The sequence below is a fragment of the Diceros bicornis genome, chromosome 13 (genome assembly GCF_020826845.1).
Source record: "Diceros bicornis minor isolate mBicDic1 chromosome 13, mDicBic1.mat.cur, whole genome shotgun sequence".
Classification (NCBI taxonomy): domain Eukaryota; kingdom Metazoa; phylum Chordata; class Mammalia; order Perissodactyla; family Rhinocerotidae; genus Diceros; species Diceros bicornis.
This window is the reverse complement of record NC_080752.1, coordinates 40,450,693-40,521,237: the sequence shown is the minus strand read 5'-3', so window position 1 is coordinate 40,521,237 and position 70,545 is coordinate 40,450,693. Positions and strand designations below refer to the sequence as shown.

General features: G+C 49.9%; 2 protein-coding genes across 3 annotated transcripts; both read left to right on the top strand.

The window, feature by feature from the left end:
• The first annotated feature begins 24,913 nt into the window (after positions 1-24,913).
• IFNLR1 (interferon lambda receptor 1) lies at positions 24,914-45,727 on the top strand. Of its 2 annotated transcripts, XM_058553234.1 has the most exons (7): positions 24,914-24,980; positions 28,417-28,540; positions 34,656-34,840; positions 39,148-39,290; positions 40,396-40,555; positions 40,862-40,995; positions 42,152-45,727. In XM_058553234.1, exons 1-7 carry the CDS (start codon positions 24,923-24,925, stop codon positions 42,905-42,907), a joined length of 1,560 nt encoding a protein of 519 aa, XP_058409217.1. In that variant the 5' UTR covers positions 24,914-24,922; the 3' UTR covers positions 42,908-45,727. The 2 variants fall into 2 exon arrangements, with proteins under 2 accessions (XP_058409217.1, XP_058409215.1); XM_058553232.1 differs by lacking the exon at positions 24,914-24,980 and having other exon boundaries at positions 28,302-28,540.
• Positions 45,728-52,935: 7,208 nt separating this feature from the next.
• Positions 52,936-70,219, top strand: IL22RA1 (interleukin 22 receptor subunit alpha 1). The gene is made up of 7 exons (XM_058552053.1): positions 52,936-52,978; positions 56,381-56,513; positions 57,455-57,633; positions 59,311-59,486; positions 63,913-64,051; positions 67,984-68,105; positions 69,141-70,219. The coding sequence occupies exons 1-7, from the start codon at positions 52,936-52,938 to the stop codon at positions 70,065-70,067; spliced, it is 1,719 nt and encodes a 572-aa protein (XP_058408036.1). The 3' UTR covers positions 70,068-70,219.
• Positions 70,220-70,545: the final 326 nt, after the last annotated feature.

Below are 70,545 nucleotides of genomic sequence, written 5' to 3'. Positions count from 1 at the left end.
GGAATGGTGAGGTCACTTATTCCAGATCACACCTCCAGGAAGGGGTGGCGCTGGGCCCCAGCTCTCAACCCCTGCTCCTCCCTCTCCCTCCTCCCTCCTCCCCCCATCCTGGGCTCTGACTCCCCCAAGAAAACTTTGCGGAACTGCTCTCTAAGAACCCTGCACCAGGCTCTGGGCTTGCCTGGCTCCACGAGCCGTGAAACGGGTATTTCGTTAAGCTCTTTACAAACTAACGTGGTTCCACCCCTGAGAGATACCTAAGCGCCAGCCTCCCATGACAGAAGGGGAAGCCCAGCAGTTCTGGGGCCCTGGTGACGCTGGCCTGGTGCCAGCTGTCCCCAGCCCAGAGTAAAGCCAGGCCTGGCTGTGAAGACCAAGGGCTAGCAAACAGAAGGCAGGGTGAGGGGTCAGCCATCAATCAGGACAGAGGGGAGCTTTGAACACCTGTGCTGGAGGAGCGCTCTGCCTCTGGGGAAACGCCTGTGTTCTTGCCTTGTTTAGCAGGAAAAGTGTGGACTTTGGGGCCACAGAACCTACTCTGCCCCCTATTAGTAGAGTAACCTTGGGAAAACTATATAACCTCTCTGTTCCTTAGTCCCCTTATTTATAAAATGAGGATGATAAGCCCCACCTATGAGGATTAAATGAAATTATATCCTACTATGTTCAACATACAATTCTCCAGGAATATGAAAAGTGCAGTGTGGGTAAGTCCCCATCTTCCCTCCTGCACCCCTGGCAGACATCACTAATAGATCACAGAACCTTCCCCACCAAGCCCAGTCAGTTTCAGACTCCTGCTCATGGCAGTGTCCTAGGCAGCCACCTCCAATAGAGTTGACATGTGTCCCCATAACCTATTACAAAGTTGGTGATTTAAACAAGCATTTTATGACAGCTCATGATTTTGTGGCTTAGGAATTCAGGCAGGGGTCAGCGGGGCAATGCTTCAGCTCCACGTGCGTTACTGAGGTTGCTTGATTCAGCTGACCGCCGGGCTCATCTGAAGGTTCATCAGCTTCGCCCACATTCCTGGCGGCTTGGTGAGGACCGCGGTGCAGCTGGGCTCAGCGGGGCTGCTCTCCCTTTCCCACAGTCTTAGGGCCTCTGCGCGTGACTTCACCAGCCAAGGTAGCAAGACTTTTCCACATGGCAGCTCAAGGCTCCGTATGACAGCAAGCGGAAGCTGCGGTCTCTCCAGGCCTGAGCCAGGACCTGGCACAGCATCACTTCTGCTATGTTCTGTTGGTCACAGCAGTCACAGGCCCACCCGGTTTAAGAGAAGGGGACACAGACCCCGCCTCTCCATGGGACGAACGTCAAAGAATTTGTAGCCTTCTTGAATCTGCTGCAGAATGGCAGATGAAATTTGTCTGCCAAACCCTGAAACAACTGGCAAACATGGGCCCTTCCCTGGGCACCCACTGGCCCCATCTGTATTTATTCAGAACTTTCCTTGTGCCGTGCTCTGTAAGGGATACAAACTAGGCGGGCCCTGGCCCCCACCCTCCAGAAGCTCATGGTGGGTCTTGGGAAATGAGTCGTGTTCTGTAAAGAATGAAGTAACATGGCCAAGTGACTCAGCCAAGGAAGAGGGAGACAGTGACTTCAGAGGCTCAGAGGAGGGAAACATGGCTTCCAATTTGAGGAAAGGGTGGGGGCAGGCGGCATCTGAGCTGCATTTTAAAGATGGACAACGCTTTACAGCTGTATTCACTTACTGACCAAGCATTTATTGGATGCCTTCTGTGTGCCAGGTATTGTCTTTGGCCCTGAGGATGCAGGAGTGGACGGGACAGGGCCCCTCTCCCACGCTAACCATTCAGGTTGGGGAAGACTATTAACAGGCAAGGTCGTAAACAAACAATGAGCATAGTTTCCGATCATGATAAAGGCTGTGAAGAGAATAAAGTGGGCTAAAGGGAGCGAGAGCCACTGGGGTGGGGAAGGATGCTGCAGGTGGGGAGTCAGGCGAGGGCCCCCAAGGAGCGGGGATGTGACTGGGGTGAAGGCACCAGCCAGGTGAGTGCCGAGGCCCCAGGTGCCAGGGAGGGCCTCCGCCAGTGTTGAGGCCGTGAGGTGGCGATGGTCACAATTCTGTCTGAAGAACGAGAAAAGGCCAGGGGTATGGTGCCTGCTGGGCAAGGGGAGGGGTAGGCAGGGCCCAGGCAGCGAGGCCGCAGAGACCCTGGTACCAAGTTTGCGTTTGACTCGAGTTTGACTCAAGTTCATTGTAAGAAGACTCCTCTGGCTGCGGTGTGGATGACAGATTAGAGGGGCAGAGTGGAATCGAGAGGCCGGTGAGGACATCGCCACGATGTTCACAGGGGAGATTTGGAGTCAGAGCAGTGGAAGTAGGGAGAAAGGCTGGGTTTGGGTTGTTTTGGAGGTGCCAAGAGCATTTGCTGGTGGACAGGTGTGGGGTGTCAAAATCAAAGAAGACTCCAGAGTTTGGGGCCTGACTGAACTGGGTGGAGGGAGAGGGGTGCCGTTTCCTGAAATGAAGAAACTGGGGAGGAGGACTTGGGCACAAGGCACAAGGCATTGTTGTCATTTGAATTCTAGCTTCAATTGTTCAAGCACCTATGACGGTGCCTTACAACAATTATCATTCTAAAACGTCGTCTGGGAGACAGGCTTTCTTGTGCCCACTTTGCAGCCGAGCAAACCGAGGCTCGGTAGTTCTGCCCAGCCCCACAGTTAGCAGGAGCAGAGCCAGGGTGAACCCAAGGTCGGGCCAACGCCAAACCCCTCACCGTGTATTGTACACCGGTGGTTCTCAACCCGGGGCAGTGTTAAACCTCCCCCGCCCCACCCTGGGGGACACTTGGCCATGTCTGGAGACATTTTTGGCTGTCACAACTGGAGAGCTGCAACTGGCTCCTAGTGGGTAGAAGTCAAGGATGCTGCTAAACATCCGACAGTGTGCAGAACAGTCTCCACAACACAGACTTATCCGGCCGCAAGTGTCAGGAGAGCCGAGGCCGAGAAACCCTGACAGACCATCTGAGAGAGGCAAAGAACAGTGTGGCTGGGCCCCGGCGAGAGGAATGTAATTTTGGTGACAGGACTTGAATGAGCAAAGGCACTGGGGCCGGAGAGCCCAAGCCGTGGGGGAGAAGTTAGAAGTCCAGGTTGGACAACGGGTCGTGCAGGACGTGTGCGGGGAGAGGTGGGTTGGGACCAGATCCCGACAGGGCTGGTGGGCCAGGTAGAGGAGCCTGGACCCCCCTCAGCAGGCAACAGGAGGCCCCAGGGAAACGCCTGATGGGAGAGCATGCTTTCCATGTCAGTCTCAGGAAAACAGCTGATAAACTCCCTCACACTAAGGGATAAATGACAGACGACCAACCTGGTGACCCTTTCCTGTGCTGTCTGTATTTTAATGATGGCACAGTGTTAAGGCAAAGAAATGAGGCCATAATGGTGGAATTTCAGGCATCTTCAGGATGAATCTGGGCAGAGAAGTCTGCCAATCGCTGTCAGCCAGGCCCGAGGAGGTCAGAGGCCTGGGCTGGATTTAGGAAGCCCAGGTCTGGAAGGGCTCTGCTCCCATCAGTCAACATCCATAGAGCACTCAGGACTCCGCCGGGCGCTGGGACGTGCTCCCCTGTGTCACCACCACAAGCCCCACACACCTGAGAGGGTGGTTCTGCTACAGAGACAGGCGCTCAGTGTGAGGGATAAGTCACCCCGCTGGTACGGGAACACAGGCAGCGCCCCTCTGGGCCTGTTCTTTATCTTGACCAAGCCCAGGGAAATCGTGGTAATTGCTATCACTTAGTGAGCACTTACTATTTGCCAGGCACCATTCTAAGCTTTGCATGTTAGCTCATTCACTCTTCACCACAAACCCGTCAGGTGTACTGTGATCATCCCCATTTTACAGGTTAGGAGACTGAGGCACAAAGTGAAAGTAACTCGCCTGAGGTCACCCAGCTGCCAGGCTAGGACTCTAATGCAGGTGGTCCCCTCCAGAGCCCACACTCCTTCCCATCGCTGCGCTGGAAGCCTGGGCTCTGTGGGAGGAGGAGGAGGCCCAGGACAGCTGTGCAGCTCCGGGCCGTTTCCGAGGTTTCCCACTCCTGGGATGGGAGATTAACGCTCTGGGAATTGCAGACACCAGGGATGGGGTGGGCGGGGGGAGGGACCAAGGAAGAAAATACAGGACACATTCTTGGCTTGAGGCCCACTGAGAAAGTTAAAGAAAAGACCACGAAAATCCTCCTTTGGGGGCCTGATGCCGTTCTTCAAGGTGTTGCCTTTCTCCTCGGCTGTATTTGCTTTGCCAAACTGGAACGCTTTTCTGAATTGCAGCAGCCTAGGAGGCCCGGGGCTGTTTGCCAAGGGAAAGGGGCCAGGGCAGGCGGGGAAAGTGGAGGGCAGAGCTCCGCATCGCCCCGGAGGCCCATCTCAGCTGCCTGTTCCTGGGAGGATCTGCTGCAGAGCTTCGAGAGACAGAAAGGGCCAAACAGAGAGAGAAACGGTGGAAAGAGCACTGGGCTGGGAGTCAGGAGGCAGGCGACCTCCCTGGTCCCATGTCTACACTGATGACTCTCAAATGGGTACCTCCCCAGGCCCCCGCCCCAGGGATTCCACCGTATATCTACCTGCCCACTCCACTGGGCCACTTGCTAACATCTCAGACTTAACATGTCCCCAAACCAAACTCCCATCACCACCCCCCACCCCTGCTCATCCCCCAGGCTTTCCAACACAGTAAAAGGTGCTCAGGTCAAAAACCCAGGAGGCATCCTGGATCCCTCTTCTTCCCTCCTGCCCCACAGCCTTATCCATCAGCACTTCCTGTGGGTCTGCTGTCAAAGTATATCCTGCATCTGACCACCTCTCGCCACTCCCACCAGCCTGGTCTGCATCACTAATCACTTCTAAGCTGCCACCCTGCCCACCCCTGCCCACCCCTGCCCTTCCACAGTCCATCTGCACTTGGCAGCCAGAGTGGTGTTTTGAGAATGTAAATCAGATTGCATGACTCCCCTGCTCAGAACTTTCCACGGGCTTCCCATCATGCTAGGAGTAAAGGCCACTCTTCTCATCATGGCTTCAAGATCCTGTCTGATCTGGTCTCTGCCCACCTCTCCTTCCACATCAGCCCCCACTGTCACCCTTGCTCACTGTGCACCAGGCACTTAGGCCTGCTATCTGTGCCTTCTGCATTAATCGTCTCCTCTCCCTGGAATGCTCTCCCCCATGAACTTCCCATGGCTCCCTCCTTCCCATCAGCCATGTCTCAGCTTAAATGTCATCTCCTCAGAGAGGACCTCTCTGACACCATGGTCAATCACTCACTGTCCCTTTTTCCTTTTTAAAATTTTTTCTTTATGAAATATATCATATTCTGAAATGATCGGGTATGTATATTGTCGTTCCATGCAGAATGTCAGCAACGTGAGGTCAAGGACTGAGTCTGTTTCGTTTCTGCTGTGTCCTCAGCGCTGAGCACAGCAGATATTCGTGGATATTTGCTCACTAGGTGACTGCAGATGCTTCATGGGGGTCACCGGAAGCAAGGTGGGGGTGCGCTCTGTGCCTCGGTTCTCTCCTGTGTAAAGTGAGGCTCCTGAGCCTCACCTGCAAGGCTCCTCCCACCTCTGATATCGTCTGTGACTCTCTATTGTTCGTAAAAGGCCAGATGGAAGATTTAGCACTAGAGGCAAAGGAAAAAATGATAAAGACGGAGTTTTCTGCTGGTGGTGAGGAAGGATTGGGGGCCCCAGGAGAGTTCAGGCATGAGACGTGTTGGTGGGAGAGACGGGCTTGAGTCCCATGCTCTGGCCGTTTACCTCTTGGGTGGTCTTAGACACAGTGATTTGCTTCTTGAAGCCTCAGTTTCCTCCTCTGTAAAATGGCTACAATACTCCAAGCCCGGCTTACTTTGCAAGGTTGCAGGGAGGGTCAAACGAGAACACATCATACGGGTCAGGATTTTATGAACAAGTACGTGGTAAAAGAAAAAAACACATTCAACAAATCTTTACTGATTGTCTGGGAGCCAGACATTGTGCCGGGGCCTGGAGACTCCACGGGAAGCAGCCCTTGCCTTCGAGGAGGATAATCACATAGATAAAAGTGCACTCACCAATAGTGTGGAGGGTGCTGAAGGGGGAGTGGTGTCCTCTGAGAGTAAAAATTAGAAGCAACTCAAATGAATACTAATGGGGGCATGTTAAATAACTTGGACAGAACCGTGTGGTGGAATACTACACAGCTGGTAAAAAGAATGAGTTCGTGTATACTGCTAGAGGAAAACACATACAATGCATTGCTAGGTGAAAGAAAAAAACAGGTTACAGAAGAGCATAAATGTCATTAAATCATCTATTTTTCAAGTTTATATCCTTGTTGTGTAGAAAAGCTGTAAGATTGCATCCCATTAAACCAGTGGCAATCTCTGAAGTAAAGAATAAAGGGAAATTTTCACTTTCTCTGTATTGTTTGAATTATTTTTTACAATGGGAATGTATTTTTCAGAAAAACAGATGTTTCTTTTAAAATATTAGATGCTACAAATGAGATGGCTTCATCCATCACCACCCTATCTACCTCCACCCCAGTGTCATTACTTCCTCTACCACCACCACCACTACCATCACCACCACCACCACCATCACCACCACCACCACCACCACCACCACCACCACCACCATCACAACCCTCACCACCACCACCACCACCATCACCACTCTCACCACCCTCACCACCACCACCACCACCATCACCACCATCACCACCACCACCATCACAACCCTCACCACCACCACCACCACCACCACCACCACCATCACCACCACCACCATTACCATCACCACCACCACCATTACCATCACCACCACCACCACCACAACCACCACCACCATTACCACCACCACAACCACCACCACCACCACCATTACCATCACCACCATCACTACTACCGCCACCATTACCATCTTGACCACCATCACCATCACTACCACCTCCACCATTATCACCTCCACCACCATCTTGACCATCATCGCCACCACCACCATTACTACCTTCACCATCACTACCACCACCACTCTTATCACCTCCATCACCAGCACCACCTCCTTCACCCTAGAAACAGGCAGTTCAGCAGAGTACTATCTGGTTGAGAGAGAGAATGTTGGCTGAGGAGCAGAGGAGGAATAGGGCAGGGCCAAGCAATGAGGCTGGGGCTAAAAAGCAGGCTGAGGGACCCCAGCAATGATGTCCTTCAGCACCCTCATCTGACAGATGGGAACGCTGAGGCCAGAGAGGGAAAGTGACTTGCTCAGGGAGCCGTGGAGGCCTAGCTGGGGCTCAGCCACACACACTGCCCCTTGTTCACTCCCCAAGCACCTAGCCCATCCATGCCTCTGCCTCTGAGGCTGGATCACGCCTCAGGCTGACTGAGATGGGTGGGTGCTGTTTCTCTTCTCAGCTATACAAAAGTAACTCTGTGGCTCCCCAAGACTCCCATCCCAAGGCTGTACACCCCAGAGAGCTGAACACACCTCCGTCTTGCTGCAGTTAATGGTGAATGCATCTCTCTGCAAGGTGGGCAAAGAAACTGGCCTCCAGGCTGCAAGGCCCCCCACCTCCTGGACCGTTCAGAGGCAAGACTTTATGCCAAGGATTCAGCCACTCTGTTCTCTGGTCAGTAATTAACCAGGCCTCATCCGGGCAGTGATAAGCATGCTGGGTCATTAGCTGGGAGCACGCTGTGCGTACCACTCCTCTGGGGATCACCCCCAACGGTTTGCTCCGGGAAACAAGTCTGGACAGCCCGGCCCCCATCTCCGGGTGGCTGGCCTTGAGGCAGGTGTTGCTCTGGACGGGGGCCTCAGGCCTCCCCTGGACAGACTGGCAATGAGCAGCCAGCTCAGTCACCAGTGGCCAAGACCATTTCCACCGAGAAGGTACCGGCCAGGCCACCCAGGGGGCAGAGGCAGTTCCTGGCTGGCGAGGCCCTCTGCAGAAGTCATCCATGAGAAGTGTTGCCTGCTTTTGTCACCTGAAATAAGCTGTTCCCAATTTTCTGTTCTGTGCATGTTCTTTCCAGAGACTTTCTCAGAACAGGCATAGCCATTTTTTAAATTGTTTTTTGTTAATGAAATAATAAAACAAATGATATTTGTTATAAACAATGCAAATAATTTTATTATTCATTTAAATTTATTATTAATTTGAGTATAATTCACTCTTTCAGATGGCCTGTGAGTCTTGTAAAGAGCTCTCTTAATTCACCATAATAACTCAGCTCTGGCAGAGATTAAACCAACAGCTCTGTATGCGTGTCTGGCCAGCGAGAGACAGATCCACGTTCTTACTGGGCAGCATGCAAAGGATTGGAACATTGCTGAGTTCTAATTGGATAAGCAGTCAGGGATCTAGATATTGACAAGTTCCGATTGGGTAACAGCTAGGGATTAGGAAGTTGTTGAGTTTTGATTGGTTGATAAGTAGAGGTCAGGATATTGATGAGCATTAATTAGATGAACTGTACAGGAACAGTCCATTGCTGAATTCTGATTGGCTGAATGTACTTCTGTCCAGACATCCCCGTATGAGTTCGTGTGGCACCTGCACGGGGTGGCATGTTGCGGAAACCAATCACAGCAATTGAAAGCTGCTTGCTTTTATATTTCTCTTGATATATTCCAGTCTCATTGTTCTAACTAATGTCTGACAATGTCTAGAGAGATGGATTTTGCAGATGAAAAACATCAAACCCGTATTGTCTTCCTCAAAGAAAGGCTGAAAACAGCCCACAATTCAGTTGATAATAACCACCACTGCCCTTGTTGATTAGGGCTTCCATCTGTGGGGCACTTACCACAGGCCAGAGGCTGTGCCTGACAGGCATTATCTCATTCCATCCTCACAACAACCCTGGGAGGTGAACAGCATAGTCATCCCCATTTTACAGGTGAGGAAACTGAGATTCAGAGAGGGCGAGAGGCTGACCCAAAGACGTGTGGTTGGTAAGATTCTGAGTGGAGATTTACACTCAGATCTGCGTGGTCTCAAAGTCCGTGTTCTGATCTTACCCTGGGCTGTTTCTGTTTGCAAATGAAACCAAATGAGATCCTGGGCAGTGACCAGCGTTCTGCTTCCTCCCAGTGGGCAGGAAGGGTGTTTCTTGTGGCCCAGTCAGGGCCTACACTCAGCATGAGTGCATCCACAAAGTTGCCAAAATAGGAAAACACTTCCAATCTGGTTGGTAAACAGCTGCTGTCCCAAGTCCCCCAGGGGCCTCTTGTCGCCCTCCTCGATATCCCAGAGACTCTAGCTCCTACCCTCGAGTGTTCCAGGCCTCCCCACTATCCAGTGAGTAAAGGGCTAAGGCCCAGCCCACCAGGAGATCTCAATACACCCCATCTCCAATACATTAGTCAGTGTCCGTGCCATGTGGGTTGGTAAATATTTTGAATATCACTCCCAGTAAGGCAGGATCCATGGCTTGGGAGGTGGTCATGAAATAACCCACCAAACGACTTAGATATTCTTCCTTCCTTCCAGAATAATACTCACCTCACCAATTGTTTTGAGAATTTGCTGTGATCTAGCACATAAAGGCTTACACAGAGCCTGGGATAAAGTAAGCCCTCAGCCCATGGAACTATGCTGTGTTGTTGTTGTAAGTCATTGCTAAGCTGGATCTGCCCTTTCTAGAATATTCTGTATCTTAGCATTTCCCAAAGGGTGCTTGGTAGCACTCTAGGCCCATGAGATGCTCCATGATAAAAAATTCTGAGGTCAAGTAAATTTGGGAAACTGTAGATGCTTGGCGAGTCATAATGTGCACCAACTATTAAAGGATCTGAGAAGGCCTACAGCAACAGAATTAGATTAGCATCATTTAATCCCTAAATCCCATGGTCCCAAATTTTTTTGACCACAAGACTCCCTTGTTCTGGTGGGAGAGTCTGGTGGATGGGTAAACATCGATGGGCATCCTCCAGAATTCACTTTGGAAACATCTATTGTTCCTGGCCCCAAACAAGATAGGATGATCAAGTAATGCTAGATGTGTGTGTGTGTGTTTGTGCGTGTGTTTCACCCACCAGCTGGGTCTGAGGGCCATTTCCAAATACAGACCCAACATTTGAGCATGGTTTGGAAAAAGGGCCGAGCCTCCTGCGATGTGTAAGCTCACTTCTGCAATGAGTGAGTTCACGACTGTGAGTTTACACCATGCTTGGCCTTAGTCTTACCTCCTTCCCTCAGAGAAGATCCAAAGTGATGCCTGGCAGGGTGGGGTGGGTCAACCCGGGAAGGCTTCCTGGAGGAAGGGAGTGTTGAGCCAGCTCTTTAGAAGGGGTGGGGCCCAGATGGGTAGGGAAGAGGGTGGAGGTGAAAAAGCCACACCCCTGGAACACTTGGCACCTTCTGAACCATGCAGTGCCATCTCAAAGCCAGCTGTTGGCTCTCTGCCCTGCCTTCCAGCCCTCCTTCCTGCCCCTCCTCCCCTCCCAGGTTTAAAATCATCTCCTGAGTCAGCTCTGGGCTTCCTGTTGGGGGTCAGACCCCTTCCTGCTCAGGGAAGGGACACTAGCTTTAGTACTCCAGGGTCCCCTCATCCCTTCCTCTGGGGCAGTTTCAATGCACAGCCTGAAAGGAAGGAACAGAGAGTACAAGGCTCTGTGTCAGTTCCTCTCCACCAGGGGAAGCCTGACCTCAGCCCTGCGGTTAAACCTGAGGCTCAACCTCACCCCCAACCTCTTCCTCCAGGGAAAGGTGCAGGAATCAGGTGCCTGGAGCTGAGGGAGGGAGCCCCAGGAAGGGGACCCCGACTCAAGCTGGAGATAGGACAGAGTTGAGGCCCCGGAGGAGTGGGCCTGGGAGAGAGAGGAGCCAAGCAGCGGTGCAGGGTGGGAGAGGCCCTGTGAGCACAGGCGCCGGCCAGGCTCCTCCGCCCCAGCCCTGGGGAGCGGTCTGGACCCCTCCCTCCCTCTCAGCCGACAGGGCAGGGCCCGCGAGCGTGCAGGGACCTGGAACCGAAACTCAGCAAAGAGGACTCACCCCAGGGACCCTCGCCTAGGCAGCACCCCAGCAAGGCCCGAGCTATCCTCCAGCCTGCCCTGCCCCAGGGCCAGGCTTCCCAGAAAGGGGGCTAATGAGGAAATCACAGAGCAGTGGCAGAGAGCGCTTTGGGGTCAGCAGACAGACACGTTTCCTGGGCACCTGTAACGTTTCAGGCCCTGAGCTTGGTCCTGGGAACATAGTGGGGACTCAAACCAGACCTGGCTTCTGATGGGCTGTGCGGCCTAGGCCAAGTCACTTAACCTCTCTGAGCCTCAGTTGCCTCATCTGTAACAAGGGGCTCCTAACTCCCCACTGCCTGGGTTGCTGCAAAGATGAACTGACCTAAATCTTGTGCTGTAAGCTACGTGACACCCTGCAAAGCGAAGGTGCTCAATGAAGGCGCCGTGGTGACTGGAACTCCCTTCCAGAAGGCCAGCTGTGCCAGGGTCTGCCCTCCACCTGTCTCTAGATCATAATCCCAGTGCCCTCTGAGTGACCCCAGCAGGAGCTGCCCTACCCATTCTGGTCCTCAGTTCCCTCCCCTCTGAAATGGGGTCACAGCACCTGTGCTGGCTACTTCCTAGAATCAAATGATAAAAGACTTCAAACCCATTAAAAAGAGCTTCCCTGGGGCAGAGAAGGAATGACATGAGCAATGATTTTCAAACTAAATGTCACGACCCACTATGAGCCTTGAAAGCCATGTGGTAGCTGCCAGAATTTTTAAAAAATGAACTAGAAAAAACAATGTTAGACGGCATCTCAGTAGTACAGGTATGTTTTTAGCTCATGAAATCTTTATTCCGGTTAAATATCGCTATCCGTGTGTTTACTGAGTCAGGATGTAAAATGTATTTCTGACTGTGGGTAAGAAAACATTGGAAAGCTACTGGGAACAGTTAAGAACACAGGCTCCGGGACTGGATGAGTTTTGAATCTTGATTAGAATCTTGACTCTGCCCCTCACTGATGGAGTGATATTGGGCAAGTTACTTTAGCTCTCCGTGCCTCAGTTTCCTCACCTGTAAAGAGGGACCGAAATAACCCCTACCTCATTAGCGTTGTTGGGAGGATTAAATGAAGTGCTAGAACAGCCTGGCACACGGCTCAGCCAGTGTTAGTCATTGTTGTCAGCCTCAGAATGAGGATGGAGTGAGGCCTCTGAGGCGGTGGGCTCTGTAAGTGGGGAAGAGTCTGCAGCCCCCTTCTCAGTGGAGAAGGTCGTTCTGGCCCAGCATCCCGATTCCACGGAGGCCCTGGAGCAGGGAGAAGGGGAGCTAGAGCCTGGCCTCCTGCCTCCCAGGCCAGGGCTCTGCCTGTCTCTCATTGCCTCTTAGGGTCCAGAGAGCACTTGATCTTGGCTTTCTCATCTGTAAAATGGGGACAGTAAATAGTGGACCTCATGAGGTTGACCAGATGGGATTCTGCCTGCAAAGAGCTTAACACAGTACCTAGGACAGAGTTAAGTCTGAATACGTGTCAGCTACTTTTACTTGCAATATACTGTTCAAAAAAAAGGCAGGTTCTAGAACATAAATACAGAATGAGCTCATCACCACAGGTATGCCTTTGCTTTTTGTTGGTTATATCTAAAATTCCTCATTCTTAATTCTCATCCAGCTAATGTGTATTGCTTTTTTGTGAAGAAAAAAAAGAGATGATTTTTATCGACCTAAATAATAAGTACCACCCACCTCAGCTGACTCATGTGACATTCCCGGGCCAGCACGTGGGCTGACCCCAAGCCACCTTCCACCAAAAACCACCAGGTGTGTCACTGTGGTTTGGGGCACCAGAGCCCCAAGAAACAGCCTGTGTTTCTTTGTTCACAGTGACGGCTGATGACCTACCGGTGGTGTTCTGTGTAACAAATACATGCCAAAGATTGCAGATTTCATGTACAGGCGGGAGGGAGGGTGGTGAAGCACGCTGTAGTTTATCATGTGATAGTCTTGGCATCTCCTGTGTGCAAAACCCGGCTTGGGAGTGGAGAGGATAAAGATTGGGCACAGATATTCTCTAGGCCTTGGATGCCAAACCAAGGGGGGGCAGGAAGGGCGGGGTCCGTGGAAGGGGTTCTGGCAATGGGACAGGAGGGGCGGGGAAAGAAAGGAGGCGGTTCAGAGGCTGCTTCCCAGCTGACTGGCCCTCTTCCAGGGCCCATGAGGTCATCTTAATCTAAGCAGCAGTGTGTGTGTGGAAGGGGTCCTGGGGAGGTAGGGAAGAAAGGGGTTGGAGGCTGAGAAGGAGTCCCTGTTGGACATAGGGTGTGGGGAAAGATGGAAAAGCCCCATGCTTCAGTGAGGCTGTGGTTTTGAGGTTAGCACAGGCATCCAGAAATTACCCCCCGACCAGCACCCTGGTTACCATCCTTCCATCAGAGCGCGTTCGCTCAGCACTGTGGTCACCCACATGAGCGCTGTCTTGCCCTCCAGGGTTGCGCCCCTTGAGGCCAAGCACAGGGTCTCCCTCCATCTTGGTCAAGCCCAGCGCTGGGCCTGGGGCCTGGCATATCGCAGGTGCTCTCAAAGGCTGAATGAACGCCTGGGTCTGAAGATGAACAAGGCCTGGGCCGCAAGTGACTCACTCAGGCCGGAGGCTGGGCGACCCGGTTCTGGTTTCCCCTTTAGCTGCCCGTGACCCAAGCCTGGGCACATCACAGAACACGTGCCTTCCTTTAGTTCTGTCTGCACAGGGGGGTTAGTAGAACCCACCTCCATCTCTTTCCTTTCTTTTGGGAAAACGGCTTCCACAGAGCTGAGGGGGAAGAGAGGGTATAGGATACACATTCCACATGGATACAACATGCAAAGAGAAGGCCACCCGCACGTGCTTGGTCACTGTGGGGAAATCGGCAGCAGCTGGGAGGCTGGACGCTAAGGAGAGGTGGGCTGGGAGCCTGGAATGCTGGGCTCGGTGGCTTGGCTTGAGTCTACAAGTAGGAGGAGGCCAGGAACTGTATCTGAGAAGATAGGACCAGACCCAGCAAGGAAAACTGAGACATCGTTGTTTGGGAGGAGCCAAGAGCTTGGTTTATTGTACCAGGAAAAAAGGGTCTACTGGCTGCCAGGACAGTTATTGAAGGACACTACTCCAGGGAAACTTGCTCCCCATTTCCTGAATCTCTGTGGACAATAGAGACGTAAATGTCAATAGTGCCTCCTGCTGGACAGCCCCAGCATTACAATATCTCTGCCCTAGAGGTCAGAAACAGCAAGTTCTAGAATGCTCCAGCTGGAATAACACAGTTCAACAACTGTTGCCACTGCTTTTATTGATTAAGAGCTTACTGTGTCTCGGGTACTGTGCTAAGTATTTTTCTTGGATTATCTCATTTAATCTTCATAACAACCCTGTGAGACACGAACTACTATTACTACTATTTTTCAGATGGGGAAACAGGCAGGGAAGATAAATTATTTTTTCTGAGGTCTCAAGTTAGTTTGTAGCAAGACTGGCTTTCCAGCCCAAGTCTCTCTGACTCAAAAGCCCATGGTTTTAACTACATTCTCAGGCCTCCCATCAAGTCCAAGGATGACAGAGAGTTTCATCTTCGTATCATCTCCACTCGGTTGGTAGCGGCTGCCTGGAGCTCTGGGTTGAGAAGGTTCTGAGTGTGCCGTGATGAATTAATGATGTCTGCCAGGGGCACTGAAGGGATGCGGCAGCGTGTATGTCAGGTATGTTTTCATCTCTGATCTAGTCCAACCTACTGTCTAGTGTGACCTTTACGGTACCCCGAGAAAGGGATCAAGGCTCAACCCCCTGACCTCTGTCTTCACTCATTCACTCAGTGACCTCAAAAGCATCTCAAACTTATCATGTCCAAATGCGAACCCTTGATTTGCACCTCCAGAGCCATCCTCCCGACATCTGCCCCCTGTAAGCACAGGCATCACTGGTCTCTTATTTGCTCAAGCCAAATCCTTGGTATCATCCTTGACCCTCTCTTCCTCTCACACCCCACATCCAATCTTTCAATAAATCTCCTTGGTTCTACCCTCACAATACACCCAGAATCCAACTACTGCTTATTACCTCCACAGCTGCCACCACCATCATCTCCCCTAGACTGATGTAGCAGCCACCTAATCAGTCTTACTCCATGCACCCCCTCTCCTCTACACTCTGATCACCACACTGCAGGCGGAGTCCATAGGCCTTTCTGGTTTTCAAAGTACTTTTGCATAAGTTATACACACACACACACACACACACACACACACACACGCACACACACGGTAAAGAAGGGCAAAGAACTGTCACTCCTATTCGACTGATAAGAAAAATTGAGGCTCAGAACGGTGATGTAATTGGCCTAAAGACACACAACAGGGAAGCTGCAGTCCAGGGCTCTTGCCATGATGCTGTCCACCACCTTGGTCCTCCCAGACACGCCCCTCCAAACCCCAAAGCTTCCCGTGGGCACATCTGAGGGTTCCCGCCACCACAGGCTGCAGGAGGTCAAGTAAGGAGGATGTCAAGGAACCCAGGAGAGATGGTTTTCTCTCTCTGTTGGAGAGCCACCAGGAAATGTCTTGATCCAGTGCGACTTCACACAGTCAGTCACTTTCCTCTGGTGTGTGGTGCCCCCTGGTGCTCACTCTTATAAAATGCAGCTGATGATCTAGGAAAGCTTTTGGTAGAGAGGGGTGGGCTTTAAGGGTCGAGGGGGTGCCTGGGAGCCCCTCAGACCAGCCTCTCAGAGGAGCTCCCTGCCAGCAAGGGTCTTCCCTCCCTTAGAGACCAGACTGTGTGTCCAGGTGGGTGAGGTCCATGCTGCCCTTTTCAAAGCTTACTCATCCACACCTTCTCACGGGAACCCAAATTGGTACAACTTTTCTGAAAACAGTTACACAGACACAAAAAAAGTCAAGAGCCAGCCCTGATGGCCTAGTGGTTAAAGTTTGGCACTCTCATTGCTTCAGAGGCCTGGGTTCGGTTCCGGTCGTGGAACCACACCACTCATCTGTCAGTTGCCATGCTGTGGCAGCGGCTCATATAGAAGGACCAGAAGGACTTACAGCTAGAATATACAACTATGTACTGGGGCTTTGGGGAGAAAAAAAGAAGAAGAAGATTGGCAACAGATGTTAGCTCAGGGCAAATCCTCATTATATAATGCTAAGTGAAAAATTACACAAAAATGTACATAAAAATACTGTCTATGCACACATCTATTGAAGATATACACACAAAGGGCAGCAATGAGTCTCTTTGGGGAGTGGGATTGTTTTTTCATTTTCCTTATAACTTTCTATATTTTCCAAGTTTTCTACACTGAGCATGTTTTACTTTTCTAAAGTAAAGTTTTACAAAGGAAAAAAATAACAGTAAAGCCCTTTCCATTTGATGACCTGCCCTGTTGCCTGCTGCAAGCTGGTCATAATGTCCCCTCTGGAACGCTATTCAGTGAGCAGTGGGCAAGCTGAAGATTTGTTCACTGGTGGGAACACGTGTGCATTCTAGTGGGGAGTTCTGGACACTGTGCCTTACCCAAGCATTTCAGAGTCCTGGCAGTGGGCAGAGGGGGGAGAAGGGACTCCTTGGGGACCGAGAAACCTTAGATCTCAGAGACAAGGACACAGGGAACCCAAAAGAAAGCTTGTGACCAAGATTCTCAGGCAGAGAGAGAGATAGGGGATGCAGACAGATCGTGTATATGAGCATGCTCCGAACCAGAGAGGCAACTGGATATGCCCAAGGTCACACAGCAGTTGGTGAGAGTGGGTCTAATGTTAAGACCACCTGGCCCCAATTCCTGAGTTCTTTCCCCACACTAGCAACCTGGAACTTCCAGAAAACTCCCAAGGAAATGCACAATAGCACAACAGTGAGAAAACGCTATTGGCAAAAATTTTAAGTTTGATAACATCAAAGGTTGACGAGGATGTTGGGAAAAGGATATTCTCACGTATATACTGGTAGGAATTAGACTAGTTCAACCACTGTGGAGAGCAATTGGCAATATCTGTTAAACTTTAAAATGCACACACCCCATGACCCAGCAGATCCACATCTCCGTATTATCTGCTCCAGAGAAACACCAGCCCGAGTGTACACTGTGTACAAAGGTGATCACTGCAGCATTTTGTCATCACGAAAAATGTAAAACATTCTAAATATCCACCAGTGCAGAATGCTTACATGAAATGTGGCACCTCTGAGCAGTGGAATACCTTGAGCAGTGAAAAAAACGTGGTGCTGAATGTGCTGATGTGGAAAGTTCTCCACGAAGTTCTGTTGAGTTAAAAGTGCCAGAGCAGGTTGCAGAGTGAATGAGCATGACACAATCTATACAAAAACCACACACAGAGACGCACAATGTCATATATTTTCTAGGAGTCCACAGAAAAAGATTTGGAAAAATTACCCCCAAATTGATCATCGCAGTTACTTTGGGTGGGGAGGGAAAGAATGAGGGAATGGTGAATCTGTGCTATTTTAACGCGTTAAAAGGAAAATGTATTTATCTATTGCTTGTGTAATTAAAAATTCATTATTAAAAAGAAAGAGGGAAGAGAAAGAGAGGGACACAGGCGACTCCCAGGAGGATGCAGCACACAGTAGACCTGCAAGGACAGGCAAACACGAACGGAGGTCTCCGTGAGATGGAAGAATCTGGGTGGGTGCGGAGGCTCAAGTGCGGAGGGGAGCGCGCGCCCCCGCACACCCCGCCCCTTCCCGGGCCCGCAGGTCGGTGCACGGCCGCCGCCGCTTTCCCAGAAGGAGCGGGCGGCCCTGGGCTGGGTCTCCGCTCAGTGCGGTGTTGGTCCCTGCACGCCCAGCGGCCAGCATGCCTGGAACAGCTGTCAAGCGCCTGGGGGCCTTCTCAGGCCTGGAAGTAGCAGATGAAGGCAGGTTTGGAAAGAGCCCGGCTGCTCTTACAGGAAAGGGAGAGGGGTTCTCGGATGAGAGCGGCCCGCTCCTCCTCTCCCACTCCCTCTGGGCCCCCCGCCCCACCCTCACCCCCACCCCCGCCCCCATCTGGTGGCGGGGCAGTGCCACACCTGGAGCCCTCCTCAGGACCCAGAGGGAGCAGAAGGGGAGGCTGAGGCCAGAAGGGAAGAAGGAGTGGGCTTGTCCAAGGTTAAGGACTGAGCCAAGACCAGTAATCATGGGCTCCTTCCAGCGTGTCCCTGGGTTCAAATCCCAGCTCCACCTCTCTCTGTGCCTTCAGGAATCACCCCTTTTTACTTGAGATATAATTCACCTACCATAAAATTCACCTTTTTAAAGTGTACAATGTTTAATATATCCACAAAGTCATCCAACCATCACCACTATGTAATTTCAGAACATTTTCATTACCTGAGAAAAAAAACCCATACCTGTTAGCAGTCACTGCCCATTCTCCTCCCTTCCCCCAGGCCCTGGCAGCCACTAATATACTTAATGTCTCTATAGATTTGCCTATTCTGAACATTTCATATCAATGGAATCATACCATATGCGGCCTTTTGTGTCTGGCTTGTTACACTTAGCTTAACGTTTTCAAAGTTCATCCATGTTGTAACATGTATCAGTGGTTCATTCCTTTTATTGCTGAACAGTATTGCATTGTCTGGATGCACCACATTTGTTTATCCATCCATCAGTTGATGGAAAGTTGGGCTACTTCCACGTTTTGGCTATTATGAATAATGCTATTATGTACATTCATGTACAGTTTTTGAGTGGACATGTTTTCAATTCTCTTGAGTATATACCTAGGATTAGAATTGCTGAGTCCTGTGATAACTCCGTTTAACTTTTTGAGGAACTGCCAAACTGTTTTCCACAGCAGCTGTACCATATCACATTCTCATTAGCTCCGTTTCTTAACCTCTCCACATCTCAGTTTCCCATTGGCCAAGCATCAGTATTGATGCTCACCTTATAGACTGGCTGGAAGAAGTATATGAGATAAAGTAGCGAAAGCAATTAGCACATAGTTGGTGCTCAATAAGTGGAATTATTATAATTAGAAAACCTATGAGACTCTGAGCCTCTTCCTTTTGGTTCCTTTCAAATCTGACTGGGCAACTACTCCTCATAATCCCCACTTGTTTACCGACTTCTTGAATTTCCCTTGAATAAACTGTGGAGCAAAATTCCTGCTGCCTGCTCACACACACACACACACACACACACACCATTTAATAAAGGCCTGAGCCCAAGCTAAATGGAAAGGTAAAATTCCCCCCACACACAACGTGGTATGTTAGAGCTGGGATCAACTGCTACAGTGGTTCTCAAAGTGTGGAACCCAGACCAGCAACACATGGGAACTTATTAAAATGCAAATCCTCAACCCCCACCCCTGAATCAGGGACTCTGGGGATGAGTCCCAGCGATCTGTGGTTTAACAAACCCTCCAGGTGATTCTAATGCACACTAAAGTTCCCAAATTACAGAGGAGAAAACTGAGCCCAGAGAAAGGATGCAACTTGCTGAAGGCCATAGAGTGATAAAGAGGGGAGGCTTTGGAATTATGCGGTCCTGGATGCAAATTCCAGCTTCCCCATTTCCAGTTGTGTGAGCTTGGACATGTTCCTTAACCCCCCTTTACTCCAGTATCTGTCTCAGTCAGTTCAGGCTGCTATAACAGAATATCACAGACTGCGTGGCGTAAACAACATTTATTTCTTGGGTTTTGGAGGCTGAGAAGTCCAAGATCAAGGTGTCAGCAGATTCTGTTCCTGCTGAGAGCACTCTTCCTGGCTTGCAAGTGGCAGACGTCTTCTCCTTGTATCCCCACGTGGCCAAGAGAAAAATGATCTCTCTGGTGTCTCTTCTTATGAGGGCACTAATCCCATTCGTGAGGGCTCCACCCTCATGACCCTAGCACCTCTCAAAGGCCCTGCCTCAAAATACCATCACTTTGGGAGTTAGGATTTCAACATATGAATTTTGGGGGCACGGTATCTGCATGTGTAAGAATGGGAACAGTGTACACTGCTCTCAGGGTGGCCACTCCTCTGTGTTTAAGGCAGAATGAGGGTGGGGTCCAGGCCTCCTGATTTCCAGGCTGGAGCTCTTACCCCCCGGAAAATGGTCGTCACTCCTACAGCATCTGATAAGAAGGATCCGGAGACCTTAGCATTTGAAAGGTTGACACCGAGAGGAGAGCTTTGTTTTATTCTGTGAGGCCCCAAAAGGAGAGCCAGATGATTGCAGGAAGCTACAAGGAGGTAGGTCAACGGGGTCCGGCCCCGTGGCATAGCAGTTAAGTGCGCGCGCTCCACTAATGGCAGCCCGGGGTCAGATCCCCAGCGCACACTGATGCCCCGCTTGTCAGGCCATGCTGTGGCAGCGTCCCATATAAAGTGGAGGAGGATGGGCACGGATGTTAGCTCAGCGCCAGTCTTCCTCAGCAAAAAGAGGATTGGCATGAATGTTAGCTCAGGCCTGATCTTCCTCACAAAAAAAAAAAAAAAAAGAGGTATGTCAATTTAAGGGAGATGTTCCTAACTGGAATTGTTCAGAAACAGAATTGGCAGCCACAAAGGGTAGTGAGAGCCCATCACTGGAAGATTCCAAGCAGTATCTGGATGCCCATCTTTCCAGGATATCAGAGAAAGGAGACTTTCAGGTAGGATGTTGGTGTAGATGATCTCTGAGGTCTCCTCATATGTAACCCTCTGTAGTGGGTATATATTGTTTGTCTCTGCAGCATCTATTCTTTGGGGAGCCACCCTTCCTCCACTCCGCCTGGTTGGAGGGGCTGTCAATCGGGGTGCTCCATTCACTCCTCCCACCTCAGGGGAGGTCATGCTATCCACTCTGGCCAGTTAGAGTATTCTGTCGTCCCTGACCACAACGATTGGTTCAGGACTGGCATGTGACCCAAGCCAGGCCAATCAGAATCTTTTTCTGCTCGAGCTGTCCCATAGCCACACCTACCCTTGAATTTCCCAATGCGGTGAGCCTGTAGAATTCGTTTTTTGCTTCAGCTAGTTTGGAGTTTGTGTCCTTGCCCAGATGAAGTCTTGAATGATACTACCATATAAAAATGGGCCTGCTTGGGGCTAGTCCTGTGGCATAGTGGTTGGGTTCCCCGCCTCCACTTCCGCGGCCAGCGGCCTGGGGTTTGTAGGCTTGGGTTGCGGGCGTGGACCTATGCTTATCAAGCCATCCTGTGGCAGGCATCCCACATATAAAATAGAGGAAGATGGACACGCATGTTAGCCCAGGGCCAATCTTCCTCAGCAAAAAGAGGAGGATTGGCAACAGATGCTGGCACAGTGCTAACCTTCCTCACCAAAAAAAAAAAAAAATGGGCCTTCTCATTCTTGTATTGGGGCCTGCCTCTCCCCAGCAGTGCATTAAAATAACAACAGCAAGAAAAACAACGGTCAAAACAACAATAGTTTCAACCATTTAAAATCCTTACTTTAGTCTTGAAAAAGATGCCTAAAGAGATTCTAGTCCTAACAAAAGTCAGGACTTTTGTTAAAAGTTTTAAAATCCATTTTCTCCACCTCTCTCTTCATACATCTCGTATTCACAGCAGCTGGCACCTAAACTTGCTCCTTTCTTCTCCAAGCCCCATTTCCAGCCCAGGCAGGAGAGAGAAGGCTGTGAATTCTCATACAGTAACGTGGTTTTATACACGTTACCTCGGGGTCAATGGGAGAGGCGTGATTGTAAAATTTCATCCGTGGAGGGAGGCATGACTGTGAAGTCATACTTTCAGAAGAGATACTGAGGTCTTTTAAGTATGAGTCACATGCCAAGTTCAGCTCAGTAAACATTTAATGTGTGGCTACTGGGTGCCAGCTAGGAGTGGGGCTGAGTTGTTTGGGGCGTCTGGAATTGTGTTTGACTGAGCCCCAGACATTGAAGGTCTGTTACTCAATCTTCCCTGATTACCCACTAGGTGCCAGGCTCTGAGGGTGTATCCAGGAAGAGAGACATTAAAGGCACTAGAATGATTTCTATGAATTGGTGATGAAGTGTTACCACGGAGACATCTATGCTGATTGGGAACAAATCAAAATCGGGAGTTAACAATGGCTCCCCGAGAAAGTGACACACGAGCTGAGGCTGGAAGCAAGACTAGGAGCTGGCTAGAAGACTGGAGGGAAGATGAGCCTGGCAAGGGAATCCCGGGACAGTGCTTGAAAAGGCCAGGAGGAGAGAGGGAAGGGAACGAGCAGGACTCTATGTGGCTGGAGCATGGAGAACTGGAGGGAGCTTCAAAAGGTAGGTGGAGGCCATGTTATAAAAGCCTTTGCTGAGTAAGAGATCTTGAGCCTCATGCTGCGGACCAGAGATTTTCAACATGAGCCCCACAGCCCGCTTAGGGCTGGGGATGTGGTTTGTTCTAAACATGGGACAGCTCAGTCGTGGTTCTTTCACCCCATAGTGTGCTGGAGCCAGCTGACAGGCTCGGGAAGAGCCGATTGTGTGTATTCCTTCCCAACTCTGTGTTCAGTGACCTCACGTTGAAATTGACCATGGTGGAGGTGTTTACACCACAGATATGGGCAAATGCTACCAAGCAGGTCTTCCCCTGCCGCCCAAGACCCAGCTGTTAAATATTTACCAGCATCACTGCTTCCACCTAATAATCCAGTCCAAAGAGAAGGCTGGCACTCCAGTGCCCATCTTGCTGCTTATGAGAGTTTAGTGCTGTGATCTTTGCAAATCAGAAAGTGAGAGACAGGGGAATTTTATTTTTGTCTGCTGTTAACCATCTGGAAGCTGAAAAGCAGAAGTTTTAAACCCACAGGTTTTAGGACAGCCAGACTGGGGTCTGAATCCCAGCTCTGTCACTAATGAGCTGTGTGACCTTAGGCAAGCAGTATAACCTCTCAGAGTGTCACCTGTCAAAAGGAGGTATTAATACCTACCTCACAGCATTGTTGTGAGGATTAAATACTGTAATATATGTAAACTGTAGTGCCTGCTGAATCACAAGGACTCAATATTGTTTTTGAATGCTGTTTTAGATACAGAGATGTCCATAGAGATATACCCATTTAATTCCAGAATGGCTTTATTATTGCTAATTGAGATACCTGAGCAAAACTGAAGCAGCACGCTGAGGACCTAGGTAGAGGCTAGGCGGTGGTAACTGGCTGAAATTTTCTCACCTGCATCCAAGATGACATTTTTTTTTAAGGTTTTGAGGGATGCAACTTGCCTGAGTTTGTGGTCACAAATGTCCTTTTATATTGATGCTCCAAGGCATCCAGACACACAATTTCCTAACTTGAAATTATGAGATAGAGGGAAAGGGAGCAGAGGAGAACAAGCATGTGGCAAATTTTGTCAAAAAGAGCAGGTGCTAGATTCAGACTAACATCACACAAGCAGAGTGGGTGGAGCAGGTGGCAAAGGAAGACGCCTCTGTCCCCACTGCCAAACTGTTCCCAGTTCAGTGGGATGCTGGATCTGAAAGAGTTGAAGTTTGTCAGATGAAGTCACAATTTCAGAAGAGATTCCAAGATACTTAAGTGTGCCTCGCACTTGAGGCCTCTTCCGTCTTCCTTGCCTTTGAGGCCCGACCATGGCCTCTATGAGCCCCTGTTCAGAAGTACTGACTGAGGTGACGGCATGACGCAAATCTCAGAACCATCCTGAAACTTCTGAAGGTTTGCACCCACGGCCAAACTCAGGGCAACTTTTGGATCCACCCAGCTCTGTGAAAATGCATTCTCTGTCCCACGAACTGCTGGCATCCAAGCTGAGAGCCGGCATCTGTGACAGGGACAAGCTCCAGGATTCTCTCTGCTACGCGTCTGGTCCTAGTTCATGGGCTTGGTCACAACTGACCAACAGTCACCGGCTGTCACCGAGACCCAGAGAGTGAACAAAGCAGTTACCCAGAGGTGGTATGGCCATGGAATCAGACAGCCCTGGGACTGGGTCCAGAAGCTAGCACCTGCACCAATTCTGTGGTTTCTCAGAATGACAGTTTCCCCATCTGTAAAGAGGAAGCAATACCTCCTTCAAGAGTTGTGGGAGGACAGAAAAGAACATATTTAATAAAGCAGAGCTACGATTATTTTTAGAATAAAAGTGACTTTTCTTGTTGGAAAAGCAATACATACAAATTATTGAAAAATGTAGAAACTAAACGTGAACAGAAAGGAAAAACTTAAAAAAAAAATCCTCACCACCCAGAGATAACAACCACTAACATATTGATGTTATATCCTTGCAAATCCATCTATGCCTGTAGACACACATTTTTTTAATGGGCCCATATTTTGGTACTTGCTTTTCTGCCTTTGAGCATATGGTAAACATTCCGAGTCACTACATATGCCTCGGCAACGTCCTTTTTAATGACTGTAGACTATTCCGCGTTGAGGCTGGTTCCTTTATTTGGAAGCGATTACTGTTCGGGTGACTGGTAACACCCCACAGGCTTTGGTGTAGGAGGGACCAGCTTTCCCCAGAACAAGCCATTGAGCTCTGGAGGCTGCCACCGGCCTTGTGAAGAACATAGAGAATAACAGGACCGTCCCACCGGATTCCCGAGGGGATTAAAGTAGACAATGTGTGAAAAGTACCATGGCTTGTACCTGGCACAAAGAACACGCTCAGATACCGCAGCCGGTGGTATCTGAGACTGTGTGGTCTCACTGGCCCTGAATGCTTCTCTTAGTCCTGTTCGCAAGTCGCGTCTTGCAAACCTAACTGTGGTTCTTGATAATGAACAGTTCTCCTGGTCCCCCGCCCCGGGATGGAGGCACCGGGAAGCTACGGGCCGTTGTCCAGCGGGGGCGGCCCCGGGAGCCGGGAGCTGCGCCTCTCGCTCGGCGGGGCTGTCCCAGGGGAAGCCCGGAGAGTCCGGCCCGCGAGGGGCGGGCCCGCGGCTCGGCCTCCCCGCCGGCTGCGTCGCCGTGGGCCGGGAGGCGGGACCTGGCCCCGCCGGGCGGGCCGCGGAAGGGCCGACATGGCCGGGGCCCGGCAGTGGGCCCCCCTGCTCCTGTGCCTGCTGCAGTCCGCTCCAGGTAAGGGCGCGGGCCGCGGGGCGCGGGGAGGCGCGCGGCGGCGCGGGGCGCCCCAGCAGGGCCGTGCCCTCCCTCGGACCCGGACCCGGGGCTCCAAGGAGGGAGGGACGTGGTCCTAAGCCTGCCCGCAGCCACTGGAGCCGGCTGCGAAATCGGCCCTGCCCACCCACCACCAGCTTTCTTCTCCCGAGGACTAAACAGACCCGAGTCTTTGAAATTTCTTTCTTCTGGGTGGAAACTGATACAGTTTCCTAAGGCCAGTCCAGCTTCGGGTGAACCGGGGAAAACAGACAGTGGCACTTTAAAAAGCAGGCGCATTTATGTAAAAAGTGCTTTTTTTTTAAGGTTTCTTGGAAGCGCTGTCCCCTGCGTTAAACCACGCTTGACCCTGGGTCTTACGGGAAGTCAGACGGAAGTGCCCTGCCCTCCCCCAAAGTCTGCTCCCGTCCTCCCGCTGGGGGTGCCTGCTGCTCCACCAGGCCTGAGGGGAGGGAGCTCTGGCTTAGCCTGTGCCCTGCTGTTCTATCGAGTCACCTTCTTTCTGAGTCCCTCACTGGTGAATAAGGTGGCAGGGTACAAAATACCTTGAAATAGGACCCAACCACCAAGGCCCACCCAATACAGGGAGAAGGTCCCAAAATTGCCCCCAGGATATTCTACTAGTCTTAGACTCACAATTTGAGAGCTAGAAGGGCCCTCCAACATAAACTAATAATAATATTAAAAGCCAACATTTATTGAGCAACTTCTTTGCGCTGGGCACCACATTATCCTATTTAAGCATCACAACCCCACAGTCCTATGAGGTAGGTATTATTTTCTCCCTTTTCGCATGGGGAAACTGAGGCTCAGAGCAATTAAGGGAATTGCCCAAGAAGGAGAGCGGAGGTGAGGCACACAGAACGGAGAAGACTGAGGCTGAAGCCAGCATGGCCAGCTTTGGCTGTGGGGTGAGCAGCTGGAGCAGGGCCGTCCATCCTCCTAGGTCAGCTCAGCGGTGCCCCAGCCCCTGGGGTCTCCGCAGCAGTGAGTGTCACTGCAGCTGACGAGGGACAGTGTACCTGTAGAGGTGGGTGGGAGGGGGTCCTCTGTCCCCCTGTTTCACTGTCAAACTCAATAGTTTTCCCATCTGGACCTAGCTGTACTTTCACCGAGGAATATTTAATGTACACAACACAAACTGTGTGTGATGGTTTTGGGTGTCACACAGCCAGATCTAGATTCAAATCCTGGCTCCCACACAGACTGGCAGTGTGACCTCAGGCAAATTATTTACCATCTGTCTCTGAACCTAGTGCCCCTCCATGGAAGGGGAATGACACCCACCCCATAGGGTGGTTTGTCCTGAGGATTGAATGAGGTTTTGTGTATAAAGTGCCAAACCGTTGCCTCGCACCCTTTGAAGGCTCCATAGAAGGTAACTCTTCTAGCTGCCACTTCTCCACTCTGGCCAAGCTCAGACTTTGGACCTGTCCTGTCCTGCCCATGGGGTACCTTATAAGCTGCTTGTGGACAGTTTTGGGCTTCCTGCCGGCCACCTGCTAGAAAGTCCAGAAGCTGGGAGCAATGACAGCATCAGCATCCTGGTGATCCAGTTCCAGCTAGAGGACACAGGATGGGGTGGGAGCAGGCACCCATATTTGGGTCTAAAAGGCCAGGGGCGGGGAGCCCAGCTAAGAGCCATCAGTAGAACTGGCCCCTCCCTCCCTGATGCTCTTCTGTAACCTGTATGATTTCCATCATGGCCCACGTAACACTTCAGGGTACTGAATTCTCCCCGGGACCATGAGCTCCTAAAAGGCAGGAATGGAATTCTATTCCTCTTGGAAACCTCTGGCACACAGTGGTCAATAGATGTCATTGACCAATAGTGGTCCATAGATGTTAGAAGAATAAAGCTGAACATCCCCCATAAAGAACCTAGAGGAGGAATTGTGGTCAAGAGCTCAGACTCTGGAGTGGGCTGGGCCTGGATGTGAATTCTGATTGTATACCTCATTAGCTGAGAGAGCCTCAGTTTCCTCATCTGTTATGATCGTAATTAGTACCTACCTCTTAGGGATGTGAGGAGGATTGAAGGAGAAAATGCAGGTGCCTAGTGCCTGACACATAGTTAGGACACAGTACACATTAACTGCTCAATATTAGCAGCAGCAGCATCACCACCACTTCTTAGAGATGTCAGGGAAGACTCCCTGGAGGAACTGATGTTTGAATCAAGTCTTTAAAAGATTAGATGGTGAACACCAGGCAGCGAAAGATACCTGGGTTCAAAGACACCCAGAGGAACGCAGTGGTTTGAGAAGGGCAAGGAGGAAGATCGGCTGCAGCCTGGTGAGTGTGGGGGGAGCTGTCAGAAGAGGTCGATGAGATGGCCTGGCCAGGCCAAGCTGGCAGGGCCTCACGGGGCTCATAAGGATCGTGGACTTTATCCTGAGGGCAAGGGAAAGGCATGAAACTAGGAGTGGTGTAATCAGATGCATGTTTCAGAAGATGAGGGGGAGCAGTCAGAAGGGGGAGGTCCAAGGAGGGCAACTGGAAGCCGTTAAATGTGGTTAGGGCAAGTGTCTCTGAGACAGTGACGTCTGAGCAGAGATGAGAAGGAAGCAGAGGAGAGAGTCAGATGGATTTCCGGTGGGGGGTTGGAGGGGACAGTCTAGGGGGAGGGAACAGCTCAGAAAAAGGCCTAGAGGTGGGAGCTTGCCTCGCAGGCTCTAGGAACAGCAAAAAGGCCAGGGGACTGGAGAAGAGGGCACAAGGGCTGGTCAGCTTGGTTAGGGGCTTGTGGGTGATTGTAAAGACTTTAGGTTTTACCTTGAGTGAAATGGAGGCCATTAAAGGCTTTAAAGCCAAAGAGCGACATGATCTGACTTTCATTTTAGCCATTGCTGCTGTGGAGAGAACGGATTGAGGGGACAAGGTTGGAGGCAGGGAGACCAGTTAGGAGGCCTTTGGAATAATCCAGGTTATCCCAGTATTCACTAGTTTGCTCAACACGTGTTTATTGTGCATCTGCTATGTGTCAGGGCCCCTTGCAGGCAGGCTCTGGGGACGTGGCTGAGAACGAGACAGAGCCCCTGCTGCTTGAGACCCTCAGGCCTGTTCCCTCCTGGAACCCTCCAGATCCTGTTCTGTGGTGTTCTCCTGGAACCCTCAGGTCCCAGAGGAGCTTCCTTTCGTGGCACAGATGGGCGCTGAGGCCGAGGGAGGGGACGGGGCAGCAATACAGCCAGCCAGAGGCATGGCTGTGACTGGAGTCCTGACCCCCGGGTTCCCAGCCTGCCCCATGTCCCCTGTGCTTCAGCCACCCCACATGACTCCTGGTTCTCAAACTCAGCGAGCAGCTGACTGCCCACCATGCCCTCTTCAGCTCCAGATGACCCATGTCAAGACCAGCCAGGAGCTCCAGGCTTCATGACCTCTCTCTCCCCTACAGCAAGGCCCCGTTTGGCACCTCCCCAGAATGTGACACTGCTCTCCCGGAACTTCGGCGTGTACCTGACGTGGCTCCCAGGACCTGGCAGCCCCCAGGACGTGACCTATTTTGTGGCTTATCAGAGGTAAAGGGGAGCCTCCAGGCTTGGGGTTGGGGGGGGGTGAGGAGGTGGGCAGGGCTCGGAGGGCCTTCTCTGGGATAGCTGCGTTCAGTGTGGGCAGCATTTGCTGGTTCTCTGGGGTCCGTGGGAGACGGCATGTGGCAGGTATCTGGAGAGGGCATTTGATAAAAGAAGTAAGAATGATGTTGAACGGAGAATAGTGCACAGGTGACAGGCCTGCCACGGGTGGGTTGGATCTCTGAGAAAAGTCCGAGCAGGGCTTGGGTGGAGCTATGAGGGCCTGGATGTGGTGCCTGGACTTGTTCCAGCAGATAAGAGAGGGCAAATGTATCTCCTGCAGAGCCGTGTCAGGCATCGCTAAATGATCGCACTTTTCCCCACGGAGCCTGCACAGAACCTCGGGGTCTTTCTCAACTTGGCAGCCCAGGCAGCCACTATTAACCCAGATGAATCTGAAAAAGGAAGCAGATTCACCATCCGTGCCCATAGTGGGGAATCATTTGAAGTTCTCAAGTAGGAGAGTACAATGATAAAAGCAGGTACTCAGGTGGATTCATCTAGAATCGGTGACAGAAGGAAGAAATAATAAGGAGAGGGAACTGCCTTGTACTCAGGACCCATCCTGTGCCAGGCTGAGTGCTAAGGGCCTTGCACGAATATTTCACTGCTTCCTCCCAGTTTCGCCGGGCAGGCGCTGCATTCCCCCAAGTTAGAGATGAAGAAGCTCAGCTCAGAGAGGTGCCGTGACTCGCCCAAGGAAGATAGTGGTGGAGCCAGAAGAAAAACCCCAGTCTGTCTGACCCCAAGGCTTGTGCTCGTCCTGTTCCCTCACGGTCGCTCCATCCATTGCATGGAGATGTGAGTGATGGAGGCTTGGCTTGGAGGACAGACTGCAAGAGAGCTTTTGAAAGAAAGAGCTGTGTAGAACTCTGTTGGGAGGCAGAAAACGCCAAACGTGTGCTGTGTGTTTGCTGCGTGTCAGCGCTGTCAATGCATTAGATGTATTTATTCCATCTCACACAGCCCTGTGAGGAAGGCTTCAGTAGCTCCACTCTACAGTGGAGGAAATTGAAGGACCAAGAGTGTATTTTGCTCAAAGTCACACAGCTGGGAATAGTAGAGCTGGGATCAATTTATTAAAGAGTTGAACCCCCATCCTCTGGACCTTTGTGATATTTTCCTTCTCTTTTACACTTTTTAAACACCTGTGAGGATTGCAAAATGGTGATATTCTAATTGTATTATTTTTTCATTTGTTCACTGGAATTATTTTATAAAGACATGTTTCCCCTCATGTGGTATTTGATATTCAGTGGTACGATTCAAATAGGCAAGACAAAATAAGTGCTTGATTGTTTTTCCTTTTATTTACCAGTTTTCAAGATCATGAATTAGTTCCCTATCATCTCCCATGGGTGATCGATTCATTTGTTTTAATCATTATGAACTCAAGTACTTAAACATATCTGATGGTTTCAATCCATTGCAACTTATTCTACTCTTTGAAGCTTGAATTGTCCCACCTTTGGCCAGTGAAAGTCTCTTCAAATTGGCTCCTGAGTCCTTTTAACTTGGCCCTAGTTCTTTGATATCTTTATTGTTGCCTGTTATGATAAGATGTTCCGGGCTCTTTTGCACAATTCCTGACCTAAAACCTGAAATCATCGATTTCTCCATTTAGTAGGAAATAGTTTTAAAGAGCACAATCTGTGTGCTAGCTCTGTTAATCACTACTTAGCTATTGTTTTTAGATCTTTTCAGTGAACAGAGTTATGGTGATATATATGGTGATATATATATATCATTATATATATATATGTATATATATAGTAATCCCATCTCTATTCCTGGCTTCTACTGAGATGGCTGATTAAGCCCATGAGTCACACCCAAGATCTCTTTATCCAATGATTTTCCAGCCACACCCTGTTCTCTGCAGAACATGCTTTCTTATTCTTTACAGTATGCATAGGCTGAGAATTTTCCCATCTTCAAGTTCTGGTTCCTTTTTGCTTAACAATTCCTTCTGTTTATCTCTCTCCTCTGTCAGTTTACTACAAGCAGCGAGGAGAATCCTGGTCACATCTTCAACACTTTGCTTCGAAATCTCAGCTAAATATCCAAGTTCATTACTTTTAATTTCTACTTTCCACGAAACACTAGAACATAATTCAGCCAAGTTCTTTGTCACTTATGACAAGGATCACCTTTCCTCCAGTTTCCAATAAGACGTTTCTCCTTTCTATCTGAGATCTCTCCCGGATCACCTTTAGCATCCATATTCCTACCAAGTCTTTTCAAGATAGACTTTTTCTAACATACACCTCAGAACTCTTCCAACCTCTACCATTTACCCAGTTGCAAACCCGCTTCCACATTTTTAGATATCTGTTACATTAGCACCCACTTATGGTACCAAAATCTGTATTCGTTTGCTAGGGCTGCCATAACCAAATATCACAGACTGGGGGTCTTAATCAAAGGAAATTTATTTCTCACAGTTCTGGAGGCTGGAAGTCCAGGGTCAAGAGGTCGGCAGGTTTGCTTTTTCCTGAGTCCTCTCTCCTTCGCTTGCAGTTGACCAACTTCTTGCTGTGTCCTCACATAGCCTTTTCTCTGTGTGTGAAAATCGTGCTCCCCCTAAATTCATATGTTGAAGCCCTAACACCTCCTCCCTGCACCCAGCCATACGGCTGTATTTGGAGGTAGGGCCTTTAAAGAGGTAATTAAGATTAAATGAGGTCATAAGGGTGGGGCCCTGATCCAGTAGGACTGGTGTCTTTATAAGAAAAGGAAGGACCCCAGGGATGCTCAGACACAGAGAAAAGGCTATGTGAGGACACAGCGGGAAGGTGACCAACTGCAAGCCAAGGAGAGAGACCTCAGGAGAAAGCAAACTTGCTGACATCTTGACCTTGGACTTCCAGCCTCCAGAACTGTGAGAAATAAATTTCCATTGTTTAAGCCCCCCAGCCTGGTGGTTTGTCACAGCGGCCCTAGCAGACTGATACATGAGGTTTCTTTTCTTCAGTAGCAAAAGCTTTTGGTGTCCTGAGAAATATTTGCCTGACTCACCATCATGAGGATATTCTTCTATGCTTTTTTCTAGAAGTTTTATAATTTTAACGTTTAAAGTTTCTGTTTCTTTGTGACTTTTCAAAATTTCCTTCTTTTCAGTTTCTGTTTCTTTTAAGGCATTATCTGTTATTCATTTGCTCTTGTATGGCTTCTAATTTATTCTACATTTCTGAAATGAGGGTTTTTTTTTTTAATATTTGATACTCTCTTGTCACCTCCTTTCTGTTCTGCTACCTCCTTGCTGAGTTTCTCTAATTCTGTTTCATATTGTTCTTTCATGTCTGGTATCGTTTTTGTGTCTTATAACCCATTTTTGAGTAGTGGTTACAGTTTTGATCTGTTCGTAGATGTGTTTTTTGGCGTGTGTTTCTGACTTCAGTTGATTGCTTAGCTTATTCGTTTCTGTCCTTTCTTATTTTCTGTTATAAGTATTTAAAGCTATATGTTTCCCTCTGAGGATTACTTAACTGTATCTCATAAATTTTTATTTGTATATTTTTGTGGTCAGTTTTAGATATTTACAGATTTCCACCATAATTCTTTCTTTGATCCATGAGTTATTTTATTTTATTTTTTGTGTGTGAGGAAGATCAGCCCTGAGCTAACATCCGATGCCAATCCTCCTCTTTTTGCTGAGGAAGATTGGCCCCCAGCTAACATTCGTGCCCATCGTCCTCTACTTTATATGGGAGGCCGCCACAGCATGGCTTAACAAGCGGTGCATCGGATCCGAACCTGCGAAGCCCAGGCCCTGGCAGCGGATCGCGCGCACTTAAACCACTTGCGCCACCAGGCCAGCCCCCGCCATGAGTTATTTTAAAACATTTAAAAATTTTCAAACTTTCTTTAGTTCTCTTTTCATTAGTGATTTTTAACTGGTTTATTTGCAATCAGAGGAAATAGTTGGTAAGATACCTATTCTTTGAAATTTCTTGGTAGTTGCTGTATTTTTAGTAGTTAATATTTTTGTTAATATTTGTTAATATTTTGTTAATATTCATGTGCGGCTCAACCAGATTCTTCAGTTTGTTCTATATGTGTTCATTAGACTAACTTCAATGACTATGTTGTTCATTTTTTTTACGTATTTACTGATTATTTTTCTTTGTTCAATGATCAATTACTGAGTGAGGTGTGTTAAAATTTTCTCAGTGTAATTGTGGATTTTCTGTTTCTCCTGTAGTTTTGTCTGTTTTTTCTGTGTGGAGTGTGAAGCTATTTAGTAGGCACAAATAAGTTAGAATTTTTATGTCTTCCTGGTAAATGGAATCGTTTATCATTAGGTAGTGATTTTTTTCAATCTTTCAGTAGTTTTGTTCTGGACTTTGAAATCTATATTTTGTCTCATGTTAATATAGCTACCCCAGTTCCTTTTTTTGTTAACGTTTACATAGTATTACTCCACCAGGAAACGAAACAGAGGGATTCTTCTCAAAAATCTATTCTCTTTGCCTGCCCCCATCTCTGCTTTCTCCATTCATCCATGGCTCAGTCCCCAAACCCAGGAGTAGTCCTTGATTCTCCTTTTTCTCACATTCTACATCCAACCCATGAGCAAGTCCTATTGGCTCTACCTCCAAAATATATCCTGAATCTAACCCCTTCTCACTGTCTCTACCACTGTTCTCTCTTGGACCACAGCTGCAGCCTCCTAGCTGGTTTATCAGAGTGATCTTTTAAAAATATAAATCAGGGCCAGCCCCGTGGCTTAGCGGTTAAGTGCGCACGCTCCGCTACTGGTAGCCCGGGTTTGGATCCCGGGCGCGCACCGACACACCGCTCCTCCGGCCATGCTGAGGCTGCGTCCCACATACAGTAACTAGAAGCATGTGTAGCTATGACATACAACTATCTACTGGGGCTTTGGGCGGGGGGGGGGGGGGGCGGGAACAAGGAGGAGCATTGGCAATAGATGTTAGCTCAGAGCCGGTCTTCCTCAGCAAAAAGAGGAGGATTAGCATGGATGTTAGCTCAGGGCTGATCTTCCTCCAAAAAAAAAAATATGTATATATATATATAAAAATCAGATCACCTCAGTTCCCCTCTTCAGAACCTTCCAGTGGCTTCCTATCACACTTGGAATAAAATCCAAACTCCTTACCAAGATGGCGAGGCCCTGCCCACTCTGCCCACCCTGCCCACCCCCCTCTCCACTCCCATCTCGTCTGTCCACACCTCTCCTTCCCTGTCCACTGGGCTTCGGCCACATTGGCCTCCTTGCTTTTTCTGGCCAGGTCAAGCTCCTTCCCGTCATAGGGCTTTTGTTCTTGCCGTCCATTCCCCCAAGCCTTCACCTGGCTCCCTTCTCATCGTCACAGCCTTGGCTTCAATACTCTCTTCCTGGCCTTTCTCGAGCTGCCTTTGGAAGGAGTCACTCCCATGTTACCCTAAGGTCGCTGCACTTACCAGCTCTGGAATTTGTCTTGTTGATGTGATGATTGTCTCTCATCCCCTCCCACCAGAGTCTAAGTTCCTGAGGGCAGGACCTCATCTGTCATGCATTGCGGATTCCCCAAGAATAATACCCAACGCTCAGGTCCCTTCTTTGGATCTCAGTGTTCTCAGGAGGTTGGAGTCATGCAGGTCCCTTCTTTGGATCTCAGTGTTCTCAGGAGGTTGGAGTCATGGATGTGCATGTTCCCCTCTGACACCCACACAGCACCCAGCATGGTGCCAGGCACACAGCAGGTGGTCCACAAATGCCTGAATGAATAAACGTGGAAAATGGTTACTAGCACCAGGAATAGCAGCCACCACCACGGCCCTGTGAGGGATGCATGACAGATGAGGAGGCTGAGGCTCAGGGGCAGTGACCTGCATAAGGTCCCAGGGCTAGTGAGGGGCAGAGCCAACATTTCCCGCCATGCCTCTCACTCCAGAGCCTGAGCTCCTAACTGGACCATTCTCATCCTAGCTCAGCTGATGGTTAGACAGATGGACAATCAGGCAGAATGGAGGGACCAGTGATCACATGTTCTCTAAGTTCCCTGGCCCCGAGAGGCTGAGTCCATGGCCCAAGCTCTCCTGTCTCCTCCCTCAGCTCTGCAACCCCCAGACGGTGGCGAAAAGTGGAAAAGTGTGCAGGAATCCGAGAGCTGGCATGTTCTCTGATGTGCCTGAAGAAACAAGACCTGTACAACAAGTTCAAGGGGCGTGTGCGGGTGGTCTCTCCCAGCGCCACGTCCCCCTGGGTGGAGTCCAAGTACCTGGATTACCTTTTTGAAGGTAGGTAAGGGACCTGTGGGAGGCTCTCTCTCCAAGAACGTGGCTCAGTGGCACTGTCGTCCTAGCCATCTGTCTCCTCTTTCCCCATAGTAGAGGGCAGCTCTCTGTGGCAGCCCACCATGGGCTCCGGCCCGTGTCTGAGTAGCCTGACGTCATGGCAGGCAGTTAGGGGAGTTCCACCAGTGCCAGCCATTCAGTTTGCACCTCCTCTAATAATGTTCATTATCTTCTGTTGAGCACAACCTTGGTCATGAACTACACAGGCTCTTTATATACTTGTTCCTATTTTTCTTATGTTCAACCTCTCTCTTTAAGAAACAGTTTTTCAAAATTCAGGGTGCAAAAGTAATTTCTATACACTGTAGAAATTTGGGGGAGAAAGAAGATAAAAATAGAGAGGAAAACATTCCCCAACTTACCACATTCAGGAATCACCAGTGTTTCCACCCATAACAGTTAGTGAGGAGAGCACTTTTTCTCCCAATACATTTTATTTCTAATTCTCACAACAAACCCGTGGAGTTCATTTTCCTCAACCCCATTTTAAAAAATAAATAAAGCAAGACTCACAGAAGTTAAGTAACTTGCCAGGATGCACAGCTAGTAAGTGGTGGAGATGGGATGTGAATCTGGATCTTTCTGATCATGGATGAGGCACTGGGCCAGATCAAGAGTGAGGTGGGGTGGTAAGAAGGAGAGAATAAATACTTAGACAATAGCCTCCTGGAGCTTAGACCTGTAACTTGTTGTCCAGGCTTCTCAAAATGTTTGAGGGCAAAACAGAGCTTGAAGGGAGGGGAGGAAGAGATTGAATGAAGGATGGCAGAGAAGGAAGAGAGAGTATTTGGATGGGAAGAAGCTGGCTGGGTGGATGGATAAAAGGAAGAGAAAGATGGGTGGGTAAGGAGAGAGAAAGCATGGAGAGGCGGCAGTGACGGAGGAGTGGGAATGAAGGAGGCTAGATGGAAAGACACATGCTTCCTAGGAAGGAAGCAAGTATGGATGGAGAGATGGAGGATAGGAAGGCAGGCAGATGTATGGATCAGTGGTAGAGAGTATAGAAGGAAGGCTGGCTGCCTGGGAAAGGACAGAAGAGCAGAAGGGAAGGAGAGGCAAAAGAGGAAGAAAGGAAGGAAAGAGGTGTGGCAAGAAAAGAAGAATGGATGGATGGGAAGGATGGATGAGTAGAAGAGTAGGCTACGTGGCTAGATAAAAGGAAGGAGGAAAGTGTAAATGAATAGAAAGAAAGGATGGCTAGGAAGGAAGGCATGTTGGTTGGAAAGAAAGGAAGGAAGGATGGTTGGGAAGGTTGGATAGATGGAAAGGAAAGGAAGGATGGGAAGGCAGCCAGGAAGGCAGTCTGGTTAGAAGAATGATGGATGAATCACTGCAATAGTTGAATGGATACGAAAAAGAGATTAGAACAATAGAGGGAAAGATGCAGAGAGGTTACTTTTTTTTTTTAATTAATTTTTTTTGCCTCCCCCTCCCTGAAGGTCTCCTGATTCTTCTGTAGCACACCCCAAGCCTGAATGACCCTCCCTGGCTTTTTCTGCCCTCAGCTGCAGCCCAGGTCACTTTCTGTCTTGAGTTTTGTAGTTTGTGTATTTCATTTCCCCCAATTTCCTCCAATTCCCGGAGGTCAGGATTCGTGAGGCCTCATCTCTCCGTTCCCCACAGCTCCCTGCAGGGCTTAATACATGTCAGCGTCCAGTGGATATTTCCTGAACACATAAGTAGTGGCATCTCAGGGGAGCTACATATTTGCCCTGAGCACAGACACAGGACAGGGATGACCAGTGTGGTCAGAGCTCCCTGCTGGCTGGGAGTCAGGGAAGGCTGCACGGAAAAGCGGCATTTCAGCTGGACCTTGAACAATGGTGTATTAATTTTCTCTTACTGCTTTATTCCTTGTCACTTGCCCCCTCCATCTTCAAGCCACTGGGCAAGCCCAGATGATCTTGAACAGACTGTCAGTAGAAACGTGGACATTAAAGACTCTGCCAGTGAGGGCTCAGAAGGAAGTGAGGAGCATTATAGAGATAACCTAAATCTCCTCCGAGAATACTTAAATCATCATGAAGAGATTGTTAGTAGAAGTATGGATATGAAAGGCACTGTCTCACAGAATGAAGTGAGGTATATGTTACTGAAAACATGAAGAAGGGGGATGTCTGTTATATACTGGCAGAAAGCTTAGAAGTGTGTCCTGCAGGTATGTGGAAAGTAGGGTTGTAAATGATGAATTTGGATATATATCGAGGAGATTTCCAAGCAAAGTGTTGAAGACATGGCCTGGTTTCTTCTTGCTACTTACAGCAAAATGCAGAGAGAGAAAGAGAGAGAAATTGAGGGAAGAACCTAAACAAAAAGGAACCAGGACTTGATGATTTGGGAGATTCTCAACCTATCCAGATGGCTAAAGATACTAAAATTAAGAAATTTCTCCCAAAAGTGTGCCATAAAGAAGTAGCCAAGTGTGTGGTTGTACGATCTTTCACTAAAATCTCAGGAGGATCAAAAGATCAAAGTGTTCAGTCAAGAAAAAGGCTCTTTGAAAAGATTTAAGAGTATGAATCACAGTTCCCCTCGATCAAATCAAGGGGCCTCTACGATGCTAAAGAGTGATACCCCTCAGCCATCTCAGCTAAAGCCAAAAAGAGAGAAGGGCTCTCTCAAAAAGATTTGTGGACCTGGCTTCTGTCTATTGGAGTGGATCTCCATGACATCCACAGCAGACCCGTAAAGTTCTTGAGAATCTTATATCAGCAGAGACACTGCCAGCTTGGACTAAAAGGGACAGCCAGAGTATGAAATGAAAGAAGGCTGTTGGACCCCCAATTTCTACGGGCAAGAAGCGACTGATAAAACTACTTAAGTGCAAATACTTGTTACCTTTCATGAAAAGGAAGGATGACTCAGAGGGCAGAACCAAGATCCCAGAGAGCAGTGCCAAGAGCCAAGGAAAAGTATTCCCAGGCCTTGAAACCCAGTGGAGCTCACCTGGCTGGATTTCAAAACTGCTTTGGACCAGGAACTTCTTTTTACCTTCTATTTCTCTCTGTTTGAACCAGAATGGCTATAACTATTATGCTGTGCCCGTCCCACCATTTTTTATTGGGAGCAGATAACTCGTTCTTTAGTTTCACTGATGGACAGGAATTGTGCCCTGGGAGTCGTACTGAGTGGATGGTACGCAGATTCTCACCTGAACTTGATTTGGATACTTTAGATGATGAGATTTTGGAATTTGAATTGATGCTGTTAATGGGATGAGACTTTAGGGGACCCTGAGATGGGGTGAATGTACTGTGCACTTGAGAGGGTTATGAATTTTGGTGGTCAGAAAGAGGACCATGGCAGGCAGAATGACCCCCCCAAAGATGTTCATGCCCTAATGCCTGGAACCTGTGAATATATTAGATGTTAATATTACGTGGCCAAAAGGATTTTAATTAAGTTTATGGACCTTAAAATAGTGAGATTATCTTGGATTATCCAAATGGGCCCAATCTAATCCTAGGAGCCCTTAAAAACAGAGAACTTTCTGCAGCTGGTGGCAGAAGAGATGTAAAAGAAGGGCAAATCAGAGAGATCGGAAGTGTAAGAAGGACTCAATGTGGCATTCCTGGTTTGAAGATGGAGGGGCAACATGCTGAGAAATGCAGATGCCTTCAGAGCTGAGAGAGGCTCCCAGCCAACAACCAGCAAGGAAGCAGACCTTAGCCCTACAGCCACAGGGAACTGAATTCTGCCAGCACCTGAATGGGCACAGAAGTGAATTCTCCCCCAGAGATTCCAGAGAAGAGTCCGGGCCAGCCAACACCTTGATTTCAGCCTCATGAGACCCAGCACAGAAGACCTCGCTGAGTTCACCTGGACTCTGACCTACAAAACTATGAGATAGTAAATTTGTGTTGTTTTAAGCCACTAAGTTTGTGGTAATGTGTTGCGGCAGCCATAGAAAACTGATAGAAATGGACAGGATTCTGACAGACCAGTGAGATGTGAAGGGCACCCAGGTGGAGGAGACGACATGAGTACAGGCAGGTTCACCGTGAGCTTGGGCTGGTCATTTCACCTCTCGAAGCCTCAGTTTGCTCTTCTATAAAATGGGAATAGTGATATCTCCCTTCCAGGGCCACTGCAAGGCTTCAATAAAACGGCCGTGACAAACACTGATGCTGCTTCCCCCTGTTCACGAGAGCTCCCTGGGCTGGGTGAGGAGCAGGCCTGCCTGGAGCCAGGGGAACCGACGCACTGTGGCCCCCAGAGTGTACTGACTGGTCCTGTTCTGTTTCTACTAGTGGAGCCGGCCCCGCCTGTCCTCGTAGTCAGCCGGACAGAGGAGATCCTGAGCGTCAATGCCACATACCAGCTGCCGCTCTGCATGCCCCGGCCAGATCTGAAGTATGAGGTGGATTTCTGGAAGGAGGGGATGAGGAACAAGGTGAGAAGTCCCTTTCCTGCCCCCAGGCTGGGCCTCCCTCCCCCACTGACCCATCAAACCCCAGTGCTCCTCACCCTCCCAGCCTACTCCCTGCAGCCTCCTCCAAGAAGCCTTCCCTGCATACCCCTCACTCCTGGCAGTCACCCCCTGACTCTGTACAGTGCGGTTGGCCTGCGGCCCACCCCACCATTCTCCACCTAAGAGGCCAAGTACAGGGCGTCCTCTCCTTGCTTGTTACAGGTGGTAGCAGCACAGCCATTTTCTACTTATTTTTTAAATTTACGAAACCCTTTTGTTCCCCCAATAAAATCTGATTGGAGTATGATGGGCTACAGGAGGCCTGCTTGCCCAGGCAGTGCTCTGGGTCCTGGGGCTATAGATCATCCAGTGTGGTCCCTGCCTTCCAGAACCTCACGAATAGTCTAGACCAGCACTGTCCCCTAGAAATATGATGTGAGCCACATGTGTAATTTCAAATGTTCTACATTAAGTAAAAAGAAACAAGCAAATTTAATTTTCCTAATAGATTTTATTGCATCCAAAAGAATGTTATCATTTAAACATGTAATTAGTATAAAAATTATTGAGATGTTTTACTTTTTTTTTTTTTTCACTTAGTCTTTGAAAGCCAGTGTGTTTTTCATACGTAGAGCACATCTCAGTTTGGACCAGCCACATATCAAGCGCTCAATAGCCACGTGTGGCCAGCGGCTACTGCCTTGAAGAGGGCAGCTCTAGAGTTGTCTGTGTCTGTAATGGCTGAATAATGTCCCCCCACCAGTAGATTGGGAGGCCCTGAGGGTAGGAAACCTGTGGAATCTGCTGGTCCCAGTGAGGACCAGCAGGCCCTGGTGGGGTGCACACGGGAGGGACCCTGAGTGTCGGGGCTGCTTTCGAACCCAGACCATTGTCCCGACCTCGAGACTCAGTGGGAAAGAAACCAGGTAGTGTTGGGAAGAGCTCCCTTAATGCTTAAACTTTAATGCAGGAAAAGAAGATGCGAGGAGACACAGCTGTATCTTGCCTGCCGACCCCACCCCGTCCCGGCTGTACGGAGCCGGTCCCCACAGCATATCTGCTCACTCCTGCTTCTCTCTCCAAACAGACCCGACTTCCAGTCACTCCCCATGGCCAGCCCGTCCAGATCCCCCTCCAGCCAGCCACCAGCGGACAGCACTGCCTCAGCGCCAGAACCATCTACACCTTCGGTGACTCCATATACAGCAAGTTCTCTGAGCCCATCTGCTTCTTCCTGGAGGTGCCAGGTGCGTGCAAAGTGACAGAAGCAGGGACTTTTCCCCTGGGGCTGCAGGATCTTCGTAAGATGACGGTGAAGAACATGAGTCTGGAGACAGACTCACCTCCATTAAAATCCCAGCTGCACCACACTCACTGTGTGTCTTTGGGCAGTTTACCTGACCTCTCTGAACCTTGGTTTTCACAGTCTGTAGGTTGGGTTTATTCTTATGAAGATTAAATAGAATCATGTATGTGAAGCCCTCAGCATGTAGATAGCTGATAGACAGGAGCCGTTGTTGCTTCTGTAGTTGTTATGATTTTCCCTTCCTTAGGAGCCAACTGGACATTCCTGGTGTTACTTCTGCTTCTGCTGCCACTGCTGTTGGTCATTGCCACGGGGCGTGTGATCTGGAAGAGCTTCCCGGGGAACCCCTGGTTTCAGCAGGCAAAGATGCCACAGGCCCTGGTATGGGAAATCTGGGGCTGTGCAACAGAGGGGGAGGGGTGTTGAAGAGTAAGGAAGTAGGGTTGGACTTAGAGGTAGTTCAGATAGGCTATCAAGGTGGTTCAGCCTGCAAAACAACTCCTGTCTTCATGTCTAAATTTCCGCCATTAGTAATTCATTCCTTTGGCACCAAATTCAAACAGCAAATATACCTGGGAGGGAGAAGTGCCATAAGTCCCTTTAGTTAAATAACTTCATCTCTGCTAAGGATTTGTCAGGGGCCAAGAGCAGAGCCCCAGCCTTGGGATTCAGAAGAGATGCCCAGAAGGGGAGGGGGAGAGGGTTGGGCCAAAAGGCGAAGTCCAGAAGGATCCCAACACTTAGTTCACAATTTGACTGAGAGTGAGTCTTGCCCAAGCCAACCCTGAAATTTCCTCACTTCTCTGCTGGCTTACTCCTTTAGGAGCTGGGGGCCAGCTGGGGCAGGGGGAAGCCTGGAGAGGTCAGATGGGCCAGACTTGTTCAGATGAGGACCTGGCGAGGGAGGCTGGGCCACAGGTGAACCTCAGCGGGCACTAGGGTTGGGTGGGGGCCTTGAGGGTGGATTCGGAGTGTCCCTGCACACGGGAGTATTTTCAAAGCTCCTGGCTGCAGGCCCTGCAGGGAAGGCCCACTAACTGAACGACAGTCTCTGTGTTAGACGCATCTGCACCCCGCCCCATCCCTCCACCTTCCCATTACGTGGAAAGTCACCAGCTCGACTTCCAGCGGCCAGCACCTGCATCCTGGGGGCTGTCTCTGGCCTCTGGTGTCCACTCTGCCCGTGCACATGGCAGGCTGCAAGAGGCAGGGAATTAGCACCGTCGCTGCCCCCTCCATCCCTCCCCGATGGTGCTCTGAGGTGTGTGCGCTGCAGTGGCTCCCCGAGTCCCCAGCAGGGATAAGCTCCAGCTGCCCTAGGGGTAACTGGCCTGATAACAGCCCCCTATTGGCTGCTCCCCCGACTCCCGTCTAATTTTTCCACTCCCTCCCTGGCGTGTCCTGGGATCACTTCCCAAAGAAACTATTTACATGTGAATTTTTGTCTCAGGGTCTGTTTCCAGGGGAACCCAAATCACAACAGTCACGCTTCGGGAAAGCCTGAATTTTCAGTTCTTTTCTCCCCTCCCCCAATCAGGACTTTTCTGGACACAGACACCCCGTGGCAACCTTTCAGCCCAGTGGCCCAGAGTCTCCAGATGACTTGATCCTCTGTCCCCAAAAGGAACTGACCAGAAGGGTCAGGCTGATCCCTGGAGTCAAGGCCCCAGCCACCGTCCAGGCAGGATCAGAGAAGGGCGGTGCTGAGGAAAAGAAAGATGAGGAGGAGGATGAGGAGGACACAGACGACAGCATCAGCGTCCAGCCCTACCTTGAGCCACCTTCCTTCCTGGGGCAGGAGCACCAGATCCCGGGACGCTCTGAGGCAGGGACAGCTCTGGTCCAGGCCGAAGGCTCCCCTGGTTGGGATTCTTCAGACACAAGCTGTGCCAGCAGTGGGGGCTCGTCGCCCTGGGAAGAGGCTGGTTCTTCTGGCTATTTGGCCAAGAAGGGGCCAGGCCAAGGGCCGGGTGTGGACAGGTGTCAGGAGCCCCTCCCACAATCCGAATTATCCGAGGACTCGGGTTCTCTGGAAGAGCCCCCAAGAGATGATCTCTCCTCCTGGGCCAGCTGGGGCTCCTCGTCACCAGGGCTTAAGCTCATCCCCGGGGAGCCCCCAGTTTCCCTTCAGACACTGACCTTCTGCTGGGACAGCAGCCCCGAGGAGGAGGAGGAAGAAGAGGGTGGGATGGAATCAGAAATTGAGGACAGCAGTGCCGGCAGCGGGGGGGCTGACAGCTGCCAGAGCACCGAGGTCAGGGGCAGTACACTGGGGCATTACATAGCCAGGTGACTGTCCCCTGGCTTCCCACTAAGTGTGGTGCTGCTGAGCTGCCCAAGGACCCAAGATGCCACCGAGACTTGAGAGCCTGCGAGCATCATCACTGAGGTGCAGAGGGTTCTGGCAGCTCTTCGGGAAGCCCCAGCTAGAGGCTGTCTGCCAGTGGGGTTGAGCTCTAAAAAGACACCCCATCCTACGACCAACCGGCTTTTGGACTGAGCTCTGGGATGGATGGAGACAAGGATGGGCTGAGGTCAGAGGCTGGTCGGGTGTCAGATCACCGCATTGTCCCTGGGCTGACATGCCACATGGAAAAGTCATCCCTGGGCAACGTGAAACAGGTGAGGTCAGGTCACGGTGGAAATCAAGAGCTGACACCACAAGGGGCCATCTGGATTTGTTGGGGGAGGGAATTTGGAGGCACATCTGTATCAGAGTCGTGCCTTTCTCCAGCACCCACTGAGTTCCCTCCTCCCCCAAGTCTCGGCCTCCTGATTCATGAGTCCCCTAGGATGGGTCCTAGTGAGGAAAAATCCAGTTAGCTGAGGGTGTTGGAAGGGAGGGGTAAGGGTCGTCGTCATTCAAATCCCAGTCTCTGAGTCATGGAATTGCAGTTTTTTTGTTTTGTTTTGTTTTTTGCTGAGGAAGATTGGCCCTGAGCTAATATCTGTGCTCATCTTCCTCTATTTTGTATGTGGGTCACTGCCACAGCATGGCTGCCAACGAGTGGTGTAGGCCCACGCCTGGGAACCGAACCCGGGCCGCTGAAGTGGAGCACGCCAAACTTAACCACTGGACCACAGGGCAAGACCCAGAATTGCACAGTTTTTAATATCAGACAGACCTGGGTTCAAATCCCAGCTCTGCCATTTACAAATTGTGTGACGTGGGGTAAGCTGCCTTCCTTCTCTGTACCTTGGTTTCCTCATCTGTAACTGCCACCTGGGGTGTGGTGAGGTTCCAAGAGGGAGATGCATGTAGCATGGTGCCTGCCACGTCACTGGCTCCCTCCGCTCGGTGGCTGGTAGGACTCTCCATCCACCCAGGCTCTGAGGAGACCGCTGGGCATCTCCCACCTGTGACCCCTACCCTCAGAGCAACTGGAAGCAGTCACCTCTCAGCTCATCTTGCCTCTAGTCTACCTCCTTTCTTCCACCCTCACTGCCAACCCCTCCCCCCATCAGAAAACTCAGCTCTCAGAAGCCAGAGCCCAGCCAAGGGGGACCCTGGTCCCTCTCTTCCCAGCAAAGGAAGAACCAAACAGTCCACCTTCCAGGGGGTGGGGTAGCGACCCGGCAGAGCATTGGACTCCTGGACCTGTGACCCCTATTTCAGACAGAACTTTAGACCCTTTGGTTGATGACTGTGGTTGTAAAGAAATCCCCTTTTCCCTTCCAGTTATGAGAAACCAGTGTCTTCTGGAAACAGGTGATAGTCCTTACCTGGGGGTACGATAAGTGTTCTCAAACAACTGCTTTGTTAACCTACACCCACTGGTACATGGACGAGCCTCGCTGAGTTTTCGCCAATAGGGACCCAGATTTTTGTCATTTTTGTGGCCGGGGATCTGAACAATCTTGGCTCTGATCTGGGGCCTGCTATTTCACCTGCCAGGATTTACATTTCTCCATTTGTGAAGAAAGCATCTTAGTAGCCATTTTACTCACAGAGCTGTGTTGTTTGAAGCCAACATGAGGGTATAGAATTAAATGAAAGATCTGGAAAAGCTTCCCGAGGGCATCTGGTCGGGGGGTTCTCAAACCATGTTCCCAAAAGGCCTTGGGTCTCGTGGGGAGGACTGTCAGTTGCAGGGGGGCCATGGGCTGTAGGACTCCCTGACTTCAACCACAGAGGCAGCCCACGTGAGGTTGTGCTTTGGCAGTTCCACTGCTAAAGAAAAAGTTAGCAAGCCACTTTTTAAATTGAACACCTGTCTTTTGTTGCAGACAAAGAAGCTGAAATGGTAACTTACTATGTATGTCCCTAAGGGTGAGATCTTTGGTCTCTATATCCAGCTGGGCCAACCCCTGTGCCCTGGGCCATGTCAACTCAGTGCCGAGGTCTCAGCCAGGATTTCCAAAGGGCACTAAGCTGGCAGGAGGCCTTCACCACTGCTGGGCCTCACACACATACACACACGCACACACATGTGTGTACATTTCCACAGGGGTTGAGGCTTGTTCACTGAGCACAGGCGAGGAAGAACAAACCCTGGAACTGGAGAGGGCTGTGGCTCAGGGCCAGTTCCCAGGAAAAGACGCAGACCAAGGCTGATGTTCTTTCTGGAACCCAGCCGAGCTGCTTCATGGAGGTAATTTTGAAAAACGAAAAGTTATGGTCTTAGGCTTGTGTGAAGGAACCACTTTATTCTTAAACTTTGCTATTTTTTTTAAGCATTTTTTCCAAAGTTTAATTTCTGAGATAAGCTGAGCTCTCTAGTAATTCTAAATTTCAGCTCCTTTAAAGTCATTAAGTCATTAATGAAAAATGGTGGGAAGCATTAACGAAGAGCATGGTCATCAATGTAATAATTTGTCGAGTGTGCTCAGCACTTAACTGTTTGTTTACAAAGCCCTTGCGCCTACACGGGGCCTGGGAACTGCAGAGCAGAAGCCCCAGGACCACCCTTGAAGGCCATTGGGTAAAACATGGGTGCTGCCTTAGGTAAAAGCAACAGTATAATTCTTCGGAGTACTGAGAAGATTATATATTGTTCTTAGATATTTGTATTTATTTTGAATTTTGTTTATAGCATATTTAAATAATTCCCTAATTCTTGTTGGCGTCTACCCTAAAGTGTTTTAAATAAAGAGCTCTATTTTTAGAGAAAAAGACAGAATTGAATGGAAAAGTGTGTGCTCATTTCTTAAAGGCTCCTCCCCGCTCATCTGAGTGTTAAGACTACAGGGGGCTTGGGTTGGGTCCCCCGCAGCAGATCCAGATCTGGGATTTGGGGGTATAAAGCAGTACAGTGATTCCAGGAAGACAGGGAGGGAAGGCAGCCGGTCCAGGTGCATAATCAAACAGGTCACTGCTCTGGGCACCTGGGGCCCTGTCCCCCTGGGGGGCTTTGGGAGTTCAGTGTTGGACCCTCCAGATTTGTTCCCCTGCCGGGAGCAGGAGCTGGGGTATTGATCCACCCCCTCCCATCAGTCAGTCCTGGGCAGAGGGCCACTCCCTCCCACAGGGTTGCAGCCCTCAAGCTGAGTGCACGAGAAAGGTGAGTGCCATGGGGCTGGGGCTGGGACACCCACATCGCCTGCTACAGTGAGGCTGGAGCAGTGCCCACCACCCTGGCAGCTCACCCTATTCAACAATGGTCCATGGAAGGATACAGAACATTCTCTGTGGCTGGCCTGGCAAACCCAGACTCATTCCAGTAGATTTCTACTGGGGAGGGTCTCCCAGTTCCTAGTAATTCTCCCACAGTAACCGCCCAGCACTGTGGTTGCAGATTGTCATCATTTACTGGTGCCAGGGAAGGTACTAGACCCCAGCTGAGCTGATCCAGCAAGTCCCTTTCCCTGGAATTCCGAAGTCTTCCTTCCTTCCAGGCTGGCTAGGCCTGGAACAGGTAAGTTCCAACCTGCTACGGCCCTGTTAGCCACTTTGAGGAATGGGAAAGCTCAGTGTGCGGACAGACAAGAATGGGGCCGCCACATAAGCTGCCAAGATGAGAAACGATAAACCCTGTTTCTGGTCCATTCCGGAGGCGCAGCTGCAGCCCTGTCCTCGGCTTTCCTGCATGCTGGTTTTAAGCCATCTCCCAGGGCCTTCTATTACTTGGAACCAAATATCCTTGTCAATTCACATTGAGTGCACATCACAGCTTGTGGTCAGGTTGGGGCATCTATCCCCTTGAATGGATGTGCAGTAGGTCCTTTCCAAAAAACGGCAGAACTTCCTCTTCAGGTAATCACCAACCACCTCCCAGTCTGCCCTCCATGCCTGGTCACCTTTTGAGCTTCTCTTGGCCTGTTTGCTGCCACCTTCTGGACAGTGGTGGGATAGCAGGGCTGCTGGATTGCACAGGTTCTTACAAGAACAGTGCTCAGGGCAGCTGGGCTGGGAGAGGGAGAGTTGGGGTAATGGACGCTATATCCTGAGAACTCCTTCAGGGAAGGGACTGTTTTCCTCTTGGCACCAGCACCTGGCAAAGGGTAGAAGCTTGGTATTGAATAAATGAATGAATGGATGGATGAGTGAATTGATGTATGAATCAGAGTCAGTGAGGGACTGGCTGTGGCTGACACATATAAGGTGGCTGGAGATCTTGCAGTAGATACCATCCCAGATCCCAAATTCCTGTCACATATGGATGACCGTCCTCCCTCAACCCAGCATCTGCTCCGAGGGGAGATCAGTGCTGCTTAGTGAGTGAAATGACAAGGGAAGGGGCAGAAATGTGAGACAAAACAGTGCTTTAATCCCCTAATTGTAACTTATTATTATTTTCCTTATGATTTAGCTTTTGGTCAGTGGCTGCTTGCTTACAGTTTCCTTGAGCTCATTCCTGTTTGCACAAAATAGGACTAAAGTGATGAGAGTTTGGGGGGGTCAAAAAAAAAACCAGACCAGAAGGTATATCTCTGTCTAAATAATTGAGTCAGTTCCCTGAGTCAATTACTCAAGAGATACTGGTTGGCACCAGGACCCATTCCAGCCCAGGGAGCCCCACCCCTTGGCATGTGATGATACAGGATGATGCAGAGGTGTGACAGCTTATATAAATTATCAAGAGTCTTTTTTCCCCTTACTGGCTCTCTAAGTGAGTTGGGAGGAGAAGGTGGGGATCCGGAGATAGGAACCTCAGAGGAGGCTATCCCGAGATAGCCTCAGAGGACACCGTCCGGGTGGGAAAAACCATCAGCAGGAGGTGAGAGGCCCCTCTCCAGGTGTTGATGCCTCCAGGGTGAGTTCTTACATGGCATACCCCACCCCACTCTATGCCTCGGCTTCTCTGGGGACTAAATGGACAATCACGGAAGCCAGATTCCAAGAGGGGCTCAGGATCTCCCCACCCCCAACTCCCATCCCTGAGCTCCAGGCCCTTTCACGAAATGCCCCTCCTCTAAGTAACTCTAATCTGGCCTCAACACCTAAACTGTAGGATGCAATGCCCTTACTTCCCCCATCCCTGGAATTTGGCCTCAGAAACTATCACCAACTCAAACTTCTAAGGGGACACTTACCACTGTCCTCATTGCCCCCTCCTGCATCCCCACGCCTACACACCCAGGAGTCTGGGTTTTTGCAAAGATTTTTAAGGAACCTCATTTGGTCCTTGGTTCCTCATTTTGTAACAGAGGAGACTCAGTGCAGGAGGTCCCCTCCTCAGAAACTGCCAGAGACATCACCTAGTTTAATCCAGCCGGCAACACTGAGGAGTAGAGACTAATATTTCCCTCTTGTAGATGAGGAAGCTGAGGGTGAGAGAGGAAGCATCCTGCACACTGCTGGCAAGTGGCAGGGCTAGGATTCGAACCCTGGTCTGTCTGCCCAAAGCCCATATGTTGTTCACTTCTTGGCTCCCAGGGGCCATAAGAAACTGTTCCCTCAATCCTGGCATGACACGCAGAATCATCTTAATGTTTTTAAGAAGAAGCATGGTTCTTGCCCTGAGAGAGAGCTGAAATCGTAAGCAGAGTCAATAAATGCCCAGCTGAATTTGTGCTTGTGTCGCCGACAATAGCCATGAAGGGAATTATGGGCTGTCAGAGGAGCTTTCCAACCCCAAAGTGACATAGAAGCAAAGGCCATTCAAGCTCGCAGGGCCTTTAGAGGGCTTCTAGACCAAGCCTCCTTTACAGAGAGAGAAACTGAGGCCCAGAGAGGGGACAAGACTACTCAAGGTCACCGGAGTCAGGCGCAGGGCTGGGACCAGTACCAGGCTCCCTACATGGGACATCTGAGTCAATGTCCCTGATTGACACAGCCCAGGCTTGGAGCCGGATGGACTCCAAAATGAGTCTTATTCTCAGGCTTTTCTCTAAGAAGAGGCCGTGGGGTAGGTTGCCAAAGCTTTGTTCCTTGTTCCTCCCACTCATGAATGATCAGGGACCCCCGTCAGGCTCTCTCACTGCTTCGTCACCAAACGCGGAGACAGCGCAGCCTTTCCCCCACAAAGTGCACCCCACTGCCTTTTGACGCTCACGCTGCTGCAGAACAGGTTCTGGCACCCCTAGGTGTTGAGAGAAAGGACAGGAGCAGCTCACATTCCTGAGTATTTGTCATTTTAGGATGTGCTTACGGATGTTCCACAGCCAGTGTGGAAGCCCTGGCCAGCGCCCCCCAGCACACTTATTCAGTCAGCAAACATTACCAAGTACTTGCTCTATGCCAGCTCATGCTGGACACTGAGATATCAAGGAGACCAAATTACGCCCTTTGTCCCCTTAATCAGCATGGGGGAAACAAATCACACAGTGCGATACACCCTAGGATGCGGGAGCTTCAGGGGACCACAGGAGCACAGAGCTGGGGCTCCTAACCCAACCCCATGGGTGGCTCACACAGAGAAGCCTTCCTGGAGGAAATGAATTTGAGAAGAGGTCTGAAGAATAAACAGGAATGAGACAGGAAAAGAGAGTGGAAAGCATGTTCTGGGCTTGTGGCGCAGCTTGGACAAAGGCTCAGAGGCAAGGTGCGTCGGAGAAATTTATCAGAGAGAAAATAAGTGCGTTTTCCTGGCAGTCTGAGCCAGAGAGAATCAGCAGGGTGAATCTGCTGCTCTGACGGTCAATTCTGTAAGTCAGTGTTGGATAATTGCTCTATATTCAGCCACATGGAGGATACAGAGAAATACAAAGGCTGCTCTTTGCACTGAACGTTTTCTCCCTCACTCGGGAGATAAGAACCACTGAATTTTAGAGACCAGAGAGTGAGATTATCTAGGGAACATCTACCAGTGGTCACAGCCACTCACCAAATCCCCCTAGTAACCAGGAGCAGGCCATCCTAAAGTCAGCCACACCATTGTAGCGAGAACTATTTCCTTAAATCAAAAGTCTTTCCTTTTTAGAGGTAGTAACACAAAAAGGGACTAGACCCTTCTGCACGCAACAGCAAATTCTGATATATGAAGATAGTGCTAGCGTCTCACCTCGTCCTGACCTGAGTCGCTCCTTTCCAGTCTTAAACAGGAGCACAGCTGAAGAATAATATTGGACAAGGCCCAGTGCGCAGCAGACAGGAGCTCTAGAAGGATTTTTAAAGTGAGACTGATGGGCTGGAGTTGTCCGGAGCATCTTGCAGGAGGAGAAATCATCCCAGCCGGCTTTGAAGAAGATGGAGTTTGGCTAAGGGAGAGCAAACAGCATTCTAGGAGGGGGGTACAGCCCGGACAAAGACTCTTCTTTAATGCCTATTTGTTTTGTTCAGTAACCTTGCTTTTCCTTAATACAAAATAATATGTTTCCTATAAAAACTATAGAAAATGCAGACGAGCAATGCAAGGAAAATAAAAACCACCTGTAATTCTACTGCCACCCAGACATAACTCCATTAACATTTTCACATTATAGTTACATCCTTCGAGACTTTTTTCTTTGCGTGTGTATGAATGTGTTTTAACCAGGCTTGTACTATACACAGTTTATGCCACACTTCTTTTCATTTGACGAAATATATTGAATCTTTACCAGGCCACAAAACACTTTTCTCCAGCGTTATTCTGAAGGCTACATTCATCTTGCATTGGGTGGACAGATCCTTATTCATTTAACCAAATTCCTGTTGTTGGACATGAAATTTTTACTCTTTTTTTTTTTTTTTTTTAACTATCAGAAATAAAGTCTGGGGCCAGCCCGTGGCTTAGCGGTTAAGTGCACGCGCTCCGCTGCTGGCGGCCCAGGGTTCGGATCCCGGGTACGCACTGACGCACCGCTTCTCCAGCCATGCTGAGGCCGCGTCCCACATACAGCAACTAGAAGGATGTGCAGCTATGACATACAACTATCTACTGGGGCTTTGGGGGAAAAATAAATAAATAAAATTATATAAAAAAAAAAGAAATGAAGTCTGGATGTTCCCAAGTTCTTTAACAATAATCCAGGTGTCTTCCTTCCCATTAATTGCTCCATAACCATAGTCCCTCATGACTATCGGGAGTCTAGTTCTTCCATCAAGTCCTCTCCTCCAGGTGCTCTCAGAGTGGCCAAAGAAAGCTCACGTTCCACAGATCTAAGAGGGTTGCAGCTTGTCCTCTTAGCCAGCCAGCCGAGATTGTTCCAGATTGCTCCTCTCCCTGCAGCTCGCTTCTCGGCATTTTGTAACCTGTTTCTCTGACCGTGATCTCCCCGCACAACCTTATCCCTAAAGTCATCAAAGGCCCTCTATCCATCATGGTCCATTCAGGGGCACAGAGACCCCTTGAGTCTTACAAACCAAGGGACTTGAATACGAGCGAGTTGGTTACCCAGATGATGGAAGAGCTGAGAATCCAACCCGGGGCTGGGAAGGAGCCCAGAGATTCACCACAGCAGGAAGCTGCTTCATCCTTTGAGCTAAAGGGAAAAATGGCGGAGTGGGAGGATGTTGTTACCAGAGCCCAGGAGCTGGCCACCTGATGGAAAGACAGTGGTAGCTGCTGGGCTGGCAGGAACTGGAGCCCCAGAGGCGACACAGCCATTGCTGGGGATGCCACTCAAAGCAGAGAAAGAGGGGAAGAAATACCCTGACTTCTCTCCTCCAGCTCTCCAGTCTTCCTCCAGTGCCTCCCATTGGCTGAACCTATCAGGAAGCAGTTGACAAAGGAGTATGGGAAATGTAGTTTCCTGCAAATACAGGAAATGACTGGCATAAGCCATACCTGAATCCCTCAAAGCACAGCTCAAATCTGGCTGTTTTGTCAAACAAACTTTACCAAAGACTCAGGGCTGATGGAAAACAATTACAACACAGAAAAGAAAGACTTAAATACAGTTCCCTGGATATCATGGCCTACTACATCTGAAAGCCAAATCCTATAGGCTCCCTTAGGCAGCAATCCTGCTATCGGCCTCAGCCTGCTGTTGTGTGACTGGGGCCAGTGAAACTCTCCCCAGGGCAGAGATCTTTGCTTGTGTCCACCCTAACCAGAGTTCAGGTCCCTTCAACCTTCTCTGAGGCCCAGTGAGAAGGAGAAATAATCTCCTAAACACCCATCCCAGTGGATTTCACATTAATCCCTAAGGACGCAGCTCTATAGGGCAGAATGACAGCTTGGGTGAGCAGTTTGAATCTTCATTGTCCCAAACCAAAGGCCCATTCATGAATTTTGTAGCCCACCCCCCGCCCCCACCCACAGCACAGTAGAGTCACTAAAGCTTTGGGTCTGTTTTTTTCCTAAGCTTTTGCAGGTCCTAGACCCCAAAGGCTCAAGGTGAGAGTTCCTGGGCTTCTCAGCTTCAGCAGCCTCACTAGGAGGAAAGCTGTCCCAAAGCCCATCATCCAGGCTGGGGGACCTGCTTTGATATGGGGCACAAGGAGAGGCAGCAGCATCCTATATCTCTTCCTGCCAGAAGAAAGCCAGAGAGTCATAGCTTTTCCTTTCCCACAAGGAACATTCTGGAACATATTTTCTGCTCCCCTGTCCAGTTATTTTCCTCAGGGTAAATCCGTGAGAATGGAATTACTGAGGCAAAAGATAGGCATGTGTTGCAGGCTTTTGATACGCAGTGCCAAATTGCTCTCTGATAAGGCTGTATATCATGGATTATTTTTGCCTTTTCTGCCTCTCAGCTCCCTGATAAACCACTAAAGAGTCTTGGGATGAATCAGCCATCAGACCAGATAAACAAGCCAACATGTCACGGTGGCTGTTTTCTGCAAATAGGTAGGGAACTCCCTCGGATCCCGCCCAGGACCTGGAATTTCAAAGCACACAGGCCAGGCACCTTTGTACCCCGCTCTCCACTGCTGAGGTCCCACCCTCCCCTCCTTTCCCCGCCCACGTGCCCATGCCCGGGTGGAGCCAGCTGCCAAGGCGGCAAAGCTTCCCAGCCCTCCCTCTGTGCTCAGCCCAGAGTGGAGGCCAAGAGAGGGCTCTGTGCCCAGCCCCAATGAGGATGCTACTGACTATCCTGGCTGTGGGATCCCTGGTCGGTGAGTGCCCATCACCCTGTGGTCAGACTCTTTCCCACCCCAGGGGCCAACGATCAGGCTTGTCTCCCCGCACCCCACCCAGCCTCAGGACAGGCAGTTTCAGTTTCTTCTCTGCTAGGGCTGAACTGGGTGCCGAGTTTCCTTGGAGAAGTGGAAGCCGGCTCAGGTTACTGGGGAGGATGAGAGGGACCCTCAGACCCTGGGTTCTTCCAGAGACTCAACTGACCTCAAGACTCAAGGAGGCAGCCGACTGTCTGAACTGGGGGCTCCGGATCCCCCACCCCAGTAGATAAAGAATTGGCTTCAGAGAGACGGGCATCCTTTGACCCTCAAATTGTTCTAGTAGAAGTTGTGCCATCCATTTCTCTGCTTCTGGCTGGCACTGACCTGACAAGGGGAGGCGGGGGAGGGACTGGATGGACAAAGCTTCAGTCTGGTCATTGACTCCCTCCACACTCCCGTGGGGGCCTCTTCCAGCCCCTCTTGCTAGATCTGAAAGAGCATTTTCTCACACAGCGGCCAGGTCTGCTGCATTAATAGGTCCTAAAACCCCAGGGCCCTTTTGAAAGCAAGACGAAAGGGCGTAGTTTTCAAATCCAATAAAGTGGATTTTTTGGATTCATCATTACGGAGAAATTTCAGACAGATGAGTGAGATCCTAGATTGTGTCTCTGCTCCCTGAGAAATTTAATAAAATTCAGGGAATTTTCTCGAGAAGTGAAAGCATAGTCCTAACTGAAGAGGGGGAGGGATGGCCTCTACAAGGCCCCTTCTGGCTCAAGAGCAGGATGAGGACCACGAAGGGCCGGAGTGTCCCAGTCCCCTGTCCCCAGCCAGTGCTGACTGGATCCAGTGTTTCCAGCTGCTGCCCGGGCCCCTCTGGCGTGACACAAATCCCTACACACTGGGCCCGTGAGAAGCTAAGGAGACTTGATGCATCCCCGAGAGACCCCAAGACATGTTCCTTTAGACCCCACTCATTCTGGGTAGGAGTCTTGGAGGCTCCTGGCCCTGTAAGATGGGGAACCCATGGGAAACAGCCCTTGAGAGATTGTTAAGAGTCAGTAAGGTCACTCAGGGGACCCAGCTTCCCCCTCCCAGCATTCTTAGGCTGATTCCAGAGCATGTTGAATTGTTTTTGTTTGTTTTTCCTTAGCTTCTCAACTGGTTGACATAGAGTTGTTTTTTCAGGCAAATAGGAAAACTTCCTTTTATAAAGTCTACCAGTCTGTCAGTCTCTAGACAACACAGGTCTCTCCAGGATTTCACAACGTAGACTTCTACCTGGGGAGTGCAGAAATGACGCAGGCTGAGGAATGATGGTTTTGAGGAGGAGAAGGATCGAGTAGGGTGGGAGGAGAGGAGAGACATTGTTAGCCCCCAACGCCTCCTAAAAGAGGAGGGCCAGTCAAGGTCCACCCACCCCGCTTCAGGAAGCCAGTTTCAGTTCCCTCCTGAAAAGTGATGCCAACCTCCACCCAACCTTTCCCTCCCGAGCATATCCTAGCCTCAGCCTCGCCCCAAACCACATGGCCCACCCAGGATACTGACCCAACCAGCAACCTTCCCACTGCAGACCCTAACCTACCATGAGGAGAGGCTAAGCCACCCCCAGACAGGCCCTGGCCTTCTCGCAAACCCTACCCTCTCTCTCTCCTGCCCTTGACCTTCTTGAAGCTCTGGCCTTTGCTGCTCTTTCCTTGACATAATCAGCAGTAGACTGGGCAAAGGCCTAAGCTGGAAAAGATGGCCGTGAATCTTTCAAGGCCAGCTTCTCACCTCCTCTCTCCTCCCACTCTCCCCAAGTCACCCTATTACCAGGGGCTCAGGCCACTGATGCTCCCGCCACACAAGAAAGGGTAAACAGGACAGACCCCTCCCTATGCAGTGAATCTCTTGCTTTCCCAGGTCCCCTCCCCTCAGACTCAACACATATATATAAGGACCTACTACATGCTAAACACTCTCATAGACGTTGCCCATTGTATCCACCCCACAACCAGTCCAGCACTGTGACGGATATTGCAGGCTCTGTCACACGGTAACTGTGACCCTGGGCAAATAACCCTCTCTGAGCCTTGGTTTTTCTCATCCACAAAATGGGAATAATGACAGTAGCTGCCTCATCAGGTCATCGTGAGGATTTAATGAAGTAAGAACTCTGTGCCCCTGTGCACTTGAAGTGCGTTTCATAAGTGTCAGCTGCTGGTGGTGTCATTATTGTTTGTATTTACATAGGTAAAATTATTCCCATTTTGGAGATGAAGAAATTGAAGTTCTAACTGCTTAAACAGCAAGGTCACCTGCCCATACGTGGCCTCAGTCAGCATCTGGCCCCACTACGATGTCCGTGTGGCTGCAGAAGGTTCCTTTGCCTTCCTAAGAAGGCATGTGGTGGGTGGGCAGGGACTGGTTCCCCCAGCAGAAAGGCAGGAATTCACAAACATCTTCTCCACCCTTGTTTGAAGTTGTTGACTCTGGGCAAGTCACTGAGTTGACGATCTCTAAAATACCGTGAGACTATCTCTAAAACACCAACTTCAGATGGTGTTAAGAAGTGGATGAGAGACAATAACAAGTGTTGGCAAGGAGGTGGGCTCATTGAACTGCTCAAACATTGCTGGTGGGAATGTAAGATGGTGCAGCCACTTTTGAAAACAGTTTGGCAATTCTTCAAAAAGTTCAACATAAAATTTGCATGTGACCCAGATAGTCCACTCCTAGCTATACACCCGAGAGAGCTGAAAACATACGTCCGCTTAAAAACTTGTATACAGATGTTGACAGCAGCATTATTCACCACAGCCAAAAAGTGGAAACAACCCAAATGTCCATCAACTGATGAATGGATAAACAAAATGTGGTGTACCCACACAATGGAATATTATTCAGCCTTGAAAAGGAAATAAGTACTGATTCATGCTACAATATGGATGAACCTTGAAAACATTACGCTAAGTGAAAGAAGCCAGACACAAAAGTCCACATATTGTATAACTGTTTTTATATGAAAACCCCAAATAGGCAAATCCATGGAGACAGAAAGCAGAGTAGTGGTTGCCTAGGGCTGGGGAGAGGAGGAATAGAAAGTGACTGCCATGGACACAGGGTTTCTTTTTGGGGTGATGAAAACGTTCTGGAATTAGATAGTGGTAGTGGTAGCACAATTTTGTGAATATGCTAAGAAACCACTGAATTGTATGCTTTAAAACAGTGAATGTATGGAATATGAATTAGAGCTCAATGAAAAGAAAAATAAGAAGCGAGGATCAGTGATGGTGAGTTAGCACAGTCTCTGGTGAGTGGGTGCTAGTTCTCACTGCCTCTCATGGGACAGTTCGTTAGGAAGCTGAGGGACGGGGTCCTCGAGCCCACCTGCTCACGGTGCTCCCCTTCCTGCAGCTCACGTTGCTGAGGACACCTCGGATCTTCTTCAGCACGTCAAATTCCAGTCCAGCAACTTTGAAAACATCCTGACGTGGGACAGCGGGCTGGAGAGCGCCCCAGACACAGTCTACAGTGTCGAGTATAAGACGTAGGCTTCCCTCCCAACATGACCTCTTTCGACTCTGCTCTGAAACCAACCCTTCCAAGAAAATCCACCCCCATGTGTCCCCACGCTCCCCATCCCACTGCTGTTACACAGCCCCCCACTGCCAACTATGGCTTTGCTCCTTTATGTTTCTTTTGCAAAGGGAGGAGAAAATCATGGTTAAAAGGGCAGGCTCTGGAGTCAGGCTGCCCAGGCTTGAATGCCAGCTCTCGCCTATATAACTTTGGGCAGTTGGGTAACCTCACCAGGCCTCAGTTTCCCCATCTGTAATGTAAAAATAGCAATAGTACCTTCATCATAGGGTTGTTAAATAGATTAAATAAGATAGTCGTTAGCACGTGCGCCTGGCAAATAATAAGCTACCAATAATTGCCTTATCATTATTGGTGAGACTAGGTCAACAAAAAGTTGTGCCCACCCCCTCCAGCCCATGCCCCCATTCCTGCTTGTCTCCCTTCCCTTGCAGGAAAGGAGGGTTGGCAAGGGCTCAGGAGTCTGCAAACATGCGTTCCATTCCTGGTCCTGCCACTTCGTCCTGTGTCTAGTCACTTTCCCTCTCTGAGCCTCAGTTCTCTCATCTGTAAAATGGGGATAACAGTGCTCACCTCAAAGGGTTATGGTGAGATGAGCCCAGAATGTGGACTCAGACTGGCTGGGGTCAAATCCTGGTTCCCCGCAGACATGCTTCAAACCCTTGGGCCAATTTTACATCTAAGCCTCAGCTTCCTTATTTGAAAAGGAGGGAGGATAATGTCTGAAGCTCACGGGACCATGATGAGGACTAACAGATCACCCACACAAAGGGCCTGGGACACAGAACGTGCTAAGTCAATATTAGCTCTCATTATCGTTGTTAATAAACCACAGGCCCAGTGCCAGACTTGCTCATTAAAGGGGTGCTCCGGCCCCTTCCTTACTGACAGGTACGGAGAGACAGAGTGGCTGGCGAAGGAGGGCTGCCAGCAGATCGCCCGGAAATCCTGCAACCTGACCCTGGAGACTGGCAACCTCACAGAGCTCTATTATGCCAGGGTAACTGCCATCAGCGCAGGGGGCCGGTCAGCCACCAAGATGACCGACCGGTTCAGCTCGCTGCAACACAGTGAGTAGAAGCCCCTCTTATTGCAGGGGAGGGGAGGAGGATGGCCCAGAAGCGACTCTGGGGGGGACTAGAGGGGCAGTTAGGGACGTGGCTTTTAGGGAAGGCATCCTGACTACAGAGCGCCCCCAGTGAGGTTGTTCATCTTTCTCCATCTCCTTCCTAACCTCCCTAGTTCAGATCACCTTCATCTTGCCTCTCAAATACAACCAAGGCCTCCTAAATCAGTACCCCCAGCGCCACCTTGACTCTTCCCATCCCTAGTCTTGGTCTCATCTTCAGCATCGCCTGCTAAGTGAGCGTCCCCTCTCCCTGCCCTGACAAACTGATTTCACTAGGTCACCACCTGTTATTCTCTGTCACAATGAACACTTCATTGTCTTCACAGCTCTTATCACAATCTGCGGTTATTGTGTTTGCATACATGAGTATCGTCTGCCTCCCACTCTGAAAAGTGAGCTCCGTGAGGGCGTGTGTGGGCACAGAACCCACTGTGTTTGCAGCCCTTAGCATAGCGCCTGGCACATAGGAGATGCTCAATACGTAATTGATGAATGGATGAAAATGGGTTGACAAACTCCCCACCCAAGTTAAGCAGGTGGTGATCTTCACCAATTGACTTCACAGCCACATGGTTTTTTTGAGAAAACGAAAAACGAAATTAAATTACTTTTTTCTTAGCTTATTCGTTATATGTGTTTATTGTAGAAAATTTGGAAAGTACAGAAATATACACAGAAAAATAAAAGTAGCCAAAAATAACCTGAACATTTAAACATAACTGCAGTTACTAGCAACTGTATCTACTCTTTTGTAATCTGGTTGGTTGTTTGTTTTACATATAATGGTACCATGAATGTTTGCCCACGTCATTGAATATTTTTCCACAACATGATATTTCATAGCTGCAAAATCATCCCTTCTATGGAGGCATTCTAATTTACCTCCCTAATTCCCTTTTTGAGAGCATTTAACTCAGTTTTTCAATTTTATAAAAAACACTAAAGTGAACTTTCTTCTAGCTCAGATGTTTTTCATCTTGGAGGTCAGTGGACCCTTGAGGGATTTTTATAAATTAACTTCAGGGGAAATGGGGTTCATGAATCCCCAAAATTGGGTGCAAGATTTTTATACATGCACATTTTGGGGGAGGGCAGATCCATAGCATTCATCAAATTCCCAAAGGGGCCTGTTAACCTGTAAAGGTCATTTAGTTATTTGCAAAATTCCATCTTGAGAGAGATTGAAGTCCTAGGACTGGCCTTTGAGGCTGAATCAATAATAATAGGTGCCCCAAACACTGTTTAGGATATGTAGTTGAACCATCAGTCCCCAAAGCCGTCATTGCCAATAGACTAGGGGAAGGGTGCTCCGGGCAGACTCAAGGTGGGGATGTGGGAGGCTGGGGCAAAAGCATGTTCAATGTGGGGGCCAGTGCCCCTTTCCCTGGCTCTGCCCACCTACCCTTGGTCATCTCTTTGCCAGTCTTAAGCCCAAACACCAGTTGCTTGCAGAACTTTCCCCTTCCCACCTGTTTGTGTAGCTGATGCTTTCAGAAGCAGAGCTGGGGTCCGGGGAGAGGAGAGGGGAGGCAGTCAGTTCTCATCGTCCAGGGCAACCTCAGACATCACCGGCTGATTCCGACATTTTCTCTTCTCTTTTCTCTCTCCCTTTTCCCAGCTACCATCAAACCACCTGATGTGACCTGTATCCCCAAGGTAAGATCCATCCAGATGATTATCCATCCTACCTCCACGCCCATCCACGCAGGGGATGGCCACCGACTGACCCTGGAGGACATCTTCCAAGATCTGTTCTACCGCTTGGAGCTCCATGTCAACCACACCTACCAAATGGTAAATACACGTGCCGCCCTGCTCCTTCCCTGCCTGGGAAAACCATTTCCCTCTCAATTAGATCGGCATTGCTTTAAGTAGAAGGGAGATGTGTTATATAAATCAGCATTTCCCAAACATGTCCACAACCTCCCTCTTGTCGATTCACATCCACACGGCATGCTAAAGTCTCTGAGAAGTCCTGCAAAACCAAGACTCTGGTTTCAATTTGTTTGATACAACTTCTCTGAAATTTATTTGACCAGAAAAATTCCTTTTATTTTGCATAATATTTATTTTTTTTACTTTATTTTTTGCCTAATGCCTTCTAATATCCTGGGGAACAACTTCTATTAACACCCTAAAAGGTGTTCTTCGGGAAATGCTGCAATCTGTTTCTACCACTGCAGTTCTTTTCGCTGGTTCTCCACTATCATTGGGAACTGGATACAGGCAGTGTCTTTTTTTTTTTTTTTTTTTTTGGTGAGGAAGATCAGCCCTGAGCTAACATCCATGCTAATCCTCCTCTTTTTGCTGAGGAAGACCAGCTCTGAGCTAACATTTATTGCGAATCCTCCTCCTTTTTTTCCCCAAAGCCCCAGTAGACAGTTGTATGTCATAGTTGCACATCCTTCTAGTTGCTGTACGTGGGACGCGGCCTCAGCATGGCCAGAGAAGCGGTGCATCGGTGCGCGCCCGGGATCCAAACCGGGCCGCCAGTGGCGGAGCACGTGCACTTAACTGCTAAGCCACGGGGCCGGCCCCAGGCAGTGTCTTAAGATCGTAATAATGAAAGATGGAAGGCAAGGGCATAAACTGTCAAATGATATACAAGTTATTTCTTTTTGTATTCACAAAATATGTGGTATTCACCCCCTGGCATGTGCCACGAATGTATAATTCCATCTAACGACTAGTCCTGCACTCAAGGAATTTATAACCTAGTGGGTGGGGAGGGAATTAAAACAAGAATTCAAACAGCCGTAGGTAGAGGAAAATAAGGGTATTGTGTGGGGCCGAGCAGGGGGAGGAGAGAAAGGAGATGTCAACTCAGAGAGACCTGGAAAAACTTCCAGAAAACTGTCTGGTGCCAGTACCAATTTCTGAGTTATGCTAGATAAGATATGCATATTATGTCATTTAATTTTCACCATGAGGTAGGTACTCCATTTTCCAGATGAAAAAACAGGGGATCAGAGAGGTTAAGTCACTTGCTCGAGATTGCTCAGCAAACAGCATAATCAGGATTCAAATCCAGGTCTGTTCAAATCCCACCTTTTTCCCCCACTGGTTTGCACTGCCCCACCATGATCAAAGAGAAAAGCAGGAAAACTTAGGACATTGTTGGAAAGCACAAAACTGTCAGTTTGGCTGGAGCATAGGGCCACGTAGAACCATTTCTCAAAACATGGTTCCAAACCAACACCATCGGGATCTCCTGCAGCCTTTGTCTAAAATGCAGGTTCTTGGGCCCCTTCCGGTCCACTTAATCAGATTCTACAGTTGCACCCCTGGGATCTGAATTTTAGTGCTTCTTACCTGCCCTGAAGTTTGAGAACCACTGATGGAGAGGAACCATGGGAGATAAACGCGAGAAAACGGCCTGGGGCCATGCTGTCAAGGTCTGGGGTGACGGATGGAGGAATTTTTATTTATTTCAGTAGCCAGGGGGGCAATTAGAAATTATTAAATTGGGAAAGTCCTTATCACAACTATTTTTTGGTAAATATTTGGGGTTTCACCGAATAATTTATTGTTATTGATTTCTGATTTCATTCAGTTCATGGTCAGAGAACACACTCTGTGTGATTTCAGTCCTTTTAAATTTACGGAGACTTGGTTTATGGCCCAGCATATGGCCTGTCTTGGTGAATGTTCCATGTGCAGTTGACAAGAACGTGTATCTTGCAGGTGTTCGGTGGAGAGCTCTATAAATATCAATTAGATAAAGGGGACTAATGGTGTTGTTCAGATCTTCTATTTCTTTCCTGCTTTGGGGGAGGTGTGTTGTTCTTTTAATTGCTCAGGGTATTAAAAACTCCAGCTAAGATAGCGGATTTGTCTATGTGCCCCTTTAATTTTCTGCATAATTGAAACTTTATTCTCAGACACATACACATTTATGATCGTTATGGCCTCCTGATAAATTGACCCTTTTATAATTATGAAATGTCCCTTTTTATCTCTAGTAATACTCTTTGTAGTGAAGTCTGTTTTATCTGCTATGAATATAGCAACTCCCGCCTTCTTATACTCCTAGTTTGCATCGTTTATCTTTTTACATCCATTTATGGACCTCTCCAATCTGTGGTTTCTCCCCTCACTTTCCAGCTGCTGTGATCACCCTGAACTGTCTTCTGCTTATTCAAGCCAGTATGATTACAGAGTTTCTATCTAGATTTTAGCCACCTTATATGGTATAGATGAGGGGCCTGCCTTCAGGCTAAAAGACTTAAAAAAAAATGGGACATTCATCCAGTGTCATTCCTTTCCTCCTTTCTCCAATATCTGCCTAATTTTCCTTACTCTCCAGTGCCTATAGGAAGTTTTTATTCTGGCCAGAGTTTGTAGTTGTTATTTTAGGCAGGGTTGGTCCAATAGAAATTATAAATTACTGTGAGCAGAATGAAGAGAGATTGAACGTGGAAATGAAAGAGAGATCAGGGTGGGAAGTTAGGGGGCTATTGCAATGGTATAGGCTGGAAATAATAAGAGCCTGAACCAGGATGGAGGCAGTAAAAAAATGTGGGAAGGGAGAATCTTAGGGCATTGGGAGCTCTACTGGAGTGGTATCATATGGTATTTAATGCGTGCAATTTCAACCATATGAGTTCCACAAATCAATACGTTGTAAAATCCATTTGTGTACTTCTTCACCCACCTTCATCCCTCTCAAAAAAAAAACCAACAAATAATCGTAAACCTTGGCCTCCATGTGCCTGGAAAAAGAAAGACAGAGCTGAAATGCAAAGAACCAAAGACGAAAATTCTTAGCTTTTGAACTCCCCAGAGCACAGCTCCTGCCCTTTAAAGGAAGGTTTATGGGTCATTTCAGGGCAATTAGATACGAAGAATATGAGAGGGGATTTGTCAAAAACGGCTTTAAAGTTTGGGCCTTGGATTTTTGAACAAGAAGGACGCTATTAACAGAATTAGGGAATCAAATCCAGGTGCAGGGTTGGGGTTGGGATGGGGCAGGACCCAGACAGAGGAGATCAGCACGTTTGGACATGTTGAGTTAGAGATGTCCACAGAGTGCTATCCAGGAGGGAGCTGGCAGTGCACCTTAGGAACTCTGTAACTCTTACTGAGACAAGTTTAGGAGTTATCCACACATTGGTGATCACGGGAGCCATGGGTCCAGATAAGATCACTAAGTGAGAGAGTATGTGGACAGAGCAGAACAAGTGGATGAAGAGCGAATCTTGCAGAACAACACTGAGGGGCTGAAACCAGTGAAAGAGCCATCAGAGAGGTAGGAGGAGAACCGGAATGATGGAATGAGACAGCCCAGGGGCGAGTTCAAGGTCCAAGACGTTACAGACATACAGGAGGGCGAGAACTGCAAAGCAGCTCCAGCAGAAGGATCTGCAGATGCAAAGGAGCAAGGGCTTGTTTCCACAAGCAAGGTGTTTGCAGGAGCGACAGGCATTCAGCATCGCCAGAGCCCGAAGGGCCAGGACACTGTAGAGAGAGATGAGTGGACAGGGAGGCAGGGACCAGGGTTTTATCCTATAATATGGGCCGGGCCCTCAAAGGATTTTGAATAGAGGAGCATTGTAAGTGTACTAATCCTTTAGAAAGATCACTGTGGCACCAGGATGAATATGGAAGTGGACGGGGGCAAAACCAGAGACAGGTGACCAGTTAGGAGGCTACTGCAAAAGTCCAGGCTGAAGATGTTGAGGCCCAGTTAAGGCAGAAGCAATGAAGAAGGCAAGAGAGGGATGGATATTCAAAGGGTTTTTGATGTTTAATAAAGGAGAATGAGGAAGAGAAGGAGGAGAAATAGAAGAAGGAGGGACGGTGAGGTGGTGGTGGTGATGGTGGTGGTGGTGGTGATGGTGGTGGTGGTGATGATGGTGGTGGTGGTGGTGGTGATGATGGTGGTGGTAGCAGTGGTGGGGTGGCAATGGTGGTGGGGGTGGCAGTGGTGGGGGGGGTGCAGATGGTGGTGATAACAACAGCAGCTAGTATTTATACAGCGCTTACTATGTGCCAGGAAAGTACATGGAGCTTGGCGACTGACTGGATTTGGGGATAAACAGAAGGTAGGGGAATGGAAACGGAGCATTGCAAACTGACCCACCACTTTCTGGTTTGGCGAGCTGGTGGTACCATTTTACTGACTGCAGTAACCCAGGCAGAGGTGTGAGCCGGCTTGCTTGGGCTCCATATGGAGCTTGGCGTGTAAGAGGAGTCACTCTGGCTTCTCTGTCAAATTCAGCACCTTGGAGGGAAGCAGAAAGAATACGAGTTCATCGGCCTGACCCCTGACACGGAGTTCCTTGGGACCATCGTGATTTTTGTTCCAACCTGGTCCAAAGAGAGCGCCCCCTACGTGTGCCGAGTGAAGACGCTGCCAGGTAAGTCCAGCTGAAGCCAAAGGGAGGTGGGACTCCTGAATTCGAGTCTTGACTCCGCACTTGCCCCTCTGTAACCAAGGTGAGGCTTGGCAGCTCTAAAAACCTGTGGAAGGGTTATCAGTGTAAGCCAGTCTTTGTTTATCCATAAATGAGGTAGCTGATGGGTTATTACGGCGCGTGTTTAATCTCCACCTTCCACCCTATATGTGGATTTCCTCTCTCTGGCAAGCTTTGTGTGTATCCTGGCAAGGCAAATTTACCTTAATATTAACCCAAGTGAGATATACTGGAAAACAATCTGCAGAAGGGGGAGCAGAGAAGATAAAAAGATCCCTCGATATCTTCCAAAGTCAAGTAACAATAACAGTGATGATAACTAGCATTTTTGCAGTACAACCACGGACCAGGACTTCTAAGCTCAATCCTCATGAGCAATCTGTGAGGCAGGTATTATTAACCACCTTCGTTTTACTGGGGAAACTGAGGTTCAGAGTGGTTAAGTAACTTGCCCAAGATCACACAGGTGGTAAGGGAGAGAAACAGGCCTAATTCTGGAGACCACGTTCTCACCACCACGCTACCGCAGCAATAGTTTTGAGTCATCGCTCAGTGAGATGGTGTCCCATGCTCCCTTCCTCTAGCACATTGAAACTCGACTCGTCATGGGCATCGTGATATTTTTATTAGTGTTATTTTCATAGAGATAGAAATGTTGTAATGCTCAGAGCTGCAAGTTTAGACGACGAAAGCGATAGCAGTGGATTGGATGGATCTGGAACGACAGTCTCCACCTTAGTGATCAAGTTCAGATGAACGATGTCAGTAGGAGATTTCAATTCTCATGAACAGAGGTGAGGCAGCTGCTCGAGGCTGGGCCCTGGGGTGTAACAGCAGCTGGGTAGAATTACCATTGTAGCTTCTGGTCCTCACCTTCGTTCAGAAGCTCAACTCATCTGCTTCCCCAAGAGCTCACAGGACACTGATTCCTCCCCCCGAGTCCCAGAGCGTTAATTTTCAGGGGAAGATGGGCCTGGTGGAACAGGCGGCACTGGCCACTTGCACAGGGCATGCCCTTCCTGGGGAACGGGCCGCTGGGGAGACCAGAATAGACCTTGGCAAGAGGAGAAGCAGAGGAAGGAAATCAACTTTACAGGCACTAAGCTGGGAGCCTATATATGACTTGTGATCCTCTCCCCGGGTCTGTACCAGACAAATCTCGCCCATTCCTGGCCGGCCCTTGCCCCACCCCTGCCCCATCTGCTTTTGGACAACATGCAGACAACTCCATCCTTATCTTTCGGTTGGCTTCTCCTTACATGACCTAGCTCACACTATGATACTATCTTTTTCTAGAACTTTATCTGCTCTTATACAAATCACACTTCTTGGTGGCTATTTCTTGCCAACATATAGAAGGCACTTTATCCTTAAAAAGAAAGTATTTTAATAACAATTCCTACCATTTATTAAGTACCTACTCTATTGCCAAGCACTATGTTAAATGCTATACATATATTATCCCATGTAATCTTTATAACAATCCTGCAAGTTGGATACCATCATCCTCACTTTCTCCTCCCACAGAGGAGGAACTCTGGCTCAGAGAGATTAAGCAACTTGCCCGTGATTACACAGCTGGTCAGTGAACCTAGTTAGGTTCATCTGATCCTGAAACCTGGGCTCTAACCACCACTTTGCAATTTTGTTTACAGCTAGTTCCCTCTACTGCACACTTTCTCCTCTTACTTCCATTTCAGAGTGATATGTCCTGCCCTTGACCCCGTATCCTGAGGTCTGTCTTATCCCCAGAGCCCAGAATCCCCACTTTATCTACCTCTCAGGACGTCTTGGAGCACCACAGAGCATCATCCCATATTCCTGGGCTCTAAGAGTCATCTCACCCCATATCCTAATTTTACAGATGAGGAAACTGAGGCATCATTGTGTAGTGGCTGTGAGGATGAGCTTTGGAGTGACACATGTCAATCCTGCCTTCTCCACTGAGTAGCTGTGTGACCTTGGTCAAGTCACTTAACCTCTCTTCATTGAAGAGTCACCCTCCGTCCGTTCCTGGCCCCGTGTGGCTTCAGTTTGGGAAGTTGATCACCAGCTACCAATGACCTTGGCAATTGCTGTGAACCCTGGGAATCACCGGAGCCTCTGCCTGTAGCCCACTCCTCGCTCCTCCCCCAGCCCTTGTGGCTCAGGCCTCTCTGGGTCAGCTTCAATGAAGACTCAGCTTCATTATCTGTAAGAAGGAAACATCCCTGGCCCTCTGTGTTTGGTGAGATAACATAGATAGAGCACCCTGCACAGTGCATGGCATGTAATAAGAAAGAGTTCAATAATTGCTGGCTACTGTCATTAATAAATGGTAGACCAGAGAGGGTGGTGCAGCAGAGAGAAGGTTGCTCAGCATATCAGTGGCTGAGCCAGACCTCTAAAACCCCACACTCCTTACTCCCAGGCCAGTATTATTTTTATTATTCCATCCCGCCTCCCCAAGGGTGAAATGGCATATAGGAATGTTCCAAGTCCCTATTCTGTCCTGGTACAAGGAGCAGCAGTTTTCCAGTAACATTAGGCATGTCATGTAGGCACATTCAGGTCGTATCTTCTCCCTGGAGCAGTGCCAGGCCAGAGAACAGGGAACCACTGAAGCGGGAAGCTGACCCAGAGAGGCCTGAGCCACAAGGGCTGGGGGAGGAGCGAGGAGTGGGCTACAGGCAGAGGCTCCGGTGATTCCCAGGGTTCACAGCAATTGCCAAGGTCATTGGTAGCTGGTGATCAACTTCCCAAACTGAAGCCACACGGGGCCAGGAACGGACGGAGGGTGACTTGGAGAGTCAAGGCCCCTGCATAATACAAGTTGCCAGTTTTAACAAAAACTCCAACTAACTCCAAATTCCACGTGTGTCGTGCCGAGATCTGGCTGCATCCATCCCAAAGATGCAGGACCATGGGGAGCAGGCTCAGCACTAAAGCCCTTGGTTGTCCCTCTTCTCCCATTTTAGAAAGGGCGATGCCTCCCCAGGCTCCCTCCTGAGCAGGGTCTTCCCTGACACCCAGCCCATTACCTAGGTAGGGAGGTAGAAAGGATGGGCACCTCCCATTGTCACTTCTCCCCTCCTTCCACCTCTGCCCTACACCCGCTGCAGGGAGGCAGGACCATCTTCAGACCCAGGAAAGAGGGGCCCACTTTAGAAGGCCTAGCTCTGGCCCTGCTCTGGCCACGGCCCTCCCCACAAGATGATGAGTCCTTAAGTGCAGGTAGGCAGGTCCCCTTGGAGCCTGTGGTCTCCCTTCCAGACCACACTCTGAACACCTGAGACCCCGAAATTCCCTGTTCGAATGGCCCGAGCCTGTGTCTGGTTTAGGCAGACATATCCTTGGGTCCTTCTTCCAGAGGGCAGACACCCTTTCGATGTGCAGGCCCTGGGCCCAAACAGTGGCCAACAGGCAGCTATTTGTGGGGGGGGCCTGGACGAGCTTGGCTGTGTGGGCTGGGAGTCCATATCCCTGTGCCCCAGGCCCCTGGCAGTGTGGGATGGAGCTGGGGTGGGCTAGGAGCCTGTGGCAGGCTCTCCCTGCACCTCCACATCTCAGCACAGAACACTGAGGAGACCAAGAATTCAAAATTCAAACCTGGCCTTCCAGGGTGTTATGAAAAGTATATTCATCAAGGTGGGAGCATATTTTCTATAATAGTGTAAAAACATGATTTACAAATTCTGAATGTTTAGATGTATGGTACGTGGCCCTCCATCTGTACTCTGGCCTGCCCTGCAAATATTAGGGGTAGGAGAAGCCTTCTCGAGCCTGGCCCAAGAGGGCAGGAGAGGAAAAGCCCCAAGTCTGCAGCATCCACGCTGGGCTGGGGTCCAGGTCAGATCCAGCCTCAGCCTACCTGCTCTGTCCTCTTCACTCACCAGATCGGACGTGGACCTACGCCTTCTCAGGGGCCTTCCTGTTCTCCACGGGCTTCCTCGTCGCCGGGCTCTGCTACCTGAGCTACAGATACGTCACCAAGCCGCCTTTACCTCCCAACTCCCTGGTGAGCAGTCGCACCTGGGGCAGGAGGGAGGGGTCCAGGGGAGGGCATGGGCCCAGGGACCCCTGGCTCTCCCTGAAGGGCAGGGATCAGCACACAAAGCAGAAAACTAGGCCTCGTGTCTCCCCTCCAACCTAAAGTCGGCAAAGACGTGGCCCAGCAGGTCTCGGCGTGGACTGAAGGGGGTGGGTGATCAGAAAGAGTGGACACAGAATAGAAAACCCACGCGCTTGAAAGCAGCCAGGGCCGGGCAGGTCACGTGGGACCAAGAGTGGTGGGCACCGAGGGGCGCCCCGGAGCTCACGCCCTGTCCAAACGGGCCGCCAAGTACTGCCACCTAGGAAGGCAGGCCCAGGTTGCCAGATCTTCACATTTTTTCAAGAGAAGTCAGAATTTCAGATTGTAATGTGAAATCTCCCAATTTGCAAACACTGACAGCTGATTTTTTAAATGCGGAGCCCTCTGCCAACCACACAAGTCACACAGGCAGCCCCAGTCAGGCCGCCAGCGCTGCGTCTCTGCTAAAGCAGTAGGACCCGCTGCAGAGGCCCAAGCTGAGCTGTCTGGGGCTCCAGGGACAGGCTCTCGCCCCTCCCGGGGTGTCTCACTCAATGTCAAAGCCCACATAAGCCATTTCCTGTAAAACTCTCCGGCCTCCCCTGACCCCCCCCCCCTTTCCCACCTCGCCCCCTACATCAGGCCCTTAGGGACCCGTGAGCAAGGAGCAGTGTGGGCCACCACCTCGACCCTCCCCAAGCCTGAGCCAGCTACTTCCTGGCCTATCTACCTCCTAGAGACCCACAGCCTAGATCTCTCTCCCCGAGATAACCCGGACTTCAGGAGTGGCTCTCAACTGAGGGCCCAGCACGTAGAGGAGCCTCCAGGAAGTGAAAGGCATGTGCGACACATGCATCTTGAAAAAGCCCCCAGGTGGTCTGCCCTTCCCCCTGCCTCCCCATGGAGGACCTCACCCGCCCACGGCCCCCCAGGGAGCTTATGACGTGCCCTAATGGGTGGACTGTTGTTGTCCCCGTGCAGAACGTCCAGCGCGTCCTGACATTCCAGCCTCTGCGCTTCATCGAGGAGCACATCCTGATCCCCGCCTTTGACCTCAGCAGCCCCGGCGGTCCGGCCCAGCCTGTGCAGTACTCCCAAGTCAAGGTCTCTGGGCCCAGGGAGCCCCCAGGAGCCCCACGACGGCACAGACTGTCCGAGGTCACCTACCTCGGGCAGCAGGACATCATCCTCCAGCCCTCCGGAGTGCCACCTCACCAGACACTCCCCACACTGTCCTATGCCCCACAGACTGCCCCTGAGGTCCCAGCCTACGCACCTCAAGTGAGCCCCGAAGCTAAACCCCCATTCTACACTTCACAGGCCACCTCTGAGGTCCAGCCTCCCTCCTACACCCCTCAGGCCGCTCGGGACAGCTGGCCTCCTTCCTATGGGATATGCATGGAAGGCTCTGGCAAAGACTCTCCACCTGTGACACTCGCTAGTCCCAAACACCTCAGGTCTATAGGTCAGCTCCAGAAAGAGGCACCAGCTGGAAGCTGTATCCCAGGTGGCCTTTCTCTGGAAGAGGTGACCTCCTTGGCTATGGAGGACCCCCAAGAAGCAAAATCCTTCCACATGGACAGCACACCTGACCCTGATGTGCTACACAGAGGGGAACCAGGGACAGCAGGGTACCTAAGGGGCCAGCTGCCCCTCCTATCCTCTGTCCAGATCGAGGGCCACCCCATGCCCCTCCCTTTGCACACTCCTTCCCTCCCATGTTCCCCCACGGACCAGGGTCCAAGTCCATGGGGCCTGCTGGAGTCCCTCGTGTGTCCCAAGGATGAGGATCCAGTGTCCAACACTGAGGCCAAGAGCCTAGCCCCTCGGGCCTCAGACCTGGAGCAGCCTGTGGAGCTGGACTCTCTTTTCAGAGGCCTGGCCCTGACCGTGCAGTGGGAACCCTGAGCGGAGAATGAGGCGGGCCTGGGGCTTCCTCACGTCCCCGCCCCAACCTCACATCCGCAGCCGTCACTCCCACGCCCAACCAGGCTGCACACTCTGCAGCAGCCTCAGGTGGGCGCCCTCGAGAGAACAAGAGGAAGAGGGATGCTGGGCCCTGCCAGGGGTGAGCTCCCACTGGAGCAAAAAGACCTGATGAGGACTCCAGCCAGAGGAGTTCCAGGGGTGTATCGTGTGCAAATGTGTGCACAGAGCTCTGCAGGGCGGAACAGGACAGTCAGAGGGTGGCGAGTCAATGCTGGGAGACTTCCTGGAGATCCAGGGCCCCAGCTCCCAATACACTGGACATGAAGTTCTCCAGGAACCCACCTCTCTTCACCCCATTTTTGGGGTCAGTTTTGTAATCTAGTTTGACAGACAGTGAGGTCTCTGCCTCCTCTGTGATTCCCCAAAGGTGGGAAAAGGAGCCTAGAAAAGGATGCCT

Bases quoted from the DNA above. Each gene is read 5' to 3' on its own strand.
- IL22RA1 (XM_058552053.1), top strand. From the start codon at position 52,936: ATGAGGATGCTACTGACTATCCTGGCTGTGGGATCCCTGGTCG. The intron at 59,487-63,912 runs GTAAATACACGT...TGTCAAATTCAG, and splicing joins TCAACCACACCTACCAAATG to CACCTTGGAGGGAAGCAGAA. The intron at 64,052-67,983 runs GTAAGTCCAGCT...TTCACTCACCAG, and splicing joins CCGAGTGAAGACGCTGCCAG to ATCGGACGTGGACCTACGCC.
- IFNLR1 (XM_058553232.1), top strand. From the start codon at position 28,338: ATGCCCTCTTCAGCTCCAGATGACCCATGTCAAGACCAGCCAGGAGCT. The intron at 28,541-34,655 runs GTAAAGGGGAGC...CTCCTCCCTCAG, and splicing joins TATTTTGTGGCTTATCAGAG to CTCTGCAACCCCCAGACGGT. The intron at 34,841-39,147 runs GTAGGTAAGGGA...TGTTTCTACTAG, and splicing joins CCTGGATTACCTTTTTGAAG to TGGAGCCGGCCCCGCCTGTC.